Below are 65969 nucleotides of genomic sequence, written 5' to 3' on the forward strand. Positions count from 1 at the left end.
ACTGCTTATCACCACTTTGGGGCTGATAATCTCTTACAGTGTATGAAGTGGTTGGAATATAGATATTTGAACCAAATTTCATACTGAGCTTTACAGTAGCTGAATGTTAGTAAGTCAAAGAGTAAAAATTTTAGTTTTATATGGAACATCTTATTTTCTTTGTTACTGGACATAATTCTGAAAATAGGTCTCAGAAGGGAATAGGTCATGTAAGTTTTGGAATTTAGTTTTTCTTTTGATAAATATAATTCTACAAACAAATTGCATCAGAAATGCCTGTATTTGCAAGGGTCATTCCTACATATTAGCAGAAATTCTAGGCAAATCTTGTGTTGGCTGTTCCTAGTCTGAATACGGATTCATACATTGCTCTAGTTTTTCCTGAAAGAGGTTTACACATTTAAAAATCCCTCTTGTGATGCAGCTAGCTATAAAAAATACGTTTCCAGTGGATGGAAAAGCCCATCAGCAGGCTTGAAAAGAGGGCTTTTGTCTGGGATAGAGATATAGAAGCTACATTTCAGCACTGAGCTGAAGTTTTATCTCATTTTTTATAGATTCATAGAATGCGTTGGGTTGCAAGGGACCTTTTAAAGATCATCTAGTCCAATCCCCCATGTTGTCACAAGGATCACATAACCTGGGGACTTGACCTGTGGACAGTGCTACCTTGTTTATATTGCCAGGTGACACAATGCTGTAATCTTGGTTGACAAAAAGTAGATCTGCTTAGCTTAAAGCAGCTATCTGTGTGCGTTTCTTAGCTCAAAATGACACACAGAAGAGAAAAAGGATTTGAACGCTGCTTTAAAAAAGTAAGTGCTATTAAAAAAGGCATGCGCCTTTGTCAAATCTTAAGTAATAAAAGAAAACACTGTCATTACCCCTAATCTGCTTCATGGACAAGTCTTTTCTACTTGCGCCTTTTCTGTTTGGTTTTTTTTTTTTTTCTTAAATATTTGGTCTTTTTGCAAAGCTACTTGGGATAACTTGTGTGGCAAAGTGTTTTGCTTTTAAGCATTCATCTAGTGGTGGATTTTTTTCTTTAGGAAAGGTGCCGCTTGTTTTTTGATATCCTTTTAGATTATTTTGATAGGACCTGAAGTGGAATTTCTGACTCTATCTTCATGCAAGAAGTACCACAGTAAGAATAAGAGGTGCAAAAGTTGAAACTCACAGGAAGACATTTTTGAACATGAAACGTGTTTCAAAATCCATTGATGTCCATAAGTGATAAGCCAGAACAAGTCTGTCAGGTGAAAGAAGAAAGTTTTGAGAAGGAGTTTTCAGTGGCATAATTTTGTCTCATGGCAAAGCATCATAAGTTGTTTCAATTTCTGCACAACGAGCCATGTTCCTTCATTCTGCCTGAAGGGGTGTGTGTGTGAGTGACAGAGCAATTGGTGCAGCTGGTTCAGAGGTGAATTTTGTCTGTTGGACATTACTGCATTTCCTTAGTTTTATGGTTTCTTAAAGCAATTTTCTTCCAGTGGTTCAGAGGTAAATTTACTTACAGAAGTGTAGTGTTGAGAGGTGTTAATCAGAGCCTTTTGGCAAATTACAATGCCTTATTAAGGCTTGTAGGTGTTTTTTTGAGTATTGCCCCAAGGCTGCTCTGAAGGCCGTAATTTTGTGCTTGTTTAAGTGGAAGAGTTGTTAAACTGTGCTGCAGCCTCATCTTGCCAGCACTATTAGTCATTTTAGGCAGTAGTGTGAGTACGCTTAGGAGCCTGTAAAGAAACCAACATGTAGGCAGAGTTGCTGTAGAATTACAGGATGGATTTTTTGTGGCCTGTAATATGTAGGAGGTCAGGCAAGATGGTTTACTGGTCCACTTGGTCCTAAGAAAAAATCTGTGTGCATGCATGCAGGCTAGCGCTTACCTTTCAGGAATGACAGCATAAGTGAATTAACTCGGGAAGGTGTTTTGTTCTTCAAGTAGTGAAAAGTGCCTTCTTGACCATAACCAAAGTGTTACATTGGTACAACTAGTGTACTGTACTCTTGTACCCTGTGTGTTTGTGTGGCAGGGTTTTTGTAGCAGGGTGGCTGCAGGGGTGGCTTCTGTGAGAAGCTGCTAGAAGCTTCCCCCATGTCCAATAGAGCCAATGCCAGCCAGCTCCAAGATGGACCTGCCACTGGCCAAGGCTGAGCCCATCAGTGACAGTGGAAGCGGCTCTGGGATAACTATTTAAGAAGGGAAGAAAACTGCTGCGCAACAGCAGCTGGAGGAGAGGAGCGAGAATATATGAGAGAAACAACTCTGCAGACACCAAGGTCAGTGAAGAAGGAGGGGGAGGAGGTGCTCCAGGTGCCGGAGCAGAGATTCCCCGGCAGCCCGTGGTGAAGACCATGGTGAGGCAGGCTGTGCCCCTGCAGTCCATGGAGGTCCACGGTGGAGCAGATATCCACCTGCAGCCCATGGAGGACCCCACGCTGGAGCAGATGGATGTGCCCTGAAGGAGGCTGTGACCCTGTGGAGAGTCCACGCTGGAGCAGGCTCCTGGCAGGACCTGTGGAGCGAGGAGCCCACGCTGGACAGGTTTGCTGGCAGGACTTGTGACCCTGTGGGGGACCCACACTGGAGCAGTCTGTTCCTGAAGGACTGCCCCCCATGGAAGGGACCCATGCTGGAGCAGATCGTAAAGAAGTGAGCCTGTGGGAAGGACCCACGTTGGAGAAGGTCACGGAGAACTGTGTCCCCTGGGAGGGACCCCACACTGGAGCAGAGGAAGAGTGTGAGGAGGAAGGAGTGGCAGAAACAACATGTGATGAACTGACCGCAACCCCATTCCCCATCCCCCTGTGCTGCTTGTGGGGAGGAAGCAGAGAATTCAGGAGTGAAGTTGAGTCTAGGAAGAAGGGAGGGGTGGGGAGAAGGTGTTTTAAGATTTGGTTTTATTTCTCATTATCTTACGCTCTTTTGATTGGCAATAAATTAATTAATTTCCCTGAGTCGAGTCTGTGATCTCTCTATCCTTATCTCGACCCATGAGCTTTTCATTGTATTTTCTTCCCCTGTCCAGTTGAGGAGGGGGAGTGAGAGAGCGGCTTGGTGGGCACCTGACATCCAGCCAGGGTCAGCGCCCCACAGCCTGGTGCATAAAAGAAGAAACTGTCAATAGTATCTTCAAATGTGGTTGCATGAAAGTTGCAGTCTTTTGGTTAGGAAACATTGCATGTGTGCAAAGGTACTGGAGCTGTAGTTTCACTTAACAATTACAGTCTAAAATAACAGTTATTCAGGAGTCTGTTTTTAACTGAATTAGGTTAATACGATTCTTTGAAATTTTTCAGTGCCAACAGATAAATCTAATGTCTAATGATCCCATACAATGAAACTGACAATATATTCAGGAGTAAAAAATGAGATTTCCAAATACTCTTCAAAGAAGTTAGATGCCAATTTTCACCCTTTTTTTTTTTTCCCCAAGACTTCTTATTTTTCTTTATAGCTTATGTAGTTTTGTTGTGATTCTTAATGCATTTTTAAAAAAAATATTTTTAAAGGCAAAAAATACTAGGACACATGCAAAGAAAATGAATGCAAAACATGGCCATGGATTTAATAATAAGCAAGTGTCATTGACTCTCATGTCTTACTTATTTTTGCAAGAGTGAGGAGTCCAAACACTAATGTGAAGAGTAAAGAAGAATTTAAATTAAGCAATCAAATATACCACTGGCAAGGTTTTAAAATGGCATGCCAGATTTTCAGCTAGATTAGTTGCAACTATTTGAATCAGAGATAATCACAGAAGACGCTATTATGAAGCAATTTTTGCCTTGTTAATATACCTTGTGTGTCGTATTCCCTTGGTGCCCCTTCACCCTCCATTTTTGCCTTAAGTTCTGTCTCCTGGTCCTCTGGATGTTTTTTCCCAAACTCATATTTACTCTTATGAACAGGCACATTACATGAACAAATGAGGCATTTGTTGGTAAAGTCAATTCTTACGTTTCAGCTACACCAAGTTACCATAGTAATGCATGTCTAGATTGAACATAATGGAAAAAATGTTTCCGTAAGGCTAGTGGAAAACCAGAATGGTTTGCTCAGAGAGATGGTGGAATAACCCATCTGCAGAGGGTTTCGAGGTTTGGCCAGACAAAGCTGTGACCAACCTGGTCTGGTATTGATGTTAATTCCACTGTGAGGCGCTGGTTGGTCTGGATGATCTCCAGTGGTCACTTAGAATCAACAGTTTTCTGAGTCTCTGAGTTTGTAAGAATCATGTGAGTATGCAAGCAGGTACCAGAATATACTGGTTTCTCAAATATTTCATCTGTGTCTGTAGTGTTTTTGTCTTTCCTTTTCTTTATCTTCCCCGTCCCACTGGTGAAAAAGCATCTGAGAGAAAATATTCCCCTGTGATTTTGAAAGAGTCAGCATGAGTTAGAAATGATGATTGATATCATATAACAAATGTTTCTGTGGAACTGCTCTGGGTCTGTCCTTGACTTAGCTGCAGCCTGAGCGGATCTGTAGGACAAACGCATTTGGTACCAAGGACCTAATGTATAGCCTTACGCACATTTGAGGAGTCTCATATCATGTTAGCTCTGGGCTGGTCCTGTGCCTGAATGCTCACCAGCAGATTGAACAAATCAGGTGCACTCCTGGATCTCTCTTCTGCCAATTGATTGTTGTTTGAAAGAAATCCATTACGTGATCTCCAGGTCTGCTCTGCAACGTGCACTGAAGTGTGGGGACCATCAGAAGTTGCCCTTCAAAAGTGTATTTCAGATCCAAACTAAAACACAAATATAGACTTGCTCTGAGAAGCTGTCTCTGACAAGTGTAGTTGACAATCTATTCACTCTTGCAAGCTGCAGATTGTTTTTGTGCTCTGCCCCTTCATTCCCCTCCCTTTCCTCTCCCTTCCCTTCCCCTTCCTCTCCTTCCCCCTTTTTCCCAGACTTTTTTTCCCCTAGAATTCATGAGAGTCAGAAGTTCAGAGATTTTGAGAAGAGTCAAAACCCCAGTCGTAGGTCTGAAAGAGCAAACAGTGTTTTCCCAGCACTGACTGTGATTTTATTAATTGTGTGCCTGCTTTAATCAAATTTTTGAAACATTACTTCAGCTTGTAGTGACTCACTTTTAGTTCCAGAGCTTGGATATCGTGTATTTGAGCTCAGGATCTGTACAAACAATCATCTGCTGAAACTGGCCTCTTCGAAAGTCTTGAAACTTGGCCGTGCTAAATTCCTACTGTTGAACAGCTGCTTTTGTACATAAAAATTGTTCTATTCAGGTAACTGATTTAACATCTTTAGAAGGGTGTGGCAGAAGAGGCTTTTGGGCTCTTGGTTTTCAATACCTATTATAACAACGCCAGAGCCCAGAAGGCTGTAAGGAAGTTTATGTTCTGCTAATATTTTAAAAGGTAAAGTGAATGACTGGATAATTGTAGAGTGGCAGCTTAACATCAGTCCTGTGTAGGATAATGGAGTGGATGTTGTGGGTTGACAAACTTTGAAAATGGCAGGTCTTTCTAAATGTTTTATGCTGCAGTTCAAGCAAGCAAGAGCTTAGGGGGTCATAATGGTTTGTGCTTTTTAGGAGGTCGGATTTGCTGATCACCATGGGTTTTTACAGCTTCTGTGGAGCTAAAAGCTTAACTTGTCCGAGAAGTCCACGTAAGGTAATACCAACAGTAGCTAGCTGCCTGACTGATTTGAAACACGGTGTCGAGTTCTGTAGTAAAGTGGTAATCTTAACATAATCCTGTAGCAACCTACAGAGCCGTGAGAAATACATAATTCTTTATTATTTTCATTGCTTTTTTAATTCCGTATGTAAAGTTAATTCAGTGGCTTCCTACCTTCATTTTAAAGTATGTTTCCATGAGAGAGATCACCTCTGCCGTACTTTTTGTCCTGAGTTTAAGAAATTAAAAACAAAATGATGCTGTAATGTAGGAAAGAAAAGGGAAATTAGTATGTGCACACTTGTAAGGTCACTTACGCAAAGGACAGATATTTGAAGAGAGGTCCAAACTTTTCCTTTGCCTGATGGATAGCAGAGACCAGACCAGCATGGCTTTTAATTTGAGTTAAATACCACTAGAGAATAGAGCCTTAAATACCACTTTTAAGCTTGGATGTCAGAAGAGAAAGACATTCTGCTGTAGGAGGGATGATCCTTCTTTGAAAAGGAATAAAAAGATAAAGCAGAATAACTTTAAATGTGTCATTCTCTGGTGTTACAGAATCCCTCTTGTCTAGGTTTCATGGAACATTTAAGAGGCATCTTATTTCTCTTTATAAAACATAATACAGCAAAATAATGAGGGCTTCCATTTCCTGGAGAGAAAGGGTCATGAGTGTCTTTGAAATACATTGCCTTAATAATAACTTCTGAGGATAAGTGAAAGGAGCCATTGACTCTCAGACTGTCTGCAAGGAAAAAGGAGAAAAATATTAATAGATGAATACCTAAATATTTTAATTAATTCAAGTATTGAAACATTTCAGGACTGTATTGTTCTTCCTGTTAAGTTTATCCATGAGAAATTTATTTTACCTTACAACTGCCCTTTTTAGTTGCTGCTTTTCTCCGCTATAATTCCACTGCTTGAATGTGTTAATAATATAAAAAGATTTGATAAGGTTAAGAATGCATAATAAAAGTATTTTAAATGGAATGTACTCTTCTACTAAAATCTAAGTATTGCTGTAAAAAAAGAGAGGGTGAAATAATCTACTTTTACAGAAATGTGAGCCATCTGAATTTTTTTTTAAAGTCAGTTCTGTTTGGAAGGGAGACAAAAGCACTTCAGTGGCGAGGAAATGAAATAATTTAAAAAAGAAGACAACTGCCACCCTACATGTGTTTAGAAAATCTTTTATTTATGTTCTGTTTCTCTTATGACTGCATCTTTAAATGCTGTTACACTATATCCTTTTTTCCCCATTCTCTGTGTGTATTACTTGTCTTGGACCGGTTTGTGTGGAGATTCTAGCTGTTAATGTTGCATAGGAATGTGAGAAGTGTATTTGGTTGACTCCCTCGATTTTCTTTGTTTTCTTCTAACCTCCCTCCTGTGTACTTGTTTTCTGCTAAGTTTGTTTTCTTAGTGGGCAGAGACTATCAAGTGTATGGAAAGCTTTGAGGTTTTGACAGAATGCATCTGGTTTTGATTTTTGTGATCTGGCAGTAGTGTGTGATCTGCTTATCTTGATTAGCATCAACAGATTTATTTTTTTTCTTAACCTGATGGACCCCTGTGGCTGTAGCCAGGCATCTCCCTTGCTCAGACTGTAATTTCCGAGCAAGCTGCCATTTGAGAGACAGATCTGAGGACCCTGAGCTGCAAGTTCTGTTCTGAGCTGCAGATGTGGAGAAATGCCAGCCTTCATTAGGGTTTAATTATGTCTGGGGAACAGATCTCATGTGTAGTCGCCTTGGAGCAGCTAGTTCCACTAACAGAAATGTGCTTGTGCTGCAAAGTAGGTCTCAGACAAGATCTTCCTCACTGCAGAGAGAAGAGAATGATGTTGATGTCCTCCCTGTTTGAATAACTAGCCCTTCTCTCATCAGCTCTGGGGAGGAGCACAGGGTGTATCTTGCCTCCTAAGTCACTGAAGGTGCAGCAATTGTTAATATTTCGGGCTAGAAAAAGCTTTGCTGTTGGGGAGCCTGCAACAGGCAGCCAGGTCTGGTGAGGCCAGTCAAATGCAGGTGGGCGCTGGTCTCGCCAGACAGTCCTCTTGCAGCTGAGAATCTGCTGTGTCATGCCTAGTGGTGCATCTACTCTGGTGCTGACTAGTGGCCACAGCATTTCAGAAAGGTCATAACGGTGGAAGATGTGCTTGAGAATTTTTTCTCTAATCACTCAGGACTATGCTTGGGAAGTAAACGTATGATGTCCTTCCACATGGTTTTGGAGAGCAGTGTGGGGCTGTCTTTACAGTATAGCACTGTAACACAGTTGGAAATCTGAGAAAATGCAAGTGGCAGATCAGTTTTCCTTCAAGCCTTTGGAAACTCCTGAGCTGATCTGAGCAGCTTCGGGGTTATTTTCAAGTGGACTGAATCAGCAGCTTTTCCTTGAAATAGAATAAGTAAAAGGATCTGCAGGTGTTGTTAGAACTTGATGATTGGAGATGAGATTGTGTTTGCTATGTGGGCTAAAATGGTAACAGAAAATACAGTAGAAGAGAAAGCTGTCCATGTAGAGGGGAGAAAAAAGTTAATTTTAATCTCCTGTAACCTACATCTGTGCATTCCTACTTCCTCCTCCTTTGCATCTGTTGTTTTGTGCCATAGTTTTTGTTTCTTGTGATTTTTATTTTTTTCTCTGACAATTAAAGATATAAAGATACAAGCTCAAATCTATTGAAATAGCATTTAATTCCAGGAATATTGCAGCTTGAAACCACTAAGCTTTTATTTTCTTTTTTTTGTTTGTTTGGTTTTTTTTTTTTTTTTTTTGTAACTTCGTATGTTTTCAGCTGTGACTATACCTTTAAATGAAAGCTCTTTGTTAGTGGGATTTCGCTGTTTCTTCATGTGGTTTTGATGGTCTGTAGCCCTTACATGCTCTTGCTTACCTAATTTCTGTGAATAGAAGCAGATATGGGCTGTGATGTCTTGCTGGCACTCAGAAAGAAGAGACAAACTAGCTAATACTTAAAATCTTCTCAATAATGTAATCCAGGCATATATCAGGTCCTTGAAAAGGAGCTTATGGTATGGCAGCTAGAAAATGTTAATTTGGTTGTTTTGAATGGTGAGAAGCAGATGGAAAAGAGCTGGTATGCCCACCATAATCAAATACTTTTGAATTTTAGTTACCTCATCTTTCCATCTTCCTCATTCTTCACCAGTCTGAGTAACATCTCTACAACTTACATAATGCCTTTTTCAAGCCTTTCTAGAAAAAGTCATTGCCAAAAACCATGTAGTAAAGTGTAAGTCTAATCAAAATAACAATTGAAATAAGAGCTGTTGGTTTTGAGGCTTTTCTTTTCTAGGATGAAGGCAGGGCAGGGAAGAAGGGATTGTAAAATCTAGTGTTTTCAGTGGCTAGGTGTTACTGTTGCCAGGCAGTGGTACATTTGTACCTACATGTTACACTATGAAAGGTTAGCAAGTTCTGTATCCCATCTGTCCGCCTTCTCCAGCTTAGCTTGGTTATAGCTCATTTGGAACTTGTGAAATAAAAGGAATTAAAGGAGGATCAGGTCTCTTCTATGCTGTCTGAGCCATGATTGCTTTTCATGAGGGAGTATCCTTAGCTCGAAGCTCTCAGGTAATAGCGAGCGCCTCAGAATAAATCCTTTTACTGATCGTATGACAGAATCTAGGAAGTTACTGGGGCTTCAGCACTATTTCTGTACCGTTTCAATGAGCTGTACTTCTGGATTGGGGTTTAGGAAGAGAGGAAACATTTTTAGATCAAGATGTGTTGCTCAGTTGTCTTGCTAACTACTACATTTGTTACAGATGCATTTAGGAAGTAAAAAAGTTGTTGCTTAGGTGTCCCAGAGGCTTTTTTTCCTCCACGTGTGTACCATTCTGCTACTTTAGCCTTTTTTTGTTTGAAACAATCTCCCCTGGAAACAGTATTCTGCAACTTGCTTCTTTCAGCTGAAGGAAGCTAGTTAGACTAACAGACTAACTAGCTAGACTTTACTGTCTGTTAACTTGGTTTTCCTGAAAGCTGCGTATTTGCTGAAGAGCCTTCTCTCACATTCTAGCAGACCCTTCTTTTCCTGAAGTGGTCTCAACACCACCAAAATGTTTCTGTGTATCTGACACAACCTGTGGCTTGATTGCATTAGAGAATTAAAAAATCTAGAGTTTAACTCACTTGAAAACTGCTTTCCGTAACAAAATTGATAAACTTGATTTTCCCCTCACAGTATCATTTCAAGTTATTAAATCAGGAGGACTAAGTAACTCAAAAGTTTCAACAGGTGCAGAGTGTTCTCAATCTTGATTCTTGGCTGTTATGTCTTCTGTCTCGCTTATATCAAAGATATGTCGCATCAAGACTGTGCAACACCAACCAAGAATACATCTGAGTAAGATTGTCTCAACCAGAAAGGTTGGATGAAGTCTTTATGTGTAGGCAGGGGAGGAAAATCCAAGGGCTTTTTGGACATACTAGTTCTTACTCTCTCTGTGAGTGAAGCTTGAGGCATTTTTACTCACCCAGGTTGCCATGCCCTGCTGTTTAATGGATCATATTATTTAGCTCTGTCTGCAGTTGTTCTGTAGTACACTATTAATGGCATCTGAAAGGAGATGGAAAGGGTATTGGGCTTCCTGGGTCGATTTGGGGTTCTTTTGGAGCATAGAGCTAATCCCTCTTTGTTTAAGTAGAGAGAAATACGTAGTTTTCATTGCTATAAAAATGTCACTAGTGTAAAGATAACATCATTTGCATTCAGAATTCATCACTGGTCAGTCAGCATTTTCCACTGTACTCTCTGAGACAGTTCTGCCCTTTTACACAGAGGAGAAAAAAATGGTAAATTGCAACCATATGCTCAGATACAGTAAAGATGAATTTTTAATAATTGTACCTATGACAGAGATTGAAGCTAGTCTCACATTGTAATATTGATCTTAAATGTTGTGCTTTGACATTGCTTATATACTATTTCAATTTCTCTTTCTTCTTTGGAAATGGATTTTATTAGTAACTATGATTTAAATACCAGAATAACAATCCTAGTGGTCAAAATTTTAGATTATCTGGCCGCTAATTAAAGATGTAATCCATAATACAGGAATAAAACCAGCAGTAACCTGACAGAGAATCATGGCAGAGTGATAGAGAACCCCAAATTTTCTTAGCTTAGCTGATACAGGACTTTTACTTATGACGCTTAATCATTCTGGTTGAATGAGTCAGATTTATTCCCTCAACCAATTACAGTCTGGGGTTTCTGATTTTTTTAAGGATCTTTGGTCTAGCGTGTCTAATTGTTGTACTTTACTGCAGAGGCTGCCTGTGGAGCCCTGTCAAGATTTTTCTCTACTGCTTTTGGTTCATCTTTTCTGTTTAGGCCATAATATCAGTTGACCTTCCTCCGGCAGCAGGTGGATGGCTTCAAATACTCCTGGTGTCCACTGCCTCTCTTTCTTGTGTAGGCAAGTGTTAAAAGGTGGTGGGAAGGGTCTGTTCCTTTTCTGATCAGAGCACTCTCTCTCTCTCTCCAGTGCCCTAAAGCATTACAAGATCTGGCCTGTCTGTATTGAAGATTACTGAATGGTGTTTCTTGCTCAAGTTTAAATTTTAGTTTTGAATAAGATGGGAATTGAAAGGGGAGAAAAGTTATATGTTTTTTGAGAGCACATTAACTCTGGTAATTCTGGATCTGTTTACTGTTAACAAAGGTTTTGGGTTCTTTTATGTCAGGTGCAGGTTTCTCTCAGCTCCCCTTTCTTTTCTTGGGGGCAGGGATGAGCCTGGAGGGCCATAGGCAGGAAATGAAGGAGCTGGGTTTTTTTTTATCATGTGTCTATCATGTTGGCATCATCGTTGACTGCATACTGGTCATCAGCTGTTCAGTGTGCTCAGGTTCAATGGAACTGGAAACTGATTTTTTTTTCAGATGTTCAGTTTAATAATTAGGATGCCTAAATCTAATTATTCCTTTTCTAAAAAAAAAATTCTCATTAATTGAAGACTTGCAGAACACTGCTTCTTATCTGTTTTAAACCAATATTAAAAAAGGTAGAGGTGATTTGCATAGGCAGTAAATAATTTCTGTTTTCAATAAGCTGTTACATTTGTAAATATAATAATTTATCTTTTTATTCCTAAAGTACTTTTCAAATTTTATGAAAAGTTCTAAAGACATTTATCAGACAAATTGTCATTTTTTAAACTGGTCTTCTGCAGTTTCACCAGTTCATGTGCTGCAGTAGATGAAATGGTGTCGAGTTAAAGGGCAAGGCAATTTGGCAGAAAATAAACCCCCTTGTGTTCCAGCTTGTCCTCAGATATCAGAGGGGCTGGGGGCGGCTAGGCTTAGATTCTGAGTGATGCCCAATTTTTCTGTGTTACAAGTCCGGTCGTGTTCAATGTATTGAACTCTCACGATTACAGATACACTTGTAACACTGTACACTTTCAGCCTAGTCGCCTTCCACGAACTAGCACAGCCACACTTAAGGGATTTGGTGGTGTTCAATGAGAACTCTCATGGCTAGATTAGTGAATAGTGCAGTTTATTGAAGCAACAGATACACAAGTTCTTTTGGATTGCCGGTGATAAAATTACTGCTTGCAAAGCATGTACAAATACCAAGAATATGAGTACTATATCCTGGCTACCAATGCGTTAAGCTATAAAGCAACTCTATAGAGATTTCTAAGTTTCCCGGGGAAGCACTCGGTATAACCAAGTGTTCAAATCTTACCCAAAGGCGTCCCTGTGGGGGGGGAAGAGAGGCTCAGCCCGTCGACTGATCCCAGGTGTCAGAGGTGGTCTGCGACGGTATCTTCCCTGGCATCCTTCCTCTCTTAAGCCATTTTTATATTATTTGTCCTTACAGGTGGAGCTTGAGTGACTCTAGTCATACATACCTCTATTATAATTGGTGTAAAAGTTTCTCGTTTACTTTTAAAGGTATAGACTAAGAAAAATCCAGAGCGCAAGCTCAGTGAGGGGTGGTCGCACCTTGGAGGTGGGTAGCTTTGGGATGGAGGTGTGTTTTCTGGTATTATAATGAGATTATAATGAGCAAAGTTCACCCAAAGGATAGTATTTTGTCAAAAAATGACAGGCTGTTGGCTCAGGGTGGTAAATATGCAGCTCAGGGTAGTAAATATGCAGCTTGTCAGTTCCATAGTACCTTCCAGTTCCCGTCTTATCACAGAGCCTGGCCGCAGTGTCTGCACTCCGCTCCACCCTCCGTGTAGTTTCTCTTAGAGTCAGCGCACCAAGCTCCCCTGGTGCTGCCAATGTCTAAGGTTGCCTAGGGAACTTCTGTGGGATGGATTCCTTGCATATTCACCACACTCCACCCTGAAGATTTCTTCAATGCTGTACCTTTAATATAAATTTAATTCCTAAATTATGTCCAGCAATTATTCCACAAATGGGAATGTGCTTTTGAAGACATGCAGCAAGGGTGAAGTTGTGTTATCAAAACAAAAAGTTCAAAACCAAAAGTAGGTACATAGAATTACAAAAGTGGAGAGCTAAAAATGCTGTTGAGAAAAAACATGGTAAGGTGTTAGTACTCTATTACCTGTTGCCTGGGGAGTGATGATGTTTCCAGACTCCACAAGAGAGTTGTGTGGCTTTTTCAGGTTTCTTTAGTTATGTTGTTAATTCAGTTTAAAGAGATACTTAGGAGCTGATGTAAACATTTTTTAAATTGGCAGCAGAAATTAGAATTAATTCCCTGTAATCACAGGGATAGTCTGAGATGATGTGGTTTAGGAAGTCTGCTGCTGACACATGTTCGTTCGCCTTTTCTACCACAGAATTTTATACCCTGGTTGTTACTGAAAACCGTAACCAAGAAAACTCTCCAAACCAAATGATAGTTTAGAAAGTTGACATTGGTTTATTGCGGTGCTGGGTGCATGGGGGATTTTTCCTCCTAGCATGCACACCCAGTTGAAATCATGACAAGTATTTAAGCAGTTAACAAAGTTAGTTGCGCCTACTGGTCCCACCCCTTAGCTAACTATTGGTTAGAATCTTTCTTACTTCATCTGAAAGATACAGTTCTCTTTTAATTCACTACACATGCCCAGAAAGTAGGGGGCTTATTTGGGTTGGGGGCTTTTCTAGCTGGGAGGTGTGGATTTTAACATTATACTGAGGTAGGTCAGCCTTAGGGCACCCATTTGGGGCATTTCACTGACTTTGCTGTTTGGTATGTAAACAATACCAAGCCTCAAGGTTGTGTATCAGTCATCAGGAGACCCAGAGGCTCCTCCAAGGTGCTGTATCTCAGTACATTGTTTATCTCAAGGTAAACAACATCAATATAACCCAATACAGCCAGTCACCACAGCCAGCCCTTTTCCAGGAAAACTAATGCATATTTCAGTTTATGTGATGCAGTATCTTCTTATCTGTACAAAGTTTGCACAAAAGGGTCTGTTCTTTGTATGCTGATTAAATTGTTTAAGTCTGGTATCATGGTGAGAGCCAAAGTAGATTCAGAAACAGTGGGAAACTGAAATCTGAATGATTTGCCATTGGGTTACTCAGGTGCACACTGCGGCATAATCCAATTCACTTCCATTGTAGTGTGGCTTGTGTACTCCGTTCATTATTGTTCCATATGGATCTCTGGTGTTAATAACATAATGTTTAATTGTGTTACATATGGGGAAGTTTATAACTACTCATATCTAAACAATAGATGTAATTATGTCTTTGCAAGAATCTGTAGGTGTTGCTTATTTTTCTGCTTCAGACTTAAATCCTATGACGGTCCTGTTCTAGTAGCCCAGTGGTTCTTTGGTCATAAATTCATGGTTTTGCGATTTTTTTCCTCTGTTGTGCCCAAAATTTGACTTCTTGTGTGCTTTCAGTTGTGGGGAAACCTGAACGGTAAGCCACTGAGTCTTGTGCCACAGTGCTTGATCTCTGGCTAGTTGTAGTTCTCTTGCTAGGCACAGGACTTCTTTTAGGTGCCATGGCCAAACTGATATTGTAAGCATGGGCTGATGTACAGCTCTCTTTTATTTTAATAACAGTGTTTCCTTACTTTTTGTTAGGAATCTGTGTACTCTTTTAGGCTAGTTGTGGTCAGAAAAGACTGATACAGGTAGAATCACAGAATCACAGAATCAGTACGGTTGGAAAAGACCTGTAAGATCATCGAGTCCAACCTGGGGAAAAAAAAAAAAAAAAAAAAAACCAACACCAAAAAACCCACAAAAAAAAAACCAAACCACAAAACCCACGCCACACAACAACAATAACAAGCCACAACCCACCCAACACCACACAGCACCATGTCCATCAAGCTACATCCCACAATGCCACATCCACACGCTCCTTGAATACCTCCAGGGAGGGTGACTCTACCACCTCCCTGGGCAGCCTATTCCAATGTTTCACCACTCTCTCAGTAAAGAACTTTTTCCTAATATCTAGCCTGAACCTCCCCTGTCGCAACTTGAGGCCATTTCCTCTAGTCCTGTCACTAGTCACTTGGGAGAAGAGACCAACACCCACCTCTCTGCAACCCCCTTTCAGGTAGTTGTAGAGAGCAATAAGGTCTCCCCTCAGCCTCCTCTTCTCCAGACTGAACAACCCCAGCTCCCTCAGCTGCTCCTCATAAGACTTGTGCTCCAGACCCCTCACCAGCTTCGTCGCCCTTCTCTGGACACGCTCCAGCACCTCAATGTCCTTCTTGTAGTGAGGGGCCCAAAACTGAACACAGTATTCGAGGTGCGGCCTCACCAGCGCCGAGTACAGAGGCATGATCACCTCCCTGCTCCTGCTGGCCACACCATTTCTGATACAAGCCAGGATGCCGTTGGCCTTCTTGGCCACCTGGGCACACTGCTGGCTCATATTCAGCCGGCTGTCGATCAACACCCCCAGGTCCTTTTCTGCAGGGGAACTTTCCAGCCACTCGTCCCCAAGCCTGTAGCGTTGCCTGGGGTTGTTGTGGCCGAAGTGTAGAACCCGGCACTTGGCCTTATTGAACTTCATCCGGTTGGCCTCAGCCCATCGATCCAGCCTGTCCAGATCCCTCTGCAGAGCCTTCCTACCCTCAAGCAGATCAACACTCCCTCCCAACTTGGTGTCGTCTGCAAACTTGCTGAGGGAGCACTCTATCCCCTCATCCAGATCATCAATGAAGACATTAAACAAGACCGGTCCCAAAACTGAGCCCTGGGGGACTCCGCTTGTGACCAGCCGCCAGCTGGATTTCACCCCATTCACCACAACTCTCTGGGCTCGGCCATCCAGCCAGTTTTTTACCCAGCGAAGAGTGTACCTGTCTAAACCACGGGCCGCCAGCTTCTCTAGGAGAATACTGTGGGGAACAGTGTCAAAGGCTTTGCTGAAGTCCAGGTAGACAACATCAACAGCCTTCCCCTCATCCACTAGGCGGGTCACCTGGTCATAGAAAGAGATCAGGTTGGTCAAGCAGCACCTGCCTTTCATGAACCCGTGCTGGCTGGGCCTGATCCCCTTTTGAAATTTACATACCTTACTAGAAAACAAAAGGCTTTTCTGTTGAATATGGAGTGTGTGTGTGTATTAAACTTTGCTCCCTGTGAGCTCGAGCTCAGAAGCAGACCTCAGACTCAGAAATGGAAGCTTCCAAGGTTATTATGAACAAAATTGGAGTAAAAGACTTAGCAGAAAATACTAAAGGCAAATTATAGTGTTGAAACTAGTGTGTTTAGCTTGTTTAAAATATTACAGTGATTCCGCAAGCACCTGTAGAAAATCTTGTGTGCAGAACAATATTGTGCATGCAGCTTTTCTACTTCACAATTACAATATTATGAGCATTCATAGTTGTTCAGCCTCCTCAGTATGAACCAATGTGTGTATGTGTGTGCATGTGGTGGGGTGTTAATGTGACTTTCTAGGTGCTGTTTTCACTGACTGGCAAGAAACATACATTTTTACAGCTTTTTAAAGCTGTTTTGGATGAGCTTACTTAGCACATGGCAGCAGATGCAATCAGGTTTCCCAAGCAGGTTATAGTTCAGAAAAGAGAGAGTCATCAAACATGGGAGAGATAGGAAATTCTCTGTAAGGGAGCATTGCATATGTATTAAATTTTCAGCCATTTTATGCCATAGGGGCTCTTCTAAAAAAAAAAGATTTTGAAGATGTGTCTCAAAGACATATGTTTGCTGAAAGACTATGGTGGTTTTTTGAAAGGTAGCTTGTGTTCATATATCTTGTCAAGCTAACTGTATCTGTACAAGTGAAACATTGGTGTGTGGACGGAGTCTGGAAAAACATAGGTGCTTTGTGAAATTCCTCAGATAATGTGCCAAGACAACTTGCACTTGGGGTGCGATGGCTTTGCAAATTCAGTCAGAGGTCTCTCTGCTTCTTGTGTGACTTGGAGCTACGGGTAAATATGTTCAAAGAATAGCTAATTTTTATGGAAGACATAGGTAAAGATGTCCAAAGTTTTTAGGGAAGACAAAACTATTTTTGCTTACACGCTCAATTGGCATACTAACTTTTCTCTTGCAGAAATTCTGCAAGATAAGAGGAAACAGTTACGCTTCTTATAAATGAAGAGTAATTAAAAAAAGTATGTCTGTAAATACCCCTCGCGATGGTACAGGCTGGGGCTGGTGGGACCAAGGAGCAGCTCTGGGGCACAGCCTGGGCAGCAAACAAGGGAGAGGGGCGCCTGGGGCAGTGTGAGCAGGACACAGCCCTGAGAGCCAGGGGAAGGCAGGGGCTGTCCCCTCTGCTCAGCGCCTGTCAGACCCCACCTGGGTAGTGCCTCTGCTTTGGGTCCCCGATAGAGGAATGAGACTGACGAACTGGTGGGAGGGGAGTCCGCCGAGACGGTGGGGCTGGAGCCCTTACTCTGCAAGGAGAGGCTGCAGGACTGAGGCTGGTTTAGCTGGCAGGAGGGGTGGCTTCAGGGTCACCCAAGTGGTCCGGGTCACCCCTGGCCACCCAGCCAGGGAATGGAGGAGATGCCGCCAGGCTCTTCACAGTAGTGTGTGGCGGGAGGGTGGGTTAGAGACAGGTGGCACGTGCTGAAACGGGGGAAATTCTCACGACAAGGAAGAAACGTTTTACGCACAAGGACAGCCCAGCAGCGGAGGCATGCCGTCTCCAGCCTTGGAGGTTATCAAGCCCCGACGGGGTAAGGCCTTGAGCAGCCTGATCGGAGCTGAGAGCTGGCTGTGCTTTGGGCAGGGTTTGGAGTGGAGACCTGCTGCGGTCCCCTCCTGACTGAGTTATCCTGTTATCCTATATGTGACAAAACCCAGTGTGTATGTGTAGTCTTGGTTCCACATGGCACACAGCTTTGTTTTGAGACAATAGTATAAAGACCTGTTGAGAGTGTGATCTTTTATTCCAAAAAGTCAGGGCCAGACTGTGGAAATATGATGCATGGTGCTCTTAGAAAGTAAACTCTAAAAGGCATATTTGGAATAGTAATAAAAAAAAAAGCGCCTCATTTCTGCCTGCATGCACAAGAAAGCAAACAGTTATACATCTGGACTTGGGAAGCAAATAACAAACTGAACTGGAATCTGAACACTCTCATTTTCACCTTTTCTTATTGCATGTCTTTTCCTGAGTAGCACTGGGCACGAATGTTGTGGTCTTGCTCTGAGATGATAGTATGCCCTTTGGTGGTGTTTTAAACACTTCTTTTTTTAATATAAAGTCGCAGAGAAAAATCCGTAAACTTCCAGCTTTTTCTTTATGTTTCTTGAGATACCTGTGGACATGTTTAATTTTTCTTCTTTGTAGGCAGGACGGTAGTTTAACCTTCAGCAAAGAGCTAGTTGCAGTAGTAATCAACCTCTGATTTCTCTATTTTGGAGGCAGATTCATCCATCAAGTCCTGAGTGCAAAGCTAAGAGTGCTTACAGAGCACTTTCCCGTATCTGTTTGATTACTGGAGCACAGCTGCTGTTCTGGGTAATTAATGTGAGAGCATAATATCTTTCAGATGGGTGCTGTGTCTTTATTTCCAAGGTCAGATGACCTCTCTTGCTTATATTCTTGTCTGTCTATGGCATTTTATGTAGGTTATTGATTTTTGTTTGCTTGCTGGAAATAAAGTGCTTTTTGAAGGCCTGTTGAGAAAAATCAGGCAGACCTTGTATTTGCTTGAGGGAAATGCTACTAAGAATAAAAAAATGTGATTTGTAGTAGTCTTCCAGCTACCATGTATGAAAAGGGATTTAGTACTTCTAACTCCCAGCCTTAATAGGTGGTTCTTTAAATTACTGTCCTAAAGACTGGTTGTTAAACAGTCAAATAAATGTACTTGACTTAGAAGCTTACTTTTCATTGAAGGTTATTGGGGCTTAGGTAACCTAAGGGCATTTATTCAGATCTACAATTTTATAAGTAAACTTACCTTCTTTTCTAACAATTAAAGTTTTTCTCTTTTTGAAAATTTCAAAATATATTTGAAAGTAATATTTTATTGTTTGCAAAATTTAAAAGTGAAATTAAATTTAAATTATTGGCGGAAGGGCAAACAGAAGAGGACCTTTTTCAGTAAAAAGCTTTAAGCAAAACTTAAAGTTTCCTTCTCATCCCCTCAAAAGACACAACCTTGAAAATGTCAGGGTATCAATATTTGAAATTAACCTGAGATCATTCTTCAAATGAGGGCAAGTGGAACGTTGGAAACTTTCAATTTGCAAAAGTAAAATGTTGGGGCTCTCAGGTGTTTTTTAGCAATATTTTGTATGGTTTGTAATCTCTGTAATTTGTTTCTCACAGCTAGACATGTCAGCAATGCTGTCTGTCCGTAGCATGCATTATGCTGCGAGCCTGTATTAATACTTCTAAAACAGGACAACATATTTTCAGATATTATCAGAACTTCCGTTGTTAAAAATATTGTGGCATTTGATACCTTATTTGACTTGAGGTATAGTATTCTTTGTGCAGTTGAATTTTGCCTTCTTTTCTAACTTAACATAATTCAGTTAAAGATGTGGCAGGATACAAGTGATAAATATTTCAGAAAGTTGGTTATCATCCTGTGTTTATGTGTAACTTCTTTTCTTTCAACCGGTACTGCCTTTTTTCTGTGCATGACCAATGACACTTAGGTGCGAGTCAGGGGCTACGTTGAATTAAACAGATTTAAGGTAGAATTTTTAAAAAGTCCCCTATTTTAGCCTAATTCTTTTTATGTGCAAAGCAAAGGCAATTTTATAACTGACTTCAGTGGAAGCAGGAAATCCTGCTTGGGATGGACTTTTCAAAGGGCTGTTATGCCTTGGCATCTTCACCCTCCTTTTTGTGGGCTTAAAATGGAAAGTTCTCCAATATTGTTCTTGTTTACTTAAATAATATGTCATATGCTGCAGGGAAGAGAGTGTTTGGTTTGTTCTCACACACACCTGAATACACATCTGTATTCTGCCCATTCTTTCCTGATACCTTGGAAGTCTTAGCTGGAAAAGACCTTACCTTGTCCCCGAAGGCTTCTTACTAACATACCTTCTTGAGCTGGAAAAAAACAAACTGAGTTTTTTCATAGTTATTTTGAAAAAAGATTAGTTTGTGTAGAAAGTCTTTATATGTTCAGTTAATGTGATTTATTAGCTATTATTTTACAACTGCATTTTTGATATTCTGTATGATATACTATACGTTTTTTGCCCTTGTGATGAGGGTGGGAAAGGCAAGTCTTAGAGGTTAAACACAGCATGCTAGATTTGCAAAAGCTGTGCATGAGCTGTTTCTGAAAATGAAAAGATCTGTCTGGAACAAGGGCCAAGGTGTGTTTAGTTTCCTTTTTTTTTTTTTTTTTTGAGGACTCCTAAGTTTTAAAGGCTAAAACATTAGGTGTGACAAAGGCAAGGAGTGTTCGCTGAGCTGGAAGTTGTACCCAGTAGATTTCCCACAGAAATACAGCGCAAGTAGCTCCCACTTAGCCTTGCCTGCCTGTCAGCTTTTCTAACAGAGGGCAACTGAAATTACTGTTGCTTTCTCATCACAGGAAGTTACTCCCACCGCTCTTTTGCACAGAGCTCATTTAGTCAGCAAAGTGTCACCTGAGCTTCCTTGCCTCAGTTCGGTAGATTTGGTTCAAGTTCTATTTTACATTCACGTTAATTTTTTTAATTGGTAATTGACACATGCTTTTATAGATCCTTCAAGGTAGAAGTCTTCCAACAGGTACCTTTTCTTTTATTACTTACCAATAAGTCACAGGCTAAAGCTGTATTTTACTTACGGGTATGTAGCTTGACTTAGGGACCTAAAAGGACATAAGATGTCCTTTTTATGATGCTATATTTTAAAAACGTAGGGCGAGGTTCTAAATAGCTGAAGCTGTTACGTAAAAATGAAACCACCTGAGCTAGGTAGGCCTGTTTATAAAGCTTGTAGAAGCTAATCTATATTCTTACGGAGTTTTCCCGTTTCTATGGCCTACATATTTACTATTATTGGCAGACGTCTCTAGTAATTATATAATCTTTCGAGATTTTTACTTTAAGTCAGTAAGGCTAAGATGCCTCTCTAGTCTCAATGTGGTTGTGGTTATGAATATTAGTAGTGTCTTCTCCATGTTTTAGGAAAGATGTTTGGTGCAGAAGCCATCTTAAGTGATTATAGATACATTCCTCGAGGATAACTATGTTGTATCTAGCTGTCATGTGCTTCTCTAGGGGGAAGGAACAGGTGCCTCAGGTACCCGGAGAGTGCATTTTCATTTCTAATGGTTTTTTAAATGTGCATAGGGTGACTAGCTCAGCTGAAGATACCGTACTGAAGAAGTGTAGTATGCATAGCTGTCACGTATCTGAGCAATTGCAGATTCCTGTGATGGGACTAAATCTGTCATTTACATTACAGCGTCCTTCCTTTCTACTGAGTTAGTGAGCTGTAGGGAGAGTGGTGGAGCGAAGGTGGATTACTTCTGTCATATCTCTATCACGGTTGAGCCCCTGGCAAAAGTTAGCTTTTCTAACATGAGCCTGCCAAAGTCATCGAAATGCCACAGCAGCCCATAGAAGCATCTTCAAGGCGTTGCTTGGAAATCGTTCTTCCACAATGGATGTGTCCATAGGAGTGAGCGGTGCAGTCCCCAAGGGGATCATTGTTGGTTGCTGCTGTTGGAGATCATTTACATGGGAGGTCATACTGTTGTGCTGGCTGTCGTCTGACTTCAGAGCTGATGAAGTCACAAACGTTTGTCTGCTGGGGAAGGAAGGGTACCTTTTGTTGCTTCTGTTTGCTGACTCCACTTTTTTTCAAGAGTAACGTCAGAGGTTTTTTTTTATTTCTTTCCAGCTGTGGTAGACAAAATGTCAGTAGAATAAGTGACCTACCCACCAGAACTTGCCATGAACCATTTGGTTGGACCGCCAGAGGGGGAGGTAAGTGAAGAGCCAGCAAATGGAGCAGTGAACGAGTCCGTGGAGGCTGACCTGGAGCACTCAGAGGTGGAAGAGGAACAGCGGTATGCAACTCGCTACCCAAGGCACACAAACAGCAGCCAAGGGGGCCTGTCTGGGCAGGAGGAGGAAGGGATGTTAGCTCGGTCAGCCAGCACTGAGAGTGGTTTCCACAATCACACGGATACTGCAGAGGGGGATGTGATAGCCACAGTGGAGGACAGTTACGACACAGAGAGAGTTCAGGAAAATGAGGATGAGAGCGCATACGCGGTGCAGTACAGGCCTGAGTCTGAGGAGTACACGGAGAATGCCGAGGCTGAGCACGGCGAGGCCATTCATAATCGAACATTGCCCAATCACTTACATTTCCATTCCATTGAACATGAGGAAGCCATGAATGCAGCCTACTCGGGTTATGTCTACACACATCGGCTCTTCCACCGAGGAGAGGATGAACAGTATGCTGAGCCTTACGCTGACTACGGACTGCAGGAGCATGTCTATGAAGAGATAGGGGATACACCAGACCTCGATGTTAGGGAGGGGATCCAGCAGTATGAGCGGGAAAGGGAGGAAGCCGACAATTACCGCAAGGAGGCCCTTGGTGCCCGCCTTCACCATTATGATGAACGGTCTGACGGAGAGTCTGACAGCCCCGAGAAGGAGGCAGAGTTTGCACCCTACCCGAGAATGGATAGTTACGAACAAGAGGAGGACATTGATCAGATTGTAGCAGAGGTGAAGCAGAGCATGAGCTCCCAGAGCTTAGATAAGGCAGCTGAAGACATGCCAGAGGCAGAGCAGAGTTTGGAGCATGGTCATGCTCTTGCCGGTGGTGGGCATGAAAGTAATGGCCAGCTCCCAGCTGGTTCTCGAGTTACGCCCGGCTCAGGAGAACCTGTACAGAGGTACAGCAAGGAAAAAAGAGATGCAATTTCGCTGGCCATCAAGGATATTAAAGAGGCTATCGAGGAAGTGAAGACAAGGACCATCCGTTCTCCTTACACCCCTGATGAACCTAAGGAGCCTATCTGGGTGATGAGGCAAGACATCAGTCCAACCAGGGACTCTGACGACCAGAGGCCACTAGATGGAGATGTGAGTATACAAAGCTTTCAGCTCTCAGGTTATGTATGTCTTTAATTTAATGTTTCTTTAATTGTGACATACATGGCAGTGAAGGAGGGTCCATTTTGTTGTTGTTGTGTGGTGACTCATCCTTCAGTAAAGTATGTAGTGCTTTGTCTGTTTTAAATTTGTACTCTAGGGAGCATGTAAGAGGTAAGCACGTGCATTTCTTTATGAAGCACTGCTGACACCAGTTACACTATACAAGAATTTGTCACATGAAGCTCTTTACTTGTTTTTTTCTGAAAGAAATTCTGGTACTTTTTTTACTACTATGGGATATTTTAGAATAGCTACTGAACACTTTGTCTTCTGTTGTTTATCCTTGTGTGCTTCTGTTAATTCTAGGTTTCTAAGTTTCATTTTCTGGCACGTAACAATCCTAACAGCTCCATCAGAAATTTTAATATTCTTTATGATGGTATCATAGATCAGATTCATATTCCAGAAAAGTTGCAGGGTTTTTGTCCACTTGAAGGCTCTAGAAATGTGTTATGAACCTCAGTGTATTACATTATCACTGTACAACTGTATTCACTCTCCAGCAGCCTAAGTATCGAAGGCCATCATTCAGATTTACAGCATCAGCATTTCTGAAACTGTACTTTTGGCATGGGGCTTAACTAGATCAGCATCAGTTCCCAGTTTGTGGTTCCTGCTGCCTGTATGATAATCTTTACTTGAAGTTTTGTGGGTTTTCTGCATTTCTAATAAGTAAACTCATAAAAACATGTTAACTGCATTAAATTTATGCCTGATACAAAAAGAGCTGGTAGGCTAAGTTTACTGGCCAAAATAGTCTGTCATATGGACCCATGCTATTACTTCAAGGATAACTGCACCGCAAACATCTGTTCCATCCTCTTTATTGCTGTGGATTGTTTTTGAGATCTTTGGTTTTTTGGAAGAACACCAAAAATAGAACTTTTTGTGTGTTGTTTGGTGTTTTAAACTGAATTATTGTAACGTTCTAGGAACGCATCAGAACTATCCAAAACACCTCAGCCTCTGCAAAGGGAATTCAGATGGTGAAAAAAGATCACATGCCATGTAGATATATGACAGGCTTCTGGTTTTTTTAATCTGCTTTCAAGATGATAAACGCTAGTATTCTACAAATGGGAAGAGACTTTTGGAGCATAGTGTTTGAGTTGCTGAAAAAACATGCACACTGATTGAGACATGTAGCTTCCAGATTTTATTTTTCCTTGAAAACTGTTGGAAACACACAGTGATAATTATGTTTGGGTTGGGTTTTTTATTTCTTCATAGTTTCACTGAAATTAAAAAAAAAACAAACCTATACTGCAAAAATTACTTCTACAAATATTTTAAAAATTATGTCTGTTACAGAGCTGATTAGCAGTCACGTGGAGGGCTAAAACAGTCTTCCCAGGTTATTCTGTATGGGATAACAATTATTTTTAACTTAACTTCTTTAAAAATTCCCAAAAGCTATAATTATTTCTCGCCCCTTTTTCAAATAGATCACATTACTCTTTTGCTGTACATTTTTGTTTCTAAGTGCTGTCTTTGGGAGGACCAAAGAACTTCTTGCTGCTTCCCAATTGTCTGATTGTAACACCCTGTACCATGACGGTCTCTGTGACATTAGGTTGGGGATCCTGAGAGCACTGAGTCCTTCCTGAAGGTGCTCCAGCTGCTCTCCAAAATCTTGCTGCACCTTGCAGAATTTAACTCGTCTAAGGTACGCTGGTAGGTCTCAGCCTGGTATTTTCATATAGTAAACAAAACAGGTGTTTCCGTTTGTCTGTATTTACATGAGGTATTGAAGTACATAGGGGTTTCCGTTTTGCACCAAAAGTTAATTTCTCATTCAATATTTTTCATAGCCTGTCAGGTAAGAACCTGACTGGCATTTTCAGTGCTGGCTATAATCAAAACAGTGTAATGGCAGTTAGTATAGCTCAGTGCAAAGATAAATGATGATTGTAGGTGTGCAGACAGTCTGTGTTCTTGGAATGATCTGTAGCAGATTGAGTGGAATACATGTTGTAGAAGAAGGGACTTGGGACTGGGTAGGAATTTTCTTTGTCAGTGAAGATGAGGTATGTATTTGCTTTGCTGGATTCTTTGATTCAGATGCCAACTCATGAACAGTCTGAGCAGTCTGCTTTCTTTAACAAACCTTTCCTAGAATTGCTTAGCAATAAATTGGGCAAATGAGATTGTGTTGACTAGGTGACCATGAGTGATCAATTGCAATAAAAATAAAGTTGAAGCCCATTCATCTAAATGTAGATTTTTCTTCTGTGTCCCTTGAGAAAGAAACAGGATCTCAGACAGGAGCTTTTCAGTGTAACCAGTATATACCAGTCATGTTATTCAGTCTGATTTGTAACATTGGCCTTGAAATAAGAAGGAATTACAGAAAAAGAGTGTTTTACCTTCAGGCAGACACCCTTTTCTTCCTACTGCAGATAAGTGATGCAAATTGGGTGCTTTTACTACCTTCGGTTATTTTGCAGGTCTGCTTTGAAAATTGTCCCCACATTGTTTTTGAAGAAAACCATTCTGCTTTTAGAGATAGAACTTACTTGAAAATATTTGTAATCATTTTGTGTTGTTAATCATATGATATTGAAACCGGTAAGACCAGTTATTAGATCCAAATAACAGTTACTTATTTATTGAGGAGCTCTCCACAAGAGAGCAATGAAAGCAGGGAGTCAGAAGAGCGATTTGCAGTTAAGACTCATTAAATACAACGACCTTTTTTGCCTTTTTTCATGAGAAAGCGACTGTTACTCCTCAATAACTCCCAGAGCACTTGGATGATACATTCACAGCAGAATGTTTGGTAGAATACCAGTTGGAAATGTCCAGAGACTATTTTGAGAACTAACAATCCAGAAGTGTTCAGCTAGCCTGCAGCTGGGTATAGTTTGGGAATGTTAGGAAAGACATGCAAAGACTGTGATGGTAAGAAAGCTATGGATCACCGTACCTGTTTGTTTTTAAGATACCCTGTTTCCAGGTTTATTCACTGTTTAATCTACCTGGAATTTCAGTCATTCCTGTGCATTTCTTCTCAAAAGAAATTTTTGGTAGGTATATGAAAAGAGAAAATTGTACACAGCCCATTGACAATTCCACTGTAATAAAGTCTGGTAGTCCTGTGATGTAGGACGCAGGTAGCAGAATTCTGTGAATAAATAAATAGTGTACTGAAGTACCTGCTTAATGTTTAACAATGGAGAGTATTTGCTGTCGTATGCCTTGTGCACCCTGGTTTGGTGATGCATACTTTCACTCGAGTAAGAGCTGCTCTAGACATCTAGTTTGTGGGGAAGGTGTTGTATATTTGATAAAAGCTGAAAAATTCTCTCAGTCTCCTTTGAATAAATGCAGTAAGATTTTTTTTTTTTTAAGTTTGCCACTCATATGAGAGATGATCAATTGACATATATTTCCAAAATCTGTTTATCAGAAAACTTTTTAAACCGAAGCAGACCATCACTTGGATATGGCCTTGTGAGGATATCTTTTTCAAATACAATAGCAGTTAGAGCTGCACAGCTGCAAGAAATGTGACACCAGGAAACCATGACGGAAAAGGCTGGATCTGCAGTTAGACTGTGTTTTCTGAACGTGAAACAGGAGAGAATCTGTTCACATAGTACTGAACGATGTTCATAGCTGGAGACCAGCATGGAGCTTATGGTACGCACATACCTGAGAGTGGTGGAGAGGTATACCCTTTAGGAACAGGTGTTCTAGATGCACACAGTTCCTTCACTGGAAGGGAAGGCACATATCCATTTAGGTAGCTCTTGCCCATCATTCTTCTCTGTCAGATTCTCCATCAGAAACCTGCTGTGAATGTGCCTAGCCAAGCACAGAAGGAATGGTGTTTAAAGGTCTAAATAGAAGACATCTGCAGTGCCTGGATCTGGACTTAAGGATGAACACATGTTCAAGTGGAAAAGGGAATAGTTTTGTGTAGTAGATATCTCAGAATACAATTAAACATTCTGGTGTAAACACTGTACGGAAGGTTTAAAAAAGCACCTTTAAAATGTCATAGAGCTTTGAGAATAGTGGCTTGCTTAGTTGTGGAAGTACAGAGACCCGCTGAGAAAAGCACTGGAAGGCACAAAAGCTGAAGTAGGGTTTTTTTGGCTGGGATTTAGAAAGTATTTCTGTCCTCTCATGTCCAGGGAAGAGAAGCAGGCTGCCTGCTTCACTTCTGCCATAATCAGGAGAAAACAGTGGTCTGGAGGGAGAAATTCTCCATTTCAGAATTAAATACCATGACGTTTTTCTGAGGTCCATTCAGTTATCCTTGGGACTGTAGATGTGAAAGGCAAGTTTTGTTGACCTTCAGGGCACGGTTTGTTGCTGCGTGCCAAGACATTGATTTTGCAAAGCCCTCTCATCGGTATTCACAAGTCTCTGTTCCTCTGCAGACACTTGAGATGGCGCAATGTTAGAATAAACCCTAATATAAAGTAAAACCACGTACATGGGTGGTTTGGGTTTGTGAAGTAGAAATTCAGAGCTGAAGATAAGCCTTTTGGGTAGAACAGAACTGCGTTGCGTGGTTTTGCTTCTCTGTTCTTTTTGGTTACATGTATTTTATTTCAACCTTTGAGTTCTCAGTTGCAGGGTTTTCTCAGTTCTGATAACTCCAGAAGTGAAGTGTTTTCATGGAGGTGGATTTGCTTCACTTTTTCCACAGCAAGAGTAATGTATTATTAACAAGGCAATAGAGAAGTCTGTTTTAAATAATTAAGCATGTTTCAGTAATAGATGAACTAAGGGGGGAAAAAAGAGAAAGAAAAGAAATTAAATAAAGATGAGTTTATATTGACAGGATATTGTTTTCTTTTTCTGAGCAGACCTTTTAATACTGTTGGTTGAGCACACAAAGTACAGGTCATCTTTCCATCACCTATGTGAGACCACAGTCTTAAAATTATACAGAAAAAACCCACCCCAAAAGCCCCAAATGAAAAATCATTTTTAAAAAAAAACCAAACAAAAAGTGTTTTAATATCCAGGGCAGAAAGCTTTATGCTGATTCATCAATCACACAGAAGAAAGCTTAAATTTATCAATTAATCTGCTTGAAGACAAACACTCTCCAGGTGAGTTACAGGCTTTTAAATTACAGTGAGCACTGGATACATAACCCCTTGAATACTTTTTTTGTTTTATTACCTTTGTTAATTATTGAAAGATAAAAGCAATTTTAAGTGATTTTTCTGTGCTGTTGAAAACTAGAACAGCGCTTGTTACCGTTAAAGTCTTTTGAAAACACAGGAGGGATCCACACTGATTTTTTCAGACTGACACACAAAGCTGCATTTGAACTACAAGTTCAAGTGAAAGTACAGCTAAGGAGGTCCATACTTGTAAGGGAGAAACAGCCAGCACTGAACCAGACTCCATGAGCCCTGCTACACTGGCAGCCTTTCATCCAGCGTGCGTGCTGCTGGACAGACCCTACCTGCATAGCATGTGTGTGTGATCTGACAGGCAGTCAGAGTCCGTACAGCCTAAGATTTTGTTCAAAGAGAAGTTACCAGCTCACAAAGTGGGACTGTGGTGCTACATGGTTACTGCTACTGACTCGTGGCCAAAGAGACTCTCTGAAATGGACAAAATAAAGGGCCGTCTTGCCCTAACAGGCTCAGTTACATTTATTGTTTGCTCACTGGGACTTTTCTGTGTCAGATCTAAACCTCTATGTATTCTTCGGTATATTTTTGGTTTATATTTGAGACCTAGTAATATAATAGTAACAGGTGGGGGTCTTTCTTCAAAGACTTTGACAGAGGTACACAGTTATTGCTTAGGTCAAAATCTATTTCTGTAACTTCAATGAATTTTACTGAAGAATTACAACTCAGTGGTGTTCTGCAGACACTCATGTACAGCGTGTTTGTTTTAAAAAAGCTGGTTTATTGAGAGCTTTTGCATAGTGTAACATGTGTGGACAGTCAGATCTCTCAAGTGGGATTGTCAATCATTGTCCAGATGGTCGCAAGCAGCAGGAGGCTCCATCCTTGCAGGGCATCATCAGCTGGATCAGGGGAGATTCCCCAAACTAAGACTCCCCAAACTGCGTTTGTTCTCAGGTCTTATGTACAGCTGGTCTGTGTTCCTACATGACCACACTAGCATGTGTGATCCATTGCTATAGTTTACCTTAAGCTACATACAAAACACCTCCTATGTTAACTGTATACATAAGACTGTCATACATGAGCTTATCTGCATCTGCAGGAATAGTTTCTGTTGACTACCAGCAAGTATCTTATCCATGTACTGTTTGGTCATTTTTGCAGCAGAAACTGCACGGGGGAGCTGTTGGGTCAGCCAGAGTCCCTACCCAGGATGGTAGTTAGCACCCTGAAGTGATGAATTGTGCCTCTCACTTGCCATATGCATGTGGGGAGCGTGCTGGAGGAATCTTTGAGGCTGCCTGCAATTCCTGTATGGAGAGGTCCTAGAGCAATTAGTTGAATGCTTTGTTCTGAAGTGAGCAGTGCAGTCACTTACTTTGTCTCAAGTCAACTTGTTGTACCATCTGTGCACAAACTGGCAGGATCACCCAGCAAACTGATGGGTAAGTGCACTGGGTATGTGCAGAGGCAGTTACACCCCAACTACAATTACACAACAACTACAGTACAAACTTAAGTTTCATCCTTATGTCACAGTTATAAATTAAATTGCATTGATTGTGCCACAGTATGCATGCATATGTAGTTCTGAGTTGGTTTTATTTTTTCAAACCCTCCATTTTTAACACTATAGTTAAAGCAAATTTAAACAAAGACAACCAATAATAATGATTAGTTATATTGTAAGGGAATTTAGCTTTTGGCTCCATTCCTTATGGGTACTTTATGCCATCTAAAAGCTATGAACATATGTTGATGGTCTCCGTCTACGTTTTAGTGAGTAGAATTTCAGCTGTTCAAATCACAGTAGATACTCTGCCACAACATAGCTGTGCTAAAACCTAAGAGATTTACTGCCATCGTTGTGTTGTACTGGGTGGTGCTTGTGAAATTATGCATCTGACTGTACTTGCATGTTGGGCCTGAGTATTTCCTAATGCTTTGACCTTTGCCTAATGTGTATGGGTACTTCTCAGAAGGCTTTTTATCACTGAAATCAAATAAATTTAAAGGCCTTGCTTTATCCATTTGTCTTCTCTGAAGTATTGTACAAGAAGACTACATTTGCCATTCCTCTGCCAAGAAGCCTGTAGGTGGACAGTAGTGTCATATAGAGTAATGGTATTTTGCTGAAGTATTTGTTGATTGCGTCCCCTCTGTCCCAGCCTTGTATGTGATGATGTGACCCACTAGGTTATACTCTTTTCAGATAAGCTGCTGCTAAAAACAGGTAAAACGACACTGCTTTTGTAAAGCCAGGGCAGGTGGTTGTATCTGAAGATGTTTCAGTATCAGTTATGTTTCTCCTCCTGAGCTATTCAGTAGCCAGCTGGGTTGACCTGGATAGATTAGATGCAACATGATGCAACGCAATCCTCTCCTGTTACAAGTTGTGTTACTAAATCCCTTTGCAGGATTGGAAGGAAGGTTTCTCAGGTGGAGTGGGTTGCATGTTAGTTAGAGTCAAACAACGCCAAAATTGAGATGGAGAATTTTTGGATGTACCAGGTTGAGTATCGTAAGAAAAATGTAAGTAGATTTTCAAGAGGAGAAATGGGGTAACTAGTACTTGTTTGTTGCTGCATTTAAGAGAACACTTTGTAACTCCATTGATGGACCTCTCTTAAGAAATAACAGCATGCTTCACATGAACTTAACTGTATTTGTTCTGACAGAATTTTTTTTAGGCTTATGAAACTTGTTTTGTTAACAGACAACGAAGCAGTCACTATCTGTTTTAGACTTCAGTTGTAGTGTTTTGAGCAGCTATGCAAGTTGTCTATCTGCTCTGATGTATCAAAATATTTCTTGTTGTTACTGTGACTGCATTCTTTCCTTGTCCATTGTATATGGTACTTCTAAAAATGCATTTTGATGCAGAAGAGAACTGAGTGTTTAGTCTTCAAAGACTGAACTTTTTTGTACAAATGTTTCTCGGGACAGCTGTCATGTCATGTCATGTAGCAAACTTTACAGGATGTTTGATATTTGGGTTTGGTAGTTTTGGTTTTGGGGTTTTTTCCCCCAGAAAAATTTGAGCAGACATTCAAACAGAGCACATGGAAAGCTGTGTGATCATTTTGATGGTTGCTTAATTCTGATACTTTACAGATGAAAATAGCTGAGTAAAGGTATTTGTAGTGCTGCTGGAGTAACTGTTTATACATTTTAAATGGTGCAAAATTTCTTAATGTCAGCAACCAACTGATTTAAATGAAATAATTTATTGTTCTCACTTTAGCATGTGAATATGAGCACTTGAAGGCATTTTAATGATTTTTTTTTTTTTTTTTTGTGGAAACATTTGATGCTAAAATATCATATGCTTTACTTTGATTCTTTGTTTACTATTTAAAGGTCAATCCTACAAGATCTTGATGCCATTATTAGGTTGACAGTATTGTGCACCTTTTATATTTAATCCTAATACAGAAATACTAACTATTGGGAATATGAGCACTATGAGGATGCTTCCTTAAGTAAATAGGAGTTGCCATTTGTGAAGTTGAGTCATTGTGGCACTGTAACTCCGGTAATTACACAGTAAGTCAGGGGAGCCTGCATCTCTCCCACAGCCCCTGCATGAATGCCAGCAGTGTAATGAGGAATCCTTCAGTCTGACGGCACAAGCACATGCCAGTGTTCTAAGGACTGTTTCACAGCTGCATCTGATCAGGGACCGTTTCACAGCTGCATCTCCTTTTTGCCCTGCAGTTGTAATTCAAAATATAGGGAGATGCAGGGACTGCTCTTTTACCCAGGAGATATCTGTAAAAGGAATTGCTTCTTAAGTCTTTGGAAGCTTTTATTAGTTAACTGTAGTTCTAATATTTAGTAATTAGCCAAGATAGACCTTTTAAAGGAGTGAGGGTAAAGAGAAGGAGGAGGAGAAGGAAATTTTATTGTCTTGGTTTGTTCCATATCTGTGAAGCTAAGCTTGCAAAACTTAGATCTTTTTTGCACACTATTTCATAGGACTCAATGTTTCAGCAGGAGTGGAGGCATAGCAGGAGGGCACTCCCAGACTGGAGCTGCTGCCAGCTCAGAGCACTGGAAGCGTAGCCCTTCTCTGGTGTCACTCATCAGCTTAGAGAAAAGCCATGTCATGCAATTGTTTATGAAACCAGAAGAGTAGTATTTGACTGTTTTGCCATCACTGACGAACTGTTGAGTGGGCAAAGCTAGGGCCAAACTCCCTATGTCAAAGGAGAGTGTGGAATGCCAGGGCTGCTGGGCTGAACACCCAGCTTACACAGCTAGGTGCTACGCCTTCCTTTGAGGATTCACGTTTTGGCATGCACACTGATATGTTTTGCAGGCATCTCCTTAAGATCTGCCTTTTAAAAATGCCTGCTGTGTTGAAGCTTTGTACACTCGTTCATTTTGGACACCTTCATTAATTCCACCCTCTGGGTTCTTACCCTCATACCAGTCCCCCCCACTCTGGACTTCAGATACCTCGCTACCGCTTTTTAGTGTCATCAGCATTCATTAGGAATTGACAATGATTAGAATATCCTTTCACAAAGCATTCTTTCCCTTTACCAAGATACTTGCTGACAGATCACATAGATCTACGTATGTCATGATACTACTGTTCTATGCTTTGTTCCCTTTGTTTTTCTGCTGTGATATTCTTGATGATCATTAATGACTAGGACAAGATTGGAAAGGCAGTTTCTCCACTTATGGAGAAGGGAAGGGAGAAATATGAGGAAATCTGATCTAGAGATCATGTATAATACTAAGATCATAGCACAAACTGTGAAATATTTTCCAAGTTTGTGCTGTATCTAGGATGAGGAATCATAGCCTTTGATTACACTGGTATTGAGTAGTCCTTGAATATATTCGTAAGTCTTGAATACATTAGTATTACTCTGTACAGTTTCTAAAAGTTGTTTTCTAAGATGATGGAATAACTTTTATGGATTACAACTGCAGCCTACCTCTGCTCAGATTAGATTAGTTTAGCACTTCAGGTTAATTATACCTGAGAGCATGTGTGCTTATGGGGAAATTGCAGTCTTTCACTCTCCCCAATTTAGCAACTACGTAATATTTAGCTGAATCCCTGTGTTCTGGTCATGGTCAATTCACCTGTCTCCCATCGCAGGTTACTTGTTAGTGACTTTATCTTTTCTTTCCTAGAATGTCAGAGTTTAGGACATTGGTCTGCATTGCCTGCAGCCTTCAGTAAGCTCACAGTCACTAACCTGCATGCAATAGGCATGTACTTGTGCAGCTGGAAGTCCTGTAACTGCAGCTTAGTTGAATTCTGACAGTAAATGTAAGTAGTTGGCCTAGTACCAATATCAGACGATCCTCTATTCACCTTACAAAAAAAGTTTTGTGACACACTTCTTGGCTGAATGTTGCTTGCCACTGAGTACAGCTTTTTGTTTTCCAACTGCTTAATTTCATACATTGCTGACAAATAAGAACAGGTGTTTTTAAAAAGATTTAGCTGTTCAGAGTAAGTCCACTGAGATACTGATATGTGATCATGATGATAAAAAGCAAGGGTTACAACATTTTAAAAGTGTTTGTCTTTTTTTTTTTTCCCGTCTCGTCTCTTATTTCCATTGCCAAGTTAGAGGAAAATATGAAACAAAAATTTCTACATTTGTCACTCAGATAATTATTTAATTTTCTTGCCATGTCTAGTCTCCATCTCCAGATTCTTCTTCACCTCGGGGTGCTGAATCGTCAAGTAGTCAACATCAGCAGGATGTCTGCAGTACAGCAGAGGCCTCCACTAATAAAGAGGTAGAGTGAAATCTTTTTAAAAGCCACAGTCTTGTTCATGCTGCTCATGCTTTTTAATTTTCCTTGCCCCCTTGTACCTGTGCAATCCCTTCTCTTCTTCCAAAATTGCAACAAACTTGAAAAGCTGATTTGTAGCTCCTTTCCCTTATGCTTGCCTGGCTGTCTGACTGAATTTCTAACATACTTAAGACTGTTTATCATGGCATTTCTCTGTGTTCAGGTGCCACTAAATTTTTTTAATAGGCTGGGAGGTATTGATTTACCAAACAGTCAACATCACCTCTGTATTAGAGGCAAAAGGAAGAAGCCCTTTTCTTTTTTCCATGCAGAATGTCTTTCCGCGAAGAATGTTTCTCAGGCAGATTAATAAGCTTGCTTAAGTAAAATTAATTAGGTAGTAATTCTTGCTGCTTAATATTTTGTCATTGTAGAAACTGACCTGCCAGTGATTTACAGTCAGAATTCAGTTCCCGACTCCAGGCTCCTCAGGATAAAGCTAGATACTTTCTTTCTTTTTTTTTTCCCTCCCCTTACCTGCCAGCTTTTTACGCTGCAGTAGTTCCACCAAAACAAAATGAAAAGTGTGAGTAGAACTTCTTGCAGTGTGAAAAGAAAAATAATTTGACATAAAAAGTATTTGGATTAATATAGAATGGCTGGCTCTGTAAACAGAAAAATCTGCAAATATTTGGTTTATTTGCTTTTTTTTTTTAAACTTCACAAAAATCTAGAAACTGTAGTCTAACAAGATATCATGTTGTTACTGATAGCAATGCATGCATTATCTTCCACAATGAAAAAAAATTATCTGTTATAACTGGAAATACTGAATAAAATTGAAACTCTAATTAGTAATCCATTCTTTTTTTCTTTTGTGGTTATCAAGGCATAAAAAAACTTGTAACATGTATGTATTTGTGCCACTCTGTATTTGCATTTAGAAAATAATGAAAGGTTTCAAAAGGCTTAAGAAACTCATAATTTCTCATGTGCTAAAAGCCTTCAACAATAGACTGTGCCATTAAATTTTCATCTGCTACGTTGTTAGCTTGTTGAAGCCTTTGGCTTTCTTCAGTACAGATTTTGTCACTTTTTAGCAGTTTTCAGATATCAATAAACTTACCCAAAGAAAGAAAACAAATCAGACGCTACTCGTTTCAGCTTTTAGCATGTGCTGACACATAGTGTCAGAGGTGGTAAACCAGGTTTCACAATAGGATGTATCAGGCTGTTTGTTTCCTGCAGATGAGCAATAATGCCTGCTTTAGTACTTCCAATGCAAGAACAACAGTGATAAAGCAGCCTCATAGTTTTTGGGAATGACTTTCAGGTCTTAGTAAAACGGTTTTTTAAAATACAAATTTTGTAATACTAGGTGGCAACAAGATTAACAAGAGTAATGAAACATTAATGACCTTGATGTTTCATTATTCATGGATATGTAAAATTAAAAGGTGTAGGTTTCCTCCTATTGGTAACTTTACCTGTTACTTTGCTATTCCTCCGGTCTTAGTAGAATGTCTTTTAACCTGGGTAATGAACAAAAAAACTTCATTTTGTGTGTGAGTTTTTGCAATAAAAGTATATATGATGACAGTTTACACCACTGTTTCCTGAGAAGAAGTTGCATCAGCTGGTCAGGTTGCTGAATACTTGCCAAATCTGTAATTACAGACTTTGCGTGCTCTGTTTAAAAAAAATAAAAGTACTTTGGAAAGGGCATTTATATGCATGAGCTGTCTCTGGTGTGTAAGGGATTTGTCCTCTAGGCCTGTCAGAGTCCAGTGGTTGAATCTCCCTCTTAGCCCTACACCGGCAGCAATTACAAACAATTGTTGAAGTCTGTATAGGTAGGTGGTCCATCAAAGACGTTCATCTGAAGAGATGAAAGAGCCACAGATCTGAAAAGGCATGTCACTGTCCTCACAGCAGCTTAAATGCTTGGCAGCAGGAGGCTGTTGTTTATTGACATCTTTATTTATGGTAGTACAATCCCTGATGTAGAGCTTTCTTGGTTTTGCAGTACAGCTTTGTAATTTTCATAAGGAACAGCAAGTACTTAAAGGCTGCGCAAGCTCTGCAGTCTGTGTCACACACCTTTTGTTTTTACTTCACGAGTTGTTTTATTTTATAGCAAGATGAGCATCATTGGTTGAAAAATACTACTTGTTACATCCATTTTCTATTTGTTACAGTGGAAAACACTCCCTGGGGTTAGTCACTCAACCAGTCACGTAACTGTGACCTTCCTAGTTTACCTGGTTTATCCACTAACACACAGAACCTAGTAAGTTGCCTGTCATAAAGGAAAATAATTTGGCTTATATTTCAGTGGATATTGTCTGGAAATATACTGGAAATTTTCTAAGATATTATGCATTATTCAGGTCGTATATAGAATTCCTTTTAATAAAACTATTAAGCAGTCATTGGAGGAGTTACTGCTAATACAATCAGTTGTAGACTCATTAAAGTTTTGTAATCCTTGGAGTATCCAAAATTCTTATCTGCAACACACATAATAATAGCAGCAGGTATTTCAATATACCTATTACCATCTATGTATTGCCACACAGAATTTTCTTTGATAAATTTTCCTATGTGTTTTGTGGTTTTGATTATAACAAAATGGTGAGTCTTACTCACTGAAAGTTCTAGCTTTCAAGTGTTTGAAGTGTTAGCCACGGAGTCTTTCACATAAAATTGCAGTTGGAAGTAAGGTCTTACTTTAGACTGTGTATTTATATATGCAAGTCAGGACTTTTTTATTTGTTCACCTTTTACGAAATTGAAGCTACCAGATATGTTTTTGTGCTTGATACAGTGTAAACATAGTTGGTGATGAAGTGTTAGTGAATTCAGTTACCCCACAGAATACAGGTTCCTACCTAACCTGTTAAAATTTAGAAAGCTTTTTGGATACATCTAAGAACAGTCCTAATGAATAACAGAATTTGGTTAATGAATAACAGAATTTTGTTAATGAATAACTGACTGGGCTGATGGTCTCAGTCATGAATAATAACAGTATAGTGTAATTTTATATTTTCCTGCATGTATTTATTTGTGTTTGGAAGATTCAGCGTCTGTGAGATATGATGTATTTTCCTGCATACTCCTTGGTTAACAAAAGTAGAGTGGCTATTGGTAGACAGTTAATATACTTCGAACACCAACAAGCGACTGAAAACTGGGCCTCGCATGTTGCCTGATAGATAAAGACACAAATGGAATACATTGAATTTAACTCTAGTAGGTACTTAAAGTTTGAAAATACTAACTATAATAGTAAATCTTAAAAAATGGTGATCTTCCTTTGCTAATAACTATGACTGATTTACTTTTTTTTTTTGCGTGGAGAAATTTTTTAATGCATATTTGTGCATGCTGTGTTCTGTTTGAAATCCTTTTTGTCTTAATTACAGTCCAGAAAAAGCTTGGCTTCATTTCCAACCTATGTTGAAGGTAAGATAGTTCTACAATTTCTAAATGTTTTTTCATATCCAAAAACCTCCAATATTTATAATGTATAAAATTTTATTTGTATTTGCTGAATAGAAAAGCTGCTAGGATTGGGTATACTGATTTAGATTAAACTGTGTCCAGTCCGGTACCTGAGCTAAAGCCTACTACGCTCTTTTTGAGAAGTTCAGAAACATGGAGCTTTTACTTTTTTAGTGTTTCATTCATAGCTTCTGTCTCAGTTCTGCTGGGTTTTTATCAGTATCACTTAAAACACTATTGATTTTTTTATGGTATTTACACAACACATGTGAATGTGTGTGGACAAGGAAAATAGGTTAGGCAAGAAGAGTGTCGTGCTCTCTCCAGCACTGATTTCAATTGGCAGGCTCAACCCAATCTTAGTTGGGTTGATTAGCAGAATTGAATTAATCGCATTAATTGGCAGGCCAGCCAGAGGAAATCTGCACTGCTTTACAGCTACTTGTCCTCTAATTACATAGTACTTCCTGTCTTAAAGTTGTGCTTGTACTAGTGCTGACTTTTTTCAGAACAATGTGAAAAAGCAAGTTATCTGCTACTTGAACTGCTGTTACCTTTTGTATGAGTCTGCATCCTCTGTACACAGGAAGACTGCATGCTGTAAAACTCGGTTACTTCGTTATGAGAGCATGACAGAAGCAGAAAATTCAAAGTTTCATTTGTTTTTTTTTTCTCCTGACAGCAGTTGTTCCATATGCTTGATGAAATACCAGAAATACAGTTGATGTGATACATCATTTGGACTATTTTGGAACTCCTTGGATTGCTTTACAGTGTGCTGTGTTTAAATGATTATGTGATAATTCTCTTTAGACTAAAAATTGATCATTGGTTTAGTCTTCACTGTATGAGCTGCATATTTTGAAGTCTGTGGCCAGAATGTCAACTAAAGTAAATTCCATATATTGTTTTGAAACTAGCTGAGCTTTGGAATTTTGCAGCCATGAAAGATCTCTCTTAGAATTGAAATTCATGTCCTAGTGGTAGCCCTGTCTATCAAGGGCTATCTTAAATTATCCTCCCCTCCTTAAAAAAAAATAATTGTAAACTAAAATTTTCTTAGATCTTAGTCCAGTGCAAAATCCCTTAGAAAAACAAATTTTCCGTTTTTATGCACTAGCAGTCCAAGAAAACTTCTTAGTACCTATGCTACACTTTTGTTCAGATAATAATTTCATTGTCAGAGGTAATAAATGGAGGGTGTCTTATAAAAAGCAGTACTGTCTGTGTGTTCACCTCTGATGAAAATAGAGCACATACATACCTTTTTAGGTTTTAATATCCTTCCTTCTGGGAGCCTTATCTACACCTTTGTCAGTCTATATTTATGGGGTTTTGTGTTTTGATCAGAAATTGTACTATAAAGGGTTTCTTACCCTTTACAGTGAAGTGGTGGAAGAGGTGAAAAGGCCTTGACATGTAAAGTAACAAATAGTAACACTTAAAATGCTGTATGATTTCAGGACTGGAAGAGTGTGCAAATATGTAGTACTTCCAGATGCCTTAATTTGCTTAAAGAAAAAATCCCATTTCTTTGGGTCATGTACTTCAAAGTGACTTGTTCATTTTGAGTGTTTTCCAGATACATAGTATCAGAACAAATGCTGCACACTGGAGATAAGCATCTTAAAACTACTCGTCATAAATTTTCATATTTAAGGGAACCATAATGGAGTCAAACTTGCTCATAAGATTTGTACATCTACTTCTGTCTGTGTGTATAGTTGCAGTGTGATACTTATCTCCAGCTCTTTCTTCTGCTATTTTAATCTTAATAATGATTTGCATTTCTTTAGGGCCAAAGTTACCCATGCTCATTCTGAGTGGTTGTTAATCTCTTCTGTTGTAACTAGAACAAAATTCGCATTCTGATTAATGTTGAACTTTAAGCCCCATCACCCTGTATCTCAAGATACCCTTTGAACTAACAAAAACTCCATTCTGATATTGTAGGGGGTTTGCTTTGTTCTTAGAGGAAAAAAAGGCAAACCTAAAAACAGTTTAGTATTTTTGTGATAAAATGTGGACACTTTTACCACTAGCATGCTGTAAGATGATTTGCATTTTCACTTGTCTTGAACATCAATTGTTTTTCCTTACTTGTAAGAAAACAAGAAACTTCTTAGGTTAACCAGCCTCCCTTTTGGATCATGACAATTTTGACATGTAGCAAGGTGGTAAAATAGAACATTTTTACATATACATTTTTAAGATACAATTGCCAAAACCCGAAACACTTACAGATCATAAATGCTCCTTTGTAAGCAATCTAACTTTCCTCAGAAGATGATGGGAGTCAGATCATTAAGAATCTGTGGGACTAGGAGAGTTATTTTGCCATCAGGAGAGCCCATACTTCCCCTTAATATCCTCATTGAGACTAAGAATGATTTTTAAAGGTCTGTGGCATAACAGTACTTTGCTGAATTGGGCAGTGTGTCTTCTTGGTAAGGAAAGACATGTTGTGCCTGTAAAGCATTCCCAGGGAGGTTCCTCTGCCTGTTGCACTACACACAAGTGAGGAAGTGGCTGATGGCTGCTGCTGAATTGCACCCTTCCTCTTTCGTTTGTGACTGTTGGTCTTGGAATTGCAAGGCTGGTTTTGGTGGGTGAGGGGCGAGCTGAGTACATGTGTCTGTCCCTTTATAACAGTGAAAACTCTCAGAGATTATTTTGCTGCAGGGTGATCCCTGCTCACAAAAGAATGAGCTATTGTGAGAGACAGGCTGGATAAACAATTACAGCTTTTGCTGGAGAGACGTTGAGAGCATTTGCTTGGTGGTTTGTACCTTTGAAAGTACTGGTTACCATATCATCGTGCTAAACTGAAGCATTTCAGAGGAGGATTTGCAGCCATCAGGTGCAAGCTCAAGTTGTCAGGGTGCTGCTGTTTTGCCATGGCTTGGCTTGATTTTCTTCAGTGATTGCTTTCCTGTGTTACAGTTCCTGGACCTTGCGATCCTGAAGACTTAATCGATGGAATAATTTTTGCTGCCAATTACCTTGGCTCGACTCAACTCCTTTCTGATAAAACTCCCTCCAAGAATGTGAGAATGATGCAAGCTCAGGAAGCTGTCAGCAGGATCAAGGTGAGGAATAATTCCTGCTGCTTCTCATACAGATGCCTTAAGGTTGTGGATACGAACTTCCTACTCATGCAGTAGTTTTTTCATGTGGGGTTATCTGTGGTTTCAGAAGGTGCCTCATCTTTCTTTCTGCAAAATAAATCACATGTTTAATGCTGCTTTTGAAACAAGACTGATAAGGAAAAGTTACCACATCATTTTAATTTCCTATAGTAATATTTGTGCCGTGTACTCTAAGCCAGAATCTGAAGTGAGTGGTGGTCTAAGTTATATATTACCTGGGTGTTGAGGGAAAACAGGTTTAGGATATAGCTAGTAAGTACTGCAGCTGCTTCTGGCTTGGCACTTGATGGAACTAGTACTGTGGTAATGTCTGCGGTTATTTTTGACCCTCCTGGGGATACTAGTTTCTCCACCCCATAACAGCTATGAGCTGATTTAAAAAGATAAGAAAAGCCTGTGACAGTACAGAGATGTATGGAAAAAAATTTTTTCCTGGAATCTGGTATGTTTGCTTTGTTTGTTTGGAAAACAGAAATGCCCACCAATTTCTCTACGGCCCACAACGAGCAATGGGCATGGCCGTATTATAAGGTGTGTGGATGAAGTATTGCAGGGTTGTAGAGGATTCTACAATATTCCTGCTACCTATACATGTCTGAGTGGTAGGCACACAGCTTCTCCTGTGCTAATTCAGTTAACCAACACAATCTTATCTGAAAGTTTTCCTTAGTTTAATATTTGTGTGTTCTTCTTTTGTATCATTTATTTTGGATTCCAGAACAGACTCTGTGTGCAATTGTATAAAAGAGAGAGGAAGAGAGACAGCATGTTATCAGCAAGGCCGATAGCACTGTCTATTAAGGTCGGCTGATGCTTCTACTGTTACTGTTCCTTCCAATGTTTTCCATGCCCGGTGTTCAGTTTGGTCTGTGTATGAAACTTTCACAGGGAAGCTCCAACTGGAAGCATTGAGACACTTCCAGAAGTTGTAATTTTGCTGATGTTCAAATACATAAGTTCTTGTAACCTTGCATCTGAAAATCAGTAACACTAGCATTTTAGAGGAGGCAGGGCTGTAGCCTTCCTGTTACAGATAAGTCATCTTCTGCTATCTCTGTAGACGTTTCCACAAACTTAAGCAACTCTGAGCCTTTTGAAAAAGAGTGATTTATCTGTGTTCATTGGAGACTCTGGATTCAGTGACATTTTTTAAAAATATTTTTCACTCAGCCTTCTCAACCCTGGCGGGTCTTGGTGGGTTCTTCCCAAAGCTGCAGGGGAGACTTCCCCTTACAGAGTCTGCTTCTTTCCTGCTCTGGGTGCAAGTAAGGCTGTGCCTGTCTCTTTAGTAGTCCCCCTGTGTTCTTTCCTGACACTTGGCTGCATGGTAGAAAAGTTATCTGATTTGAATGCACAGGAAACTAAAGGTAAGATAGAGAAGGGAGAGAAATAAGGGCTTCGGTGAGGCTGGATCTAGGATGGACACATCACTAAAAGTTGAAAGGAAAGATTAACATCAGCTGTCATAGGAAATTGCTATCAGGAGTTGAACTTGAGCCTGGGACTGGGCAGGAAGTTTGCACCTAGGAGGTAAAGCTTGCATGGGAGTACACAATAGACAAAGATTGAAGGGATGTGTTAGAGAAAACTGGAACAGAATTGATTCAGAGTGGGCCTATGAGGTATAGGAGTGTAGAATCTTTCTCTGATACTAAATGTATTTCTTAGCAATTCATTAACAAAATAAAGTTGTTTCTGAGGATTCCGTTATGCCTCAGCACTGCCATGCCTCAAAACAGAAGAAATCTGTTTAGCTCATTTTACTCATAAAACCCATAATTTTTTCATCCATCTGAATCAGCAGACATGCATGTTCTTGGTTGTAGTAAATTTGTCTCAGGGTGGAGGCCCAAGTAGTTGCATTGTTGACCTGGTAAAACCCTAGCTTGTGCACATAATTTTCTGAAACTGTAAGTGCATTTCAGAAAATTGTTGGCTTACTGCATGGCACACAACACCATTGTACACTTCTGTGACAGTTACTGCTTTTCTGCTTCTAGGCAAACCTCAGGCAATGTAAATATACATCCCTGCACTTCGGGGTCTTTGGTTTATTAGGGTTGGGTTTGGCTGGTGTTGTTGCTGATTGCCATTAAAGTTAAACTTTTTTAGTGAGAAATTCATTACAACAGATGGAGTTCCTGCTGCCAGATTCATCACTGCATAAGATGGCATTTAGCCCAAATGTGTAAAATACTGCTCACACAATGACTATGATACTTGTGCTCTACTTATGTTTGTTTGCATGTGAAACGTTTCTCTGTACTTAAAGAAAACAGAGGTTATGAATTAAGAATGAGCTCTTAAAAATTTGTACACTTGAAGTTAAGAGCATTAAAAAGGGGGGAGGATCTTTGTTTAAAGCCCCCTGTGTACACATGCCTTCCATATGAGTGTGTTCCTTTTGAATTTAATAATCCCTATAATGCTTCTTTTTAGCAGAGCTTTCAGACCACGTATTCATTCATTTACAATATGAACAGATTTTTAAAACAATTCTCCATGCTGCTGCTTTAAAGAAGTATCTCTTCAGTTAAAAGTACAAGAGTTGGGGGTTTTCTTGCTTAGGTGTTCATCTCTGTGAAGTCCAGCTAAGTTAAAACAGATACACTGCTCTGAAAGCATTTGTCAAACGTAGTTATTTCATATTCCCACTAGGAGGTACTTTTAGTAATAGAAAAGGTATTTCACCATTTTCAGACTGTAGTCTCATTTCTTCAGATAGCATAGAAAGAAATACCTTTTCACAGGTTCCATAATACTTGTAACAGTAAAAAAGTTGATGTTCATGGTTATAATTCACAGCTGATCTGTGCTGTTAAAGTTTTACACGTGAACTAACAATTAACTTTCATTTTTATTTTTCATCAGCAGATTTGATCTGTGTGGCAGGTTTGAACATTTTTAGATAACAACTGATTTAATTACTGAATGTAATTTAAGATAGAACGCATATATGCAAATAGTTTAATATTCTGCACATTTTGTTTACTCAGTGTCATCTGGGTTTCACTGAGTTGCAGTACATTTTTTGTAGAGGTTAAATGTCTTGAGTATATTTAAACTATCCCTGTAGCAAAAGTGGAAGCTTGCTGTTTTTTAACAATTTATAATTTTGGAAATTGCTACTAGATGCATAGTTACATTTAATTTACCTTAAATGGAAAGCCTGGACTCTGTATATTTAAAAAAAAAATTTTGATTAGGTAGTTTCTGTTTTTTCTAAGAATATAGAAAGAATCTTTTGATCTAAATTAGCAAAATAACATGGGGTAAAGTGTCTTGCATAGAATTATCCTAATTCTTTTTTCTTCATGGACCATAACTTCTTTATGACATTTCTGTGCAGTGTTAAATCACTTAATAAAATCGGTTGTTCCATATCATTACCTTAGTTTTATGAAATATTTGAAAGTCATTCTTCAAAAAATTAAAATACCACTAAGCCCAGATGCTTTCATTGCAAGAGCAGAATTTTCAATGAATTGAATGATAGTGTGTTTTGATTAACCTTTGGTTCTGCATTGTAAACCTCTAGCTCAAGGATTTCCCCCCCGCTTTTTCTTCTTTTTGGCCTGTGCTTTTCTTCTTTTGTGAGGTCCATCACTCTGTAAAGTTTGGGGAGGGGGGGGAAATTGTCTGAAGGGGAGCTTGATTTTGGAAAGCAGTTTAAATGGTCTATATCATGAGTGTCTCCCCCTTGCCCAGTGTATGGCAGGAAGCTGTTATTCAAGATGAGCATATTATTTCTGAGTACCCATGTAAATTAATATTAATGTAATGAAGAGTCTGCACCATGAGGCAGTTCTAATTGCTTTTGCAATAGTTTGCAATCACCAGGCTATCAAATATTTCTTAGTTTGAAAAAAATGACTAAAAGCTGGTGTGATAATGTTTATATTTGTAAATAAGCAGCATAGTCTATAGTTTCAGTAGCTGCTCTCAGATTTGTTTAGATGACACCTGACAGATTTAAGTTCTGAGCATCAGTATAAAATGTTTGATGTGTCTTGTGATTCAGGCCTCCTGTTCGTTCTTCATAAAAGTAGTTAGCCATGAATCTCTATGAAGCCTGTAATAGTAAGCCTCCTTCCCGCCACAAGAACGCCTGTTAATTTAATTAGATAAGAGGCTGTTACTGTTGGAAGTAAAAGGATATCTGCCAGCCTGGTGAGTATTGCATTTCTTCAGTAAGCAGGTCTGTAAGTTCAGTTCACCTTGGTTTGAATTAATGATTGCAAGACTGTAAGAATAATGCTTATTCGTATTGTTATTGTTGCCATAGTAATAGCCCATAAGGAATCAGTTTGTTGCAATGGGTTGACATATCTCTGGATGTAAATCAATTAAACTACTTAGTGACAAGAGACCGGTTTTCAGGTGTTTGTGGAACTGAAGTACATGCTCCACTGCCTTCTTGAAAAAATGTGGCAGTATAGACATACCTTTCTGCAGGTGTCACAGGAAAACCTGTTATCCAGTTATGCAATGGTAACATTGTTATGGGTATATTTGCACAGGAGGAAGAGAAAATGGAGGTGAAAGTTACCTTCCATCATTTTTTTTCCCAGGAAAAAGTAGTGTAGTTTTAGGGAGGTTACTTTTTGAAGACTGTTTAAGTTTGAGAGCATTAGAAAACCCGAATCTAAATTCTTTAGATCTGAAAAAGTTGGAATAATAATGGTTAAGATTTTTCTCTCACCTTTTACGCTGCTGTTGTGTCAAAAAACGTAACCTCATGGTTTACACTGCTGTAATTGAGGGGAAGCTCCCTTTTTTTTTCCTTAAAAAAAAAAAAAAGAAAAAAACCCCACAAAAAACCTCTTGTTTGTTGCGAATAACGTTTTAAATTAAAAAAAAAAGAAATCCTTTTGTGTTCTTTCTGACTCTTTTGATGCGGTTTCTTTTCATTTTTTAAAGTCATTCTGCTAAACATGAAATTTTTCATTTTTTTTAAAGCCAAAAAGAAAAGGAGACAATTAATCTAAGCAGGGACTAATTTAGAACAGATAGTAGTCTGTGAGCCCTGGCATTAGCATGCAGATTCCTGCTTGACCTGGAGTCTCTGTAAGTTCTTCTCTAACTATTCTCCTGTCTCTGTTTGTTCCATGCTAAGCAGATGGCCCAGAAATTAGCCAAAAGCAGGAAGAAGGTGCAGTACCAACTCCATCAGCTTGATGTTATGCCTGTTCTTTTGTTTTCTGGGAGGGTTTTTTGCCTTTCTTTTTATTTTGTGTTTTTATTTTCTGCATCCAGCAAGTTTTTTTTAAGATTTATTTCTGAGCCACCATACAAGTTAACATTTCTCAGAAATCAGTTGCCTGATTGGCCATTTTTTGTTGCTTATCATTAGCCATTTCATGTTAGAAATAGAATAAAGATTGGATTTATCAAACAGTTACAGGCAGTACCCAAAATGCATACTAAAGAAACAGGACTGACATGGCAAAGGTTTTAACTCTGTAAAATAATAGATTAAAATTAAGTCTTTTTTTTATTTTATCTTTCTGTAAGAGTGCTTTCTTTGATTGACAGATATGTCAAATTGCTGGATGCAAAAAAGAAAAAAAATTATGTATATACACACAGTAATATACTGAGATTGACTCATCTTAGTAGTAAGTTTCGTTTATGGAGTTTTTAAGTATCTTTTAACAAGTCTAATTTTTTTTAAAATTACAAGCGTTTGCTTTCTGTTAACAAAATATGACTTCTATAGTGGGTCAGTGCTTGAATAGTATGTTGTCTGACTGTGAAGGTCCTCTTACCAGAACTGCATTATGAATTGCTTAAACTGTACCCACCTGTGGTACAGGTTTTTCCATTGGTCTCGGCAGTCACTGTTAGCCCATACAGAAATTCCTCAGGCAAGACATGCTCTTAGGCCTTTCTATGGCTTGTGTGAAAAACCTTCTTTAAAGTGGGATTCATAGTGTGGAGAAAATGGGAGAATCATTTTGATTTTCATGAAAACTTTATATAGTTCATGTTGCAGTCAGGTATAATTTTACTGAATCAGGAAAAATATCAGGGAAGCTTTTATGGGGTTAACAATTTTCCAAATAATATCCAATTCACGTTCATATATATGTATATAGTTTCCATATCTTTGACTTTAGCTTCTGCAGTCTAATAATCTATCTTGCATTGCTGTTCTGGTGACTGTGTCTTAGTGCACCCCTGTTCGTGAGCTAACATCATTAGTAAGTACATTACCTAATGTGTTTGTTTGACTCTAATCCATTTATTTGCAGGCTCCAGAAGGTGAATCTCAACCCATGACTGAAGTGGACCTCTTCATTTCTACACAAAGAATAAAAGTACTGAATGCAGACACGCAGGTATAGACAAAGACGCCTATGTTAGTGTTGTGGTAGTAGGCTACTGAAATAGACTTTCACCTACTTGCCAAAATTTGTCATTCAAAAAGAGCTGGCTCTTGTATTTCCCTCTGGGATTTCCTAGTAAGAAATCCGTGCTCAAGAACCATGTCATATATGCAGTTACTCTGGTGTGTCTGACTGTAGAAACGATTAGAATTTGCGAGTAAGCTAATTGCAGTCCGCTCATTTCTTACGAGCCATGATGCATCAAGTATTGTGCCCAGAGTAGCCCAAAATGTTTGGTTGTGATAATTTGAAGTTTGTGGTCCTTTGCACATACATGCCTAGCATATTCAGGTTCTGATACTGAGATCTTTATGTGGTTTTCCACAGAAAACACAACTTCAATTTGTAAAACTAGCTTTTTGCTTTACTTTTGGAAAGTGAAGCTCTTGTTTTCTATTGGCATCTCCCTTCATGCATGACAGGTATTACAGCCTTCACCTAACAAAGGTCTTCTATTGCCATTTGTTTGTTTTCATAATACTAGGTTGCAATAAGAACTTCATTGAAACAGCTGCTCATGTTGGTTTTTGTATTCCCCAGGAAACCATGATGGATCATCCCCTACGGACCATTTCTTACATTGCAGATATAGGAAATATAGTTGTTTTGATGGCTCGTAGGCGAATGCCACGGTCTAATTCCCAGGATAACGTGGAAGCATCTCACCCTTCCCAAGACGGAAAGAGACAGTACAAAATGATTTGCCATGTCTTTGAGTCTGAGGATGTAAGGAATTACTCTGTCTTGTAATTTTCTAGTGGTGGAAAAATAAGCACATTTTGGTAGGCTTGAAGTCCATTGCAAGTGGTCCTGTTTGTTCATTAACTGCAACCTAGTATTTCATTTAAGCAGAGGAACTTGCCTTCTGTTTGCATGTTTGGATCTGACATTTTACTCACAAAATTCATGTTTATAGAAATGCTTCCCATTTTTAAGCTCCTTCAGTTTCTTCCAGTAACAATGAGAGAGGGGTCCAGTTGGCACAGCTTACAATTACCAGCTCAGATTCTGCAGGTGAGAGTGAAAGTCTATGAGAGATGCTTATTTTCCTAGGGAAATTCTAACCCCAATTATTGCATCAAGGATCATTGATACATACTGGAAAGGTGATTTTGTTTTTTTATTGAGGAGGAGGAGACTTGTGTTGGGGAGTAGTTGCTGACATCGTATCAAAAAGGCAGAAAATAAAGTTGGTAATTCCAGCAGTCTCAAAGTATGCTGAATAGAGACACAGCTGAGTAAATTTTAGTCTGTGGTGGTTACTAAGTGACCTTATACAGGACTTAATATCCTGCCTTCACAATCAATGTGCACAACTTGCTGATTTTGTACGCTTTTTAAAGCTCAGTAACTGAAAGGTAAAATCAAACATATCAGACTGAAGTGGCTAGATATGTAGTTGTCAGGATCATAATCAAGTTAGCCCTAATAATTTGGGAAAATAAAAAATCTCCGTTATAAGCCCTCCAAATAGCAGAGTATTACTTAAGAAAAGTAAGGTGAAAATACCAGTTTCTTATAAAATCCTCATATGTCTTCCACTCTACAGTGTATCAGCAAGGACTTTGAGATGGGAAGGTTTTCTTGAATAAGCAGCTGATTTTATGTAATGATGAATCTGTTCTAAACGCATGTGTGGATAAATTATCTGGTTGCAGATGAATGTACATGTATGACCCACTGCTGAGGTTAAAAAGTAAGGACAAGAGCACTGATAGAAGTAATCCTCTACCAAAATTTTGACAGAGCATAAAAAATGGTGGATTTTTCCCCCCCAAAATAACATGTAAGCCAGTTTTGAAAGCTTTTTAAGAAACTGGTCTGAAAATAAAAAGAGTAGCCAATGGGGTTTTTTGCTTAATATCACTTGATATGCTGCCCACTTTGAGGCTGCTGTTCCTGTATTTTAGTCACAAGTTTGGACTTGCTAGCTCCCTTCTGGCCCGTTGAAAAAGCAGAAATCAAACTGTTGTATGCCAGAGGCTGGGGCTTACTTTCCTTCAGCATGTGGTTGTCTGACCGTGATCCAGAGTTCCTGGATCTGTTTCCCAGGCTGCTGTTAATACTTTGGCTAGCTGGAATCTATGCTTCTTTTTGGGGATCACTACCATTACTTTCTGTGGTTTGTTTGGGTCAGCCCATATTTGTATCAGATGTGATCCAACCTATGCCACTAGATACTGGCCTGGAAAGTACATGCCTGTAGATCCAATGAAAGCATTGTTCAGTGATGTGAAAACACGCTGAGAAATTGCAGGAGATAATATCAGCTCTCCTTAGTCATGGTATAGCTCACAAATAGCTTGCAAAATTTATCTCAAATACCCAAATGACCAAAAAGAAAGAGTTATATACTGCAGATGTAGAGCAGCTCACAGTGGGGGCAATGCAGTGTAGCGAGTGGCGCATTTGGTGGCTTTTGGTGCAGAGAAGTGTACGGGAAGCTGCAGGTGCAAGAGGGTGCACACAAAGCTGAGAAGGAAAGGGGCAGGGAACTTGCAGAGTCATGGGAGTTGGAGGGGGGGCAAACAAGAAGTGTAGGGGAGAGAGGCTGAAGGAGGCGGCAGGGTGGAGAAGGAGATGTGTGTGACCATTTCCAGTCACTTCAAGGCCTGGATCCGGTCACTAGTTGCTGCCCTTTTCCTATTTTGTCTGAGACTGAGATAGGAACAGCCAATATGGACGTGATGGTTTTAAAGAAGGGTAAGAAAAGGAGGAAATATCCTCTTAAATGTGGTTGTGTGTTTTCTAGTAGACATTTTCATTTTCACTGCTGGGTTGCCAGAGAATGGCATTGCCTCTGCTAGAAGGGAGAGCCATCTGGGAGCTGCATGTGTGGGAAGAGCTGTAGGAGCAAGCTACAGTCACTGCAGCGGGTATACCTTTACATTTATATGAGCAGTTCTTACCTGTGAAAGGATGGCTTTATTTATATTTCTCATTTGTAAGTGCTTACCAAACTGGATTCATGGCACAGGTGAATGTGTTGGCATTTCTTAGGTCTTTTAAATTAATTTTTAATGCACAAATATTTTTCAAACTGGATTTCAGTAACTTGACTTGTAGGCTCATCAACTTAACTTGATGATCCATTTTACAATGTGATTGTAACAGAGAAAGCATCACTGGACAAGACCGTCAGAATGTTTCACTTTTTTCTTTTCTCTTCTGTGGGAACTGCTACAGGCACAGCTAATTGCACAGTCCATAGGTCAAGCATTTAGTGTGGCCTACCAGGAATTTCTGAGGGCAAACGGAATCAACCCAGAAGACCTTAGCCAGAAGGAGTATAGTGACTTGCTCAATACCCAGGACATGTACAATGATGACCTGATTCACTTCTCCAAGTCTGAAAACTGCAAAGACGTATGTCTCATCTTTTTCCGTAACGGTATTAAGCTGCTCTGTACCAGTTGCAGGCCCATGGCTGGCAGAAATCAGAAAACCATTAATACTTCCTGTAAATCACAGAATCACAGAATCATTAAGGTTGGAAAAGACCTGTAAGATCATCCAGTCCAACCATCAACCCAACACCACCATGCCCACTAAACCATGTCCCAAAGTGACATGTCCACACGTTCCTTGAACACCTCCAGTGATGGTGACTCCACCACCTCCCTGGGCAGCCTGTTCCACTGCTTCACCACTCTCTCAGGAAAGAAATCTTTCCTAATATCCAGCCTAAACCTCCTCTGGTGCAACTTGAGGCCATTTCCTCATGTCCTGTCACTAATCACTCGGGAGAAGAGACCAATACCCACCTCCCTGCAACCCCCTTTCAGGTAATTGTAGAGAGCGATGAGGTCTCCCCTCAGCCTCCTCTTCTCCACACTGAACAACCCCAGTTCCCTCAGCCGCTCCTCAGAAGACTTGTGCTCCAGACCCCTCACCAGCTTCGTCGCCCTTCTCTGGACACGCTCCAGCACCTCAATGTCCTTCTTGTAGTGAGGGGCCCAAAACTGAACACAGTATTCGAGGTGCGGCCTCACCAGTGCCGAGTACAGGGGCACGATCACCTCCCTGCTCCTGCTGGCCACACCATTTCTGATACAGGCCAGGATGCCGTTGGCCTTCTTGGCCACCTGGGCACACATGACCTCAGTGAGCCTAGAATAGCCTCCCAAGTAGGACACTCTGTCATCAGTTCTGTTTCAAAGGCAAACAGGGAACCCAAAATTTATCAGTAATGAAATGATTTACCATCTGCTTGTGTTCTTTTTACCAAACAATTTTCAGGCATGTTTGACCTTGTATGTTAATGGAATGAATTTAAAACAGATTAACAGGGTAATACAATTTAACAGATTACAGTAAACAATATAAAATGTATAGAGGCATGGGTATTTGTGAAAGTGGTTGATTCCAGATTTTAAAGGATTGTGTTTGCTGAAAGGATTTGCAGCTTGGTTAATAAAGATGAACCAGTGCACCTCTGTAACACACAGGCAGCGGTTATCCAATCTACAGGCATAAACTCTTGCAATTTCTTTCTATTTAGCTTTGTCCACTGAAGCCCATGGCACCAGGGGTTCTTCCACTCCCGTTTCCTCCGCTCATATGCAGAAATAAGTTGTGAGGGGTGTTTTGCACTAAGCAAAATCTGTAGTATTTAGTGCTGATTCTTTCACGTTTGAATACAAATGAAATACAGTGAAATGTGTACCCCGTTTTGTTTTGCCTTTGAATTAGAGATGCAGTTTACAAATAAGGAGAGGTATGTGTTGGTTTGTTATATGAATGTTTGGGAGGGGGCCTGTTAGTCAGTTCCACAGGTGTGAAGAAGCTTTTTTCTGAAACTCTTTTTCTTATGATACAGGTTTACATTGAAAAGCAAAAGGGAGAAATCCTAGGTGTAGTGATTGTGGAGTCTGGCTGGGGATCCATTTTGCCTACAGTTATCATAGCCAACATGATGCATGGAGGACCAGCAGAGAAGTCCGGGAAGCTGAACATAGGGGACCAGATCATGTCAATCAATGGGACCAGTTTGGTTGGTTTACCACTCTCAACATGTCAGAGCATTATAAAGGTATGGAGAATGTTTCTGAAAATTACGCATTTTAAAAGGGTTACGTAACGGGAGAGCAGAAAGTATAGAAACCTTAAGTAAATTCTTACCAATTGTTTGCTTAACACTCATTTCATGATCTTTAAACTACAGTGGGAATTATGCTACACCAATTTTTTGACTCCCAGAAAGTGAGCTGTGCCATTTACTTGTATAGACAAGAACTCTGCAGAACTGTGCTCCACAAGAGAATATTTTGTTCAGAAGGAAGATATTACCAGATATACATCCAAAGACACTTAAAATTTTATGTGACAAATGGAGGCACAAAGTGCCTAATGTTGTCCTAGGCCATATTAGCTGTTTAAATGCCTCCTAGTATCTGGCTGCAATAGAGCTGATGCTTTTGTTTGTTTGTTTGTTTATAACTACTTTTAAAACTTTTAAACTTTGAGTTAAAGACATACTTACCCTCTGTAGAAACTTTGCCTGAATTATTTTAAACTGTGATGCTTCTTTTCACTTGGCTAAAAGGGATATTTTAATTAGAAGAGCTTTCTTCTGGTTGTCAGAAAAGTATGTGACTGCAAAAAGCATGCTGGTCAACTGGACTGAACAGTGTCTAGGGTAGCTGTAGCATACAAGGGAATAGGTATTAAATAAAATAGGTATAAACATCAGAGTTTCAAGAGCTGGAAAAATGCATCAGTAGGGAGTGTTTGAGGTGAAGCTATATGGACTTTGTTATTTATCGAAATAGCCCCACAGAGCCCCTGCAGATCATAACATGTCGACACAGAATGTAATACTGCTGGTGTACTATACAGAAATCCTTCTCTGATTTCTAGGAGTATGCCTATTAAACTTATTTATTTAGGCAACTTTCTGGTAACAAGTTGTATTTTGTAATATGTTTTTTTTGCATTTTGTACTTTTTTAAATTGCAAAGTACATTTTGCATTTACAAAGTAAATTTACAAAGGAAAAAAAAAATTACACAGTAAATTTTTATTTTTTGTCCATGGACTAGTTTCTTAATACTTGAACTAAGAAGTTTGCTATAAAGACTTCCCATTCTGGTTTCCAAAAATGTTAATGCTGAGTTCTGATGAGTAATAGATGCATAAGTCACGGAACCAGCCATATTAGATTCAGTGAGTAGAAATGATAGCCTGGAAGTATAGCATACTAAAAACATAGCAAAAGCAGTATTAAATTTGTGAAGGAAGGAAAAAAAAAATCATTAAATATCTTTGTGCCAGCTTCAGTGGAACAAAACTCCCTGCAAATTTAGGCTTTTCATGTCAGCCATACTTGTTTCCTATTCCACATCAGTTTTATTTCTAAAACTGTGATGAGTTACGCTTCTCTGATTCAGAGCCTTTTCAGGTGGTGTTCCATTGTGCTCGTCTGTACTTTCTCAAAACAGAAACAACCAGCTTTGCTTTTTCCAGCTTCTGGAGACTGATACTTCTTCACTGATACTTACTGCTGTTGCCGTAGGAACTGCTAGTCATTTATTTTGTCTTTCTAAAGAGAAGATAGTCTGTATGTTTGCAGGTCTTCATATCCCTACACCTGGAGCTGTTCATATAGCACTTCTGGTAACAAGTATATACACCACTGAATGATCTAAGTACACATTTAAATGTGGCAGAAATATCTCAGGATTTCAGATTTCTTTAGCGTGCTGTAAGGACTCCTGTGAAAAGATGAGAATATTAGGTAGATGAGAAGAATATCCTGCAAGCACTTCAAATAAGACAATTTCAGTATTATGCATGTAATCTCTGCTACTAATTGACCATAAACCAATTGCAAACTGACAGACCTTGGAAGAAGCTCTCCATATGTGGTGGGTATTCCCTGATTGTATTATGCTACTTCTATCTTTTTCAGAAGCACCAGGTGCTGGCTGCTATCAGAAGCAGACTCAGGGACTAGACAAGCAAATAATTCAGTCAAATGATGCAATTGTTTTGTTTCTGATCAGCATATATTACCAGTCTGCATAAGACTGGAAATTATCCACTTTTGAAATGTATGCACTTTCTGTAAAATTAGAAAATTATTTGTTGGGGACCACATTACTTTTTTTTCAGGGAATACATATAAATAACTTGCACATTTGTCTGGGAAGTAGGAGCACAATGATGTCAACTCTGTTGAGGGCATGTACCCTGGGTGAACTAAGATGACTGAAGTTGGACACCTAAATTTCTCACAGAAGTGGGGGCATGTCCAGTATTCTGCATGACTTCTACCCACCTGGATTTAGAAGGCTGAGGCAAAAGCCACCCCAGACTTTTGAGTAATTATCGTACCCACAGCTTCGTACAGGTAGATTAGTTCCTGTTTTCTACTATGTGTGTTGTTATGAAGACCTGCGTATAGAAGATGAATGGCCCCTGAGCATGTGTGGTGTGCTGCTAACTCCTTATCGGAGTGGAGGAGTCCATAGTCATGGAAGAGATGGAGTTTGGACCTTCTTTCTGCTGAAAGTGGAGTAGAGGCAGTTCCTACAGCCACGTGCTTTGTCATTTTGTGTTCACACACTCATTGTCTTGGAGCCACTTTCAATAATGAGCCAAGCTGAGCTCAGCACTGTGTGGAAGTGAGGGCAGCTGTTTCCCATGTGATGATTGCATCCAGTTTAAGGCACTGACAAGAAAACAGACTATAAGGCAGTTCACCCTGGCAGGACGCCAGTCTGGTTATTCAAGTCACGACTGAATCTGGAGTTCAGCTCAACAGAATCATCAGCAGCAAACTGGATGTAGAGACTTCACTGTGTTACCTTAGCTATAGTAGGAATTATTTTTCAGAATTAACCTTTTGAAGCCAGTGTCAGACACTTGTTAGTTGCAGTGGGACCCAGATTTCAGTTGTGCATGTAAAAGGAATTCAGAAGTAGGTACTGGAATTGGTAGGTGGTGTATTAAGTAAGGTGAAAGCTGCTGTATTCTTTATAAAGCATTTCTTTCTTGATATGGATTTTATTTATGTATTTATTAATGGCTAATTCTTTGTGTGAATGAAGCATTTCAGAAAAATATCTTAGTCTCCCAGCGCTCTGAATACTTGAAGTTGTACAAGGGGTTAGGTTGCAGTTACCTGCGTTTTTACATTTGAGTTTTTGTGGAGCCATACAATCACAGAGTCTCTGAGGCTGGCAGACACCACTGAAGCTGGTCTAGACAAAGCCTTTGGTTCAAAGTAGAGCAGGTTGCTTAGGGCTGTGCCACTAGTGTTTAAAGAACTCCAAGACTGGATACTGCTCAACCTCTCTGGGTAATCTGTTCCAGTGTTTTACCACCCTGACAGTAAAAATAAATTTTCTTCCTTCAGTTTTCTTCTGGTAGCAAGGAGTTCATGACAAATGTGATATAACTCGTTTAGAAGGGAGGAGGAACGGAAATTAGGAGCACTGCTTATACAAGCATGATGTGAACAGGACCTGCCATTTGCTTGACAGACTTGAATATATCCCATTAGGAAAGCCACTGTTTTGTAACTATCTTAGCTACTTATTTAAATTTTTATTTCCCATCCACAGTCATTGGCTTTTTTGGTGAGCTGCATAGATCTGTTTAATATTCTCCTTATACATTATTTGTGTTATCAAATGAAGATATCGCTGACAGGAAGCTAGTTTTCTTAAAACGACTGTGTCAACTTCTTGGCAAGAAAAATTTGCTATTTTATCACTCATTTCACTGAATATTCTGATGCTTGTGTCTGTTGTTCAGTGATCAGATTCTGCTACAGTGCATACAAAGAGTTGTTTATTCAGGGCTGTTCCCATGTCAATATTTTAACACTTCCTTTCCCCAGTGTTCATGTTAAATGTTTCATTCTGTCTTTGCCAGCATTTTTCATGGTGATTTCTTTTTGCAGGGTTTGAAAAACCAGGCCCGGGTTAAGTTGAACATAGTTAGATGTCCTCCAGTAACGACAGTCTTGATCAGGAGACCGGACCTCAGATATCAGTTGGGCTTCAGTGTGCAGAATGGGATTGTAAGTAGCTTCCACACTCTCTGGTTAAGCTTTAATATACATGCAACTTCTTATCCATTTTTGGGTAAGTTTCAGTGTGGGAAGAGGGAAGCTGCCGTTTTCTCCCTTACAACAAGCAAGACTTTGCACATGTGTTAAGTCTAAGGTATAAAAGCTGAGTTAATCAGAGTTATTTTTTGTCTTTGACTCTGCTTACTTCACAAGTTCAAAGTCAGCCAGAGGAACAGAAAAGCTGTTTTAGGTTAGAGGAACAAAAATGTGTAGCAGAGGCTGCTTTCAGTCTGCATCATTCATGTCTCTAACCAAACCATTGCATGATCTCAAAAGAAAAAGACTGTCCTAAATTTGTCCTTTCCCTTCCAGATCTGTAGCCTTATGAGAGGAGGTATAGCAGAGCGAGGAGGTGTGCGTGTCGGCCATCGGATCATTGAAATCAATGGACAGAGTGTTGTAGCCACACCCCATGAGAAAATTGTTCACATTCTCTCAAATGCTGTTGGTGAGGTAAGAGCAGGCAACGTGTCTAGGCAGTATAACATAGTTCATTGCTGTTACCAGTAACAACCAGTGGAAACCAGTAACAAGTGGTGTCCCTCAAGGGTCCATACCTGGACCAATACTTTTTAATGTCTTCATCAATGACATAGACAGTGGGATTGAGTGCACCTTCAGCAAGTTTGCAGATGACGCCAAGCTGAGTGGTGCAGTTGATAGGCTCGAGGGAAGGGATGCCATTAGAGGGACCTTGACAGGCTTGAGAAGTGGGCCCATGCAAACCTCATGAAGTTCAACAAGGCCAAGTGCAAGGTCCTGCACCTGGGTCTGGGCAATCTCCAGCATCAATACAGACTGTGGGATGAAAGGATTGAGAGCAGCCCTGTGCAGAAGGACTTGGGGGTACTGGTGGGTGAAAAGTTGGACATGAGCCAGCAATGTGCACTTGCAGCCCAGAAAACCAACCGTATCCTGGGCTGCATCAAAGAAGCGTGGCCAGCAGGTCGAGGGAAGTGATTCTTCCCCTTTACTCTGCTCTCATGAGACCCCACCTGGAGTACTGCATCCAGCTCTGGAGTCCTCAGCACAAAATAGACATGGACCTGTTGGAGTGGGTCCAGAGGAGAGACACAAAAATAATTAGAGGGGTGGAACACCTCTTCCTGGAGAAGAGAAAGCTCCAAGGAGACCTTATTGTGGCCTTTCAATACTTAAAGCGGGCTTATAAGAAAGATGGGGACAGACTTTTTAGTATGGGCCTGTAGTGATAGGACAAGGTGCAATGGTTTTAAACTGAAAGATGGTAGATTTAGATTTAGGTGGGACATAAGGAAGAATTTTTTTACAATGAGGGTGGTGAGACACTGGAACAGGTTGCCCAGAGAAGTTGTGGATGCCCCATCCGTGGAAGTGTTCAAGGTCAGGTTGGATGGGGTTTTGAGCAACCTGATCTAGTGAATGATGTCCTTGTCCTTTACAGAGGGGTTTGGACTAGGTGATCTTCAAAGGTCCCTTCCAACTCATACCGTTCCATAATTCTGTGATTCTACCTCTATTAGCTTGTGGCTATTCAAATCTAAAAAGTGGAAGTGAGAGCAAGCCAGCACACCATTTCTTTTATTATGTACCTGTAGTTCTCCTGTGTTTTAGAAGAACCCTAATCTGAAATAGGAGGTGTCCACAACTTCAGATGGTTCATTGATACTAAACATACTGTTTCATGAAATCGCCCCCTGCAATACTCCAATAAGTGTATGAAAACTCTCAGGTTTTACCTTTCCCTTCTGTCCTGAACCTTAGCTAGTTCCTTCCCCAATGCTGTTGTAGTATGCATGTTAGAAATATTGATTAACTTATCATATTTCCTCTAGATTCATATGAAGACTATGCCAGCTGCCATGTACAGACTGTTGACTGCGCAAGAGCAACCAGTTTACATCTAAAGCCAGCACCTCACCATCACAATGTGCATGGAGGATGTTTCTCCTCATTAGTGCTTGTCTCTCTAGTGCTGCATTTCTGTGTCTGCAGAGACATTTCTTTCTCTCTCTCCTTCACAGAAAGAAACACACTGTCTCTCTCTCCTCCCTCCCTTTTTCTTCTTCTCCCCACTATTTTCCTGTATTTTGGGAAGGGGCAAAATATATCTATGGGGCTATTTTGGTTGCATCTTTTTACAAGTGAAACTTCATGCAGTTCCATATGCAAAACAGGAAAATAACAGCAGCATTGTTCACAGCAGGATTCAAAAAGAAGATTGACTCTGATTCGTGCTACATAATCAGTTTTATTTTTGTGGCTGTAATTTGAGAAACAGAGTAAATTAAATGTTGCTGAATGAAAGATATCTTTACCAAACAGATAAAAGTGTAGGGTGCAGTGTTCTCTTGGATATCCTGCGTGTGACTTTGCTTTTCTTGCCCTATTTTCCTACAGGTATTGAGCTCGGCGTTAAAGGTTTGTGTCTGTAGGGAAAGTAGAATACCAAAAGGATAGTTTTGCCCTCAGGAAGAATTACGTGCTTATGAAGACTCAGTAAATGCTGCTGTTGTAAAATGGACTGTCTAAATACACACCTCTTAATTCCCCTCTGTCATCAGTTCTTCATGATAGCAGGACCCCAAAAGGTACTCTCTGAGTTGCTGAAACATGTTACGCTTGCATTACTTACACTAAGTAATTTGGGAGGCCTTTTTCACAGATGCCTCCCCCTCTCTGCCCCCAGGTTTCTAACTCTTTGTTTTCTTCACTTTGTTTTTAAATGCAACATGTCTTTTATAGTCCCTTACCTATTTTAGAGGTTAAAGGAGGGGGTAGGATCTTTAAATATCTACAAGAGAAATAGTGAGGGGCTTTCCTGAATAGCTACACTTTTTCTAGGCTCTTAATTCCGAATTTGGTGCACACAGCCATGTGTACCAGTGTACATAGACATTTTTAAAATTGTGCTTGCTATTTATGAAGTTTGAATATAAGAGATCTGCGACTATTCTAAGTAATTTTTTTCTCTGAACGAGTTTTAACATATATTTTTGTCCAAAGACCTGTCTAATTTTATTGACTTTCTCTTTAGTTTATGATATAGATAACAGTGGAAGAGATGAGGTGGGAATAAACTTATTTATTTTGTTATATAATTTAACTTGTGATTTTTTTTCCATGTGTATGGCACTTAAAGGAGATATGTGTGTACTATATGCATTGTATGAAGATTGTAAACTGTAGGGATGTGTGAAATCTAGGATTTAATTGGCCTCTAACTTGCATGCTAGAGACAAAAGGGGAAAAAGGGGTTGGGTTTGTTTTTTTTTTTTTAAGAGGGGAAAAAAAAAAAGAAGCACTGGCTTTTCTTCCTAGTGAGAAGAAAATTCTCCATAGTTACTTTTTACCAGGACCGTATACTGGTGTTTATGCTGAAAATTGAACCATGCATTTAGTCCAGGCTAGTAAAGAAACAGTTTCTGCTGTGTTTTACTGTGATAGAAAGGCTCAGTGAGATGGAAACAAGAGCAGGCCACACACAGCCACACACCACTTCTGCTTTGCAAATGTGCTGTTGCTCATCGTCACTTGTTTCTCAATTATTGTTGGGCGGACTGTGCAATGTAAGCGTTGTTTGCAGTCCAGTAACCTAGACATTACTATGGAGGTTCACGGAAGTGGAGATGTGTGTGTGTGTGTGTGTGCATGCATACACACGGCTGGTGCAAACACTGCTGAGAGCCATTGAGCACTCTTGCCAGAGGTCCATTTTTGGCATTCAGAAATCATGGATATCTGTGGGCTGATCAGAGGCAGAGAATAAACTTTGTATTTCAGTGGGCAGTAAATATTTAAGGGAGATAATGAAGTGGTGCATAAACTATCGTAGTAAGTGAGTATGTTTTAGTGTTGAGATTAAAGTATAATGACTTGATTTTACTGCAGTTCTTGTTGTTACGTAATTTAATCCCAATCTCCAGAATAGCAGATTGCACAAGAGAGCGGTGTGAGTATTCCAGGTTAGTACTTACCTCTGCTACCTGACTGATGCAACTAGATAGTGAATTAATTGTGAGTATATTGTTTAACTGTAGACATCTGGTTTATGATCATTTGAACTTTTTTCCAGAACTTTCCATATATATAGCAATATATGTAAATATGATAATAACCATGTACAATTTAGAAGATCATATACAGTGCAGCCTTTCCATAAGTTGCCTGAGGAAACTCAGTGAACTCTTGAAGACACAGTTATCATGCTTCTGGTTCCTGCTATGTTTACATCCTCAGCTTCACTCACTTCTGTGGTTCTGTCCAGCTCATGTGATGGGGTCTTTAACTCACTTCACTGGGAAATGATGAAGACCTGAACATGCAAATGTATTTTGGAATGAAACAACCGTTATTTCGAAAATCTTGCAGCCAGGACTCTGGCCATTGAGTGCTTGAATATTTCATGGTAAATAGGTGCTTAACATTAAGCAAGTGAATGCTTGCAGGAGCAGTTTAGCAAAAAAATCTCAGTTTTTCCAATTACAGTGTGCGCATAAGGTTTCTAAACTGGGAGGTCCATAGTGTGTGCACACTTCTGATAACAGTCTTGTAAACAATCCCATTTTACTTTGTAAAGGGAAAGAGTTTCAAGAAAAAGGAGCTCGAAAGGGAAAGCTGGTAGTTCTCTAGAGTTTTGCAGCAGTAAGTTAGATTACATATGTGAATTTTTAACAGATTCAGAGGAGGAAACTGCTGGTTTACATTCCTTCTTCAGTGACAGACCTGAATTCTTTTTCATCCTTGCTGCTTCATACAGCCTAATTAACTTGTCAGTGTTTACATTAAGGATGAAACATCCCTTGTATTTTTTTCTATTGGCAAGTTTCACACATTGGTTTTGAATCTTGTTTGAATTTGAGACTCAATTGGGATTTCCAGGTTTGCTTGCTTTTCTTGTTTTCTGAATGAAATGTATTTCTGAAGACAGCAGTGTGGTTGAGATCTCCTGTACATACTTAGCGCAGTACCTAGACTATGAAGTTGTACTATTGTTCTGTAAAGAGGGTGAATAGAAATTATTGTAAAGCGTTGGGAAAAGTATAGTATTGTATTTGTAACAATATTGTTCTTTGTAAACATTTAATAACCTCTATATATAAATATAAATATATATATAAATATATGTGAGCCTGGAATGTTGATACTGCACATCTACTGAATGTAATTCCTCTGATGTTTCTTGCCACAGGTCTCTGACTTCTGTAATGAAGCTGCAGTGGTTTGATTTGGGGGGAGGGCAGGGGGTGAAGGAGTTGACTTTTTGTTTTGGGTGGGGCAGGGTGGGGGCTTTCTGGCCAGCTGTTCTGTTGTGGTGTATTTACTGTGCTACATTCCTTTATTTAACAGAGCGCTAATGTCTGTGAGATTTGCAACAATAAAATACAAACCAAAAATACCTCAGACAAGGCTCAGAGTTTGCTCATACTGGTCTAGGGGTTGGCTTCCCAATACTGAATGCACGAATGCTTGGAAGATGTCTGAACTTCCCTTTTGCCACTTAGTCTGGAATAATGCTATATGTGTTTCTGCAGATGTGAACCAATGCTATTAACTTTGTTTTTGAAACAGCATTATTTTCAGGTAATAAATGACACTAGTGCTCCTAAATGAAGCTGATTCCTCATTTAAGGTTGCATCCCAGTTTTTACCATGTGAAATGTTACCGTGTTTGAATCTTCCAAAAATATGTTATTTCAAGATGCCTTTTATGTGACAGAAATATTATTTCATTGTCTGAATAACTTTAAATATGCTTTTTGCATAAATGAGACCTTGCTAAAAATTCTTTACAGTTACTGTCATCTCTGAAATGACTAGTTTTCTTCAAAGGTCATCAGCATCATTTGTTCTTAAAGACGTAATACCATTTGAATAAATAAAAAGTAGAGTTGTAATATGTCTGTCCTTGGAATAAATCCTGGAACTGCCTGGGCTAAGGTTAGCAAATATTTGTATAATGAGAGATGGATTATGAAAAACATGATGTTATTTGAAAGTCAACCAGCAAGAGCCAACAAAGGAGCATTTCTTCAGGTGAGGCTTCATAGGATTTTCTTTGCTTCATAGGTTGTCATGAGTACTTTGAAACTACAAATACTACAAATATTGCCAACATGGGAGAATGAAGTATTTCACCTTATTTGCTTAAATGAGAGGTTGGAGAAATTCTGAAATCTTTGGTAAATGGTGCAACAGAGAGGCTGAGGTTCCTTTCTGTGTTTCCCTGCGTGCCACCCTTAATCCTCCTGTTTATTATCGTTCTTGTTAAAGCTTTACATTCCAGTTCCTATATTACAAACTTTTTTCATTTCAGTAGATAAACCTAAGTCTGACTTTTCCTTTAGAAGTACAGATACACATCTCGCAGGTTTGCTGTCTTCACAGGGGACATTTTTCTTGCCCTCACCCCCAGTGTTTTAATGGTTTGGATGCACACTGGGAGGAGAAGCAGACCCCACCCCAGTTCCAGCACCCTGCAGTGCCTGGCAGGCTGGAGGAGTGGCGCTGATACTCCTGTGTGGGGACTGACACTGTCTTGAGAACAGGAGTGGGACTGTGATTTAAATACATGTTCCGTGCCGGCGCGTATGGTAGCAATCCTGACCTGAAGAACGTTGAACATGGAGGAGTTGGTGATGCACATCAGTTAACCTGAGTAGGCCCAGGCCTGTGCTGTGCTGCTTGTGCAGCGTGGCCTTCAGGGTTATCCCGCAGCCACGGCACAAATATAGCTGGTTGATTATGAGAGAGGAGCCTGCAGGCAGCCCCCGCTTGGCACTGCTGGTGACACCACTTTTGTGTCCTTGCCTTTGTCTACAAGCGCAGCAAGAAGTTCTCATGTGAACATCCTTTTTATTTGACAGTAGAAGTGATGAATGGAGTTGTTTTCTTCTAAGAAAATCTTTTAATAGCTCAAATGACCAAAATGGGGTAACCCTTGCATGGATGGGATCTGCACAGCTTGTTGCACCTTGATCGTAGCCCCGTTTAATGCTGCACAACATGGGGTTCCCAGCATCTGAAGGGTTATAAAATTAGCTATACTATCCTCTTTCTTTATCGCATTAGCTCTAATAAATAGCATTGTAAATGAGACTTTACAGAGTCTGAGTGCCTTTCTTACTGGGATGGTAACAAATGAGAATCTCCTGGTGCCAAACACAATATGCTTTGGAGTTCTGGTTTTGGTTCTGTCAGTAAGGCAAGAATAATGACCATTAAGTGGAGAGTTCGTATTTTAATTACAGTTTGCAAATTAACAACCTTCTTTCATAAAGGATAGTTTTAAATTCTGAACACCAGTTTTTACTGAAAGCCTGCCCTGTATCTGAAGGTCTGCATTTTATGACTGGAACTTTTAATGTAAACCATAGTGCTGATAATTTGCAAGGTTCTTCGACGCTTCTTCTGACATCTGCTTCCACAAGAATGGTGTATAATCATACCCTATAACTGCACAAGTTACCAAACATCAGACCCAAGAAAATGTTTCTGGTTTGCAACTTCATATACGGTGGCACATAAAATGCCCAGATTGTGGATGTGCATCCTGGTAGATTTTCTTCCCGGCTTTTCAGCAATGTGACGACCAATGAACGTGATTTCATTGGCATCCCCAATGAAGTGTGACTGTAGGTGGTAAGCTGTATATGATAGTCATAGCTCATTAGAGAAACTGTTAGATATTGATGCACTTGGTGTACATTTAGCAAACAGAATTATGTATAAAAGGATATTATCTGTGAATCTGCATGCTGACTTTTTTGAGGGAGGGCAGCAGCAATTCTTAGGAAACTGAAGAATTTTAACAACATTTTAATTAAGGGAGATGCTTCTCAGACCTAGTGCAAAGTAAGTAACTGCAGCATATATGGGAAGGGAGCAGTGGTTCAGTCTTGAAGAGGTTGATTGTTGCTGTAAATGTCAATCCTGACTACTGCTGTTTCTGTAAAACACTCTAGAAGGGACATTTTTTTTTTCCTTCTCCAGTACAATGTTTTTGGATACCCTCATTTTCTCTGCCACTGGCCACCTGGCATGACTGCTCTCCTGGATGTCTCCTCTCCTTTGAAACCTACCATCTATTTTAAATGTTTATATTTCAGCTCAGCCAGGCAACATAGCTGTAATTTATGCTAACTCTCATGCTTCCACAGCAGCAATTTTGTGCAGATTTTTTCCCCACTGGATGATTTTACCTATCAGCAAATTAAGATGGCAGAAAAAATGTTTCTCTGAATCCTAAGCAATTGGCTAACAGGCTTATGCCCTCTCCCTCCACCACCCTGTCATTTCTGATAGTCTGCGTGCACATGTGTATAGGGGTAGGGGGAACAGGGCAAAGACATTTGAATGACTTTCAGAGAAGTAAACTGAAACCAGGTACAGGGTTTTTTCCACTTTAAGTCCATCTTTCCTGCTTATCACTATGATAAGCAGCCACTTATCACTTATCCGCTGATGCTTCTTCCTACTGTCCACCCTGTTGCAGTCTGCGTGTATGCTCCCTTTCCTCCCCGTTCCATCCCATACCACATCTTCCATGGCTTTTGTCAGTTTTCCCACTGAGTGAGGAGATGTGTATGCTGCTCCTTCTCCAGAAAGGCATCTTCAAGCAAGACCATGGAAGTTCAGGAGATGTACCCTGGCAGCAGTGGGAAGAGAGACAGTATGACAGGTTGGACTGAGTTTTGTATCCCCCTGTTTTAGAATGAGAAGGTCTGGGACTACGAGGGCAGCATGTCACCCACTAATAAATTCCCATTGGCCTAACTGGTGGCTTTTCCATTGGGTGAGAGTTGCAGGAGGAGTGGTGAAGGCATCTGTGTTTGAGAAGTGCTGTTAATGAAAGGGGACTTTTTCATCAGTTCTGAAGGCTGCCTGGACAGGAAATAAGACCCCATTTGCAAATGGGAAGGGGCATGAGAAGTTTATCTTTTGAATGTATGATAGCTCATAAAGCGGGTAGTGTTTTTTCTTAAATAAAAAAGAAGGTGCTGGGGGGAGACTGGTTCTGGTGAAAGAAATCTGCATAAACTTTTCCTGGAGGCATAAAGAACACTTTAAGAAATGAAAATTAGTCTTCTGTTGCTAAAGGCTGCACTGTCACTGGAACTGTGGTGATTAAAGTTAGCTGCTGGACACCTTGTAGCTCTTGAAATCTTTGCATGTTTTAAACTTGTTGAAATAGCATTGTGTTTTAAGTATCTCTTGCTGAGATTCTAATTATGACTACAGAAAAGAAACTGGCTATGCTTCTGTGTCTCTCAGTGCCTGAAGATAATTAAAACCTGCTACATTGGGTAACTCTTTTTTTAAACTTGAAATGTTATTGTTCTAATACTTGTAGAGAAATTCAACTTCTATCTTCGAAAACTACTTAGTTCGCGAAAGCATTATTTTGCAGTAGAATTGCTTCCTATCTAGAAAGTATTTTGTCTTTTCTGGATTGGTGTGCCACAGTCAGAGAGGTGTGTGGGGCGAGCTGCAAATTCACAGCAGTCCAAGTGCGGTATTAGGCATAGTGGCTGAAGGGGCTGGGTGCTGGCGGACAAAACTGAGTCCTGAATGGTATACAGCAAGGACCTGCCTGTCCAGTCCATAGCCAGTAAGGTTGTCAAGTCCCTGGTGCAGAATAGAGCACAGCCTGGCCACAGAAACAAGCCTACTTGGTGTCCAGGCCAGTCTCCAAGAAATACAGGAATTCCAGCATTTTTCACACACTGATTCAGCTACAAAATTTGCAGTTATGTTACATGAGGTACATGAACAGATAGGCT

The 65969-nt window shown here is 39.9% G+C and overlaps 1 protein-coding gene across 1 annotated transcript; it reads left to right on the plus strand.

Moving 5' to 3' along the window:
- Positions 1 to 21983: 21983 nt before the first annotated feature.
- Positions 21984 to 58094, plus strand: APBA1 (amyloid beta precursor protein binding family A member 1). Its single transcript, XM_009816784.2, has 12 exons — positions 21984 to 23135; positions 33986 to 34087; positions 37513 to 37552; positions 40535 to 40680; positions 45860 to 45892; positions 46995 to 47081; positions 47670 to 47855; positions 50316 to 50495; positions 51949 to 52161; positions 56038 to 56157; positions 56521 to 56661; positions 58023 to 58094. Exons 1-12 carry the CDS (start codon positions 21984 to 21986, stop codon positions 58092 to 58094), a joined length of 2472 nt encoding a protein of 823 aa, XP_009815086.2.
- Positions 58095 to 65969: the final 7875 nt, after the last annotated feature.

Source organism: Gavia stellata, chromosome Z (genome assembly GCF_030936135.1).
Source record: "Gavia stellata isolate bGavSte3 chromosome Z, bGavSte3.hap2, whole genome shotgun sequence".
Lineage (NCBI taxonomy): Eukaryota > Metazoa > Chordata > Aves > Gaviiformes > Gaviidae > Gavia > Gavia stellata.

Excerpts from the sequence above, each read along its gene's own strand:
- APBA1 (XM_009816784.2), top strand. The coding sequence starts at position 21,984 with ATGAACCATTTGGTTGGACCGCCAGAGGGGGAGGTAAGTGAAGAGCCA. Across the intron at positions 23,136-33,985 it reads AGAGGCCACTAGATGGAGAT|TCTCCATCTCCAGATTCTTC; the intron begins GTGAGTATACAA and ends TGCCATGTCTAG. Across the intron at positions 45,893-46,994 it reads TAGCCAAAAGCAGGAAGAAG|GCTCCAGAAGGTGAATCTCA; the intron begins GTGCAGTACCAA and ends ATTTATTTGCAG.